At 40.7% G+C, this 72,089-nt stretch overlaps 1 pseudogene; it reads right to left on the minus strand.

Moving 5' to 3' along the window:
• Nucleotides 1-6,000: 6,000 nt before the first annotated feature.
• On the minus strand, nucleotides 6,001-14,413 carry LOC121677085 (annotated as a pseudogene).
• Nucleotides 14,414-72,089: the final 57,676 nt, after the last annotated feature.

Here is a 72,089-nt window from a genome sequence, read left to right on the forward strand (position 1 = left end):
AGCAGGGGTGGGCTTTGGATCCCAACATTCCTAAGGAGCTATCATGTCATGTTCTTGATTTTTCTTGTACCACTGTGAGTCTATGCTGGTGGGTCATTCTCATAATAGCAAACAGAAATAGCAGACCTTGCTATGTATGGTCCCAACTGTAAGTTGTTCTCACTTAACATGCCAGATTTAGGATCATTTAAAATTCCCAGAGTGAGTAACTCAAGCCAATTCGACCTTAATGTGTTACCAAGGAGGACACAGAAAATCAGCATCCTTGTTTCTTTTGACTGCCCCTGTCCATCAGAGAACTTGGTGATGGATTAAGACATTTCTCCCTGTGCCTCGTCTGAGATGCTTCATCTACTCAGTCATGCATGTTCTAGCATGGAACTGAAACAACAGAATCCTGTTCATGGAAAACCATGGGACGCGAACTCTCAGCTCTCATATTTGATTCTCTTTCCACTGACAGCACTCACCCCAACTTTAGCTACTTCCTGTGGGCTCCCGTCTTTCAGTCTTGCTCTTTCTCACAGATGTCTGAGCAGAACATCTGTGGTCAGCAGGAAGAGGGTAGGATGCATCGGAGTTGGACAGGCATGGGCTTATAGTGTGACTTCAGTAAGGGGTTACTCCCCTGAGCTCACTTCCTCACCTACATCTAAGTCATGGCATTGCTCTAGAAGAGTGGTTCTCAATCCATGGGTTGTGACCCCTTTGGGGATGGCATATCAGATATTTCCATTACAATTCATTATAGTAGCAGAATTACAGTTATGAAGTAGCGATGAAATAATTTGATGGTTGAAGGTCAGCACAACATGAGGGACTGTATTAAATGGTCACAGTTCTAGAAAGGTTGTGAATCTCTGCTCTAGAGCAATATGGTTCAATTCAATAAGATGAGATTTATAAATTCTCTGGCATATTCTTGGTATATTATAGTTAATCTGTAGAGGACAGTTTCTTCTGAGATATCATGCTATTGAGTATGAATTAGAAGTAATTGAATTACCATTTACATTGTATACTAGGGCTACTTTTCATCTTTGTAAGGAAGGTTTCTTTTATGGCCAGCACTTTGGGGAGTCCTGGGAGTATGTGGTTGGGATGAACATTCCAAAACCCTAAGTCACAGATCTTACTGCTCACTACTGTTATCTGAGAAATATCATTCACCCTCTCTGTCTTACATATTACCCTTTAAGAGTATTATTTCAACTGGGTGGTGGTAGCGCACACCTTTAATCCCAGCACTTAGGAGGCAGAGGCAGGCAGATTTTCAAGGCCAGCCTGGTCTACAAGAGCTAATTCTAGGACAGGCTCCAAAGCTACAGAGAGAACCCTGTCTTGAAAAGAAAAAAAAAGAAAAGAGAGAGTATTATTTCAAATATTATAGGAAATGGTTGGTAGATGTACCAAATGGTTTAGTGTTGTATATTGTCTCTCAGCCCAGGAAAAGCCCCATGGAACAGCGTGTACAGTCACTCCTACACAGTGATGTCTGTGAGCCAAGTGCCAAGAAAATGAGTCTCTCTGCGGATCCACCAAATGTAACTGCAATTCACTGCATGATTCCTTCTCCACTGGACACTTGGAATTTTCATCTGGGTATCTCCGAGTCTAACATACCACTGATGTTGAATAAATGCTTGATATATGAAAGCATAAATGAATAGGATGTCCAGTAGTGAGACCTGTATTGTAGTAGAGGCAGGTCATGTTAGTCCTGCTGCATCCCTCAGCATCCTCTTTTACAGTATAAATGTGAGTGGTACCCGTGGATGCCTCAGGAAGCAAATATTTCTACAGCAAAACATATGTTTACTTTCTTCCCTTTCATCCTGTGTTTACTTATTCACAGCCTATTAAAAACTGTTAGCTGCAAACATTCAAGTTCCTTCATTACATTCCCTAAAATGGGAAGTTGTTTTCCCTTTCATGTAACACCTTTCTCGGTGTATAAAAACATATTCCAGGAAATGCTTGTAGAAGCTTATCACCAAGGGCCAGGAAGATGTTTCAGTGAGAGAAGTACTTACAGCCCCCAAGAACCTCAGAGAACAAAGGCTTTCACAGAACCTCAGCACAAACTTGGATCTGCGTGTATAAATACGATTACCAGGAGTCCACAGAAACCGCATGGCCCAGCATACACGCCTAGCTAAGGAATAAAGAAAAGAACTACCTTTATCAGCCAGTGAGGCAACCCCAAGGATCCACATCACTTGCCTAGACTTCTCTGTTCGTCTTTCACCACATCTTCAATGTTACACATTTTATCACACTTTTACTTCTGTTCCCCTTCATGATTGGTCCAGAGACCTGAAGTCTTAGAAGCTAGTCATCTTCCGCTCACGTTTTCTTTACCATCCCAAATTGATCACTCTGTCTATCATATGACATGCCTTCCTTTCCCTGACTCTTGTCTTGTCAGTAATTATATAACCTATCTATCATATGACATGCCTTCCTTTCCCTGACTCTTGTCTTGTCAGTAATTATATAACCTATGTCACTCAAATACATCCATGAAGTATTGAGGTTAATTTTTCCATTTCCTTCCTTTGGGACGTCCCTTTGGGTGGACTATTGAAACATCCTTCAATTGGACATCTTTGCCATTCATCTTGCTTCTTCTGATCTTGGCTCATGTTGATCCTTCTAAAACTAATGGGAGACTAATTGCCTTACTATGTCCTATAGTTAATTTTCAAACTTCATAACTCACTCCTAGCACTCCTTCAACCCAATCATAAAGGTTTTATTGTCTACCTATTACCACTTGCACGTGTAATTATCTAATTGCATGCTCTGTACCTGCCTTAGCTTGTTTTCTGTGGCTATAATAGAATAATAATAGAATGCCCAAGACTCAGTAACTGATAGAACAAGAGGGTTAATTATCATGATTTTCCTGGTTGGGAAAGCATAAAGTCAGGCTTAAGCTCAGTCCTTTGTGAGGTTCTTCCTGCTGGGTCATGGTGCAGCAAAAGGTCTCACTTGAGGCAAGGCAAGAGTGCCACCTTCTTTGGTGGGTTAAGTAAAATATCATCATAGTCTCAGGCATTTGAATGCTTGCTTCCAAGTTGGTGGCACTGATTAAGGAGGTTTAGAAGATGTGGTGTTGTTACAGAAGTCACTGGGGGTGGGCTTTGAGAATTTAAAGACATGCCATTTCTAGTTTGATCTCTCTGGTTCTTGCTAGCAGTTCAAGACCCAAAATGAGCTTTCAGCTGCTGCTTCAGCTGGCATGCCTGCCACTACTGCCTCTGCTCCACCATCATGCATTCTAACCCTGTAGAACCATAAGCCCCAATATACCTTCCTTCCACAAGCTGCCCTGATCATGGTGTTTTGTCATAGCAATAAAAAATTCCCAATATCTTTCATAACAAAGAAGTTTCTCAATAAACAATCTAGTAACCGATGAATATGATAATCCATTTATGAGGGAAGAGCCTTCATGACACAATCATTTTTCCTGAAAAGGCCAACCTCTAATCATCATCTGGGAATGATTCAGTTTAAAACACATGAAACTTAGAGGATGCACACAAGCCACAGAAATGTTTTTTACACATTTCTCTTTCTTCCACTCTCTTTTCAAGTCCAACACAAACCTCACTCCCTACTTCATCTCATTTAGGTTCTACCTGTAGCTTCCATATTCATAAGTCATTGTGTGACTATAGAAACTTTCAGGTTCTATATTCTTTTTTATGTTCAACTATTACCTTTAAGTGGCAATTTTGACTTTTAAGAATGGACCTCAGTGGCAAAGGTCACACTTGTTTAAAAACTGAAGAAATTACTGAAGAAAATGTTGATCAGATTAGCAGATGACACACTGGGAGGGAGCTGAAAAGTGGAGAAATACTTGGGAAGACAGAAGTTCATTCAACATGTCTTTTTTTCAATTCAAACGGGGCTAATTCACTTCCTTATTAGAAAGTGAAAGTCACAGGTGCTCAAGAAGGACTAATGAATCAGCCAGAGTATGCCATGGGTGTCTGACTCTATGGGAAGAGTGTTCCTTGTTCTTGAACTCCAAGAAGCATGATCCCATAGGTAGACAGGTCTCAATACTATGCTGTTTTTCTGTTTCTTTCATTGATACTTATGAGTGGTGGAGACTTGGATGGAATTGTCATTTACTACTGAGCACAGCATGGCCATGTTTATCTGGAAGATTCCTATGTGAAATTCCAACAAACTACAATATTTAAAAGTTCTTAGAGAAGGAAGAAAGACCTTCAGCCTTAAAATTAGAGAGGACATCCCAGATACTTAAACACTATTAACCATACATGGCACCTAAAAAACATATGAATGTTTATTCTCTCTATGGTTGTATTTACATCAAGCTTTTAAAATTCAGTTTTTATTATGCTAATTCTTATTTGGAACATATGCCATGGCTCATAAAATATTTATTCTAAGAACACAGAGCACTCTTGGTGTATGAATAAATATTGAGATGAGAATCCAGTTACTCTAAGTAGCCCTCATCAGAAAGTTAGTTGTGTTGGTTACTGCTTTTTATTTGCTGTACTTCAGCATCCCCAAGGGAAAGAGACTGTCTAGGTATATAATCCTGATTGGTGCTTTAGGACACATAGAGTTCTGGGGGTTTGAAGTCAGCTGCCACAGCCAAAAAGATATGGTGAATAGATGATATACGGTAATTACTTTGCATAGGTCACATTTCTTATTATAGCATTGTTTAGTGGAATGTCCCTTAGCTGATGGGCAGTCTATAAAATATGACAGAATATCCCAGGAAAGGTTATTCATTAGGTTCTTTAAATAATTGGCAGAAAAGTTTATCTTTAAATGAATTCTTCAGGATTCTTCTTCTTCTTAGTGATTATTATGCCCAGATCCATGATCCCTCAAAAACCAACAAGGAGACTGAGTCCTGTATGTAAAAGCTATGAGCAATGAGCCTTTATTTTATACAAGTTTGCAAACTCGGTCTCTCTGTACGTCCAACATACTAGAATAATCGGAGATCCCCTAGCTCAGTTAGAGTTGGGTTTTTATGGTAGTACAGGTGGTAGTAAGGGATTTCTAAGGTTTAAGATCCCTAATTGGCTAATATTTATCTAAGGGTATCCTGGTGAGTGTGCTAGAAGATGATCCTATCTACAATGGTTGGAATGTTAGGAATTTCCTTTGGATGGTCTATTCCTGGGTGGTGCTCAGGTAATCTTAGTTTATGATCCTTCCTGCAACCAGGTGTTGCTTCAGGGTAAACTACTGAGACACAGGCCTCCATTAAACTTATCAATGGCAGAGTCCTACTATGGCAGGTGATAATGGTTGGAAGTAAAAAACTTCCTTTGGTTGGTCTGTTTCTATTTAGCTTATCATGGCTGTCTCCTACAGTGATAACATCTTTGAGATATTTATAGAAAAATCATGATTTTGATTATTTTTATTATTATTAACTACTATATTGAATCTTACCCTTCATGGTGATGAGTGGGGCTTGCTTTCCTTTCCTGGAAAGGACAGGACTTAGTGTCTCATATCTAATGTACAAAAAGATCAATCTATAGTGTACCAACACTTGCTGAAAAACCTGGTAAGTACCAATTTAGCCTGGCTATTAATGTCACTATCCTGGCAACATCATCCTGATAGACTGTTTATCCTGCGTATGAAATTATTGAGGCACACCAGCCCTATAATTATTCTGTACATCCAAAGTTACTTCAAATTTAAAAGTTTAAGTTAGTCTTGGTAGGTAATTGGGATTATTTTTCCATCTGTTCAAGAAAATTACTGATATAGATTGGAAGGATATTTTTTGCTTGAAGACAGGAATCTTATTTTGGTATAAGACTTCTTTCCACCCCAGTTGTTCTCTGGACCCTGTGAACAAAATTATTCTCTGGACCCCATGAGCAAAATAGAATTAAGCAAGTCCAATACAGGGATGTATGTCCAGTTCCTTAGTCATTATAGGACTCATCCATTCACCTCAGAAACCTTAACATCAGTCTAAAATGGCAGATTTGGAGGTAGGGTTTTGTATTTCCTTTCAGAGCGTTCATCTCAAAATTTCTCCTCACCTTCCCATGGCTGTGGATGCATCCAGGACACAGCACATTATCTTCCACTCCTGGGGATGGGAAAACACAGGCTGGTGATAGGAAGAGAGGTATCATCTCTTGGGGGACTGTCTGGTACTCAGGTATGACCAGCGTGCATCTGCAGGTGAGCCCAGCCTGCTTTATCTGCAGGGAGTTGTATGCCATGGACTACACACCACCTGCATCCAGTGACTGGCGGCAGAAAGGCCTTGACATTCAAGAGAAGAGGCTGGCGATTCATAGCCCTAGGCTGAGCAGCTCTAATGGCAATTCTTCCCCTGGCTGCAAAAACAGACTCCCTTACTGAAGTTATAACTTCAACTATTATTTATATCTTGAAGCTTTGAGGCCTGGGTCCTCTGATGTCTGCCTTGGGTTTCTTGAGAACTGGCTTCATTTTGGCCTCAAGAGATATTTGGGGAACATGACATTTTTGTTTTGAATATGAGTTTTTCTGGAGTCTCAAGTAGACTTCAACTTTCTTGTCATCCATACTCAAGTTATGATAGCGATATCATTCCCAAATAGTGTTCTGGGACACCTCATTAATAGGAGGCAGGATGGCTGGCAGGGGCAGGTAGGGGTTGGGATCCTATGAAGCTGGCATCGGGGGAACTGGAGGCCTGAGGTCTATGGATGAAGAAACACTTGATTTTGTAGGCACATCTATGGTGAGCTCCTCAGTAGCTGGGACCAGCGCTAAAATGATTTCTTTTTCATTAAATTCTCCCTTGTCATAGGTGTCCTGGCTGGAGAGTGACATTTTCAGCAGGCTTCAGAGAAGACAAAAGCAGCAAAGATAAGGATGTCTAGAGCTCTGGAAGGAAATATTTTTTTAACAAATCTGATGGTAAACTCTTATCCAAAACATACAAAGAGTTCTTAAACAATGGCAAAAATCCATCTGATTTCACAATAAACAAAACAAACCCACATAGACATTTAACCAATGAACATATTAACACATGTATGACAAAGAAACATGTAAAAAAAAGATGCTCAGATGCAAATTAAAGCAACAGTGAGATCACACCAGGTACCTAATTAAATGGTCCATATTCTTAACAAAGACCAACAGGGATATAGATGCTCGTTTGTTGCTGGTAGAAGTATAAAACGGTACAGTCACTTTTGAAGACATTTTAAAGTTTCTTATAAAATTAAACATATTCCTACCATGTGATCCAATAATCATGCCTCTTAATTTCTACCTAAAATGAACTGGATATTTGGGTCTGCCTAAACACACACACACAAACACATTTTTATTTATAATGAATAAAATTTGAAAAGATCCCACATCTCCACCACAGAGAAAAGGAAAGCTATGCTGTGGTACAAACAGATAATGGACTATTACACAATACTAGAAGAAATGAGTTATCAAGCCACAAGAAAGCACAGGACACAGGAAATGAATATTACTAAATGAAAGAAGTCAATCTAAAAGTGTTACATATTATATGATTACAACTCTAACATTTCGGAACAAAACATATGGTTATTTAAAAGAGAAAAGAATGGTTGCCAGAGATTAAGGGAGAAGGAGGACTGAGTAGTCAGAACACTAAGGATTTGGGGGACAGTGACCACTGCAATGGTGAATATGTATCATATGCTTGTCTGCAAGTAAAGCCTAGTATGAACTATAAACTTTAGGTGCCAATTTGGCACTGTTTATTCCTCAATTATAACATGTTTTACTCTGGAGTAAAGAGAGAATGAGAGATGCTCCGAGTATGGGGAGACAAGAGGTATAAGGGAACTTCATATTACATTGGCTAAGTGTTGTCATAAATCAAGAACTTCCCTTTGAAAAATTAAGCATGATTAAGAAAAGGCTATAAGTGCTCACTAGATACCTCTGAATCATATGTTTAGTTCCAGGCTCCAAAATGATTACAATGCGGTAAATCCTCCTGAAATTTTCCCTAGCATGCCTCTTTTAAATCTGTGATCTGCATTCATGACCAAATCTACCCAACCCCCAAAATCAATTCTTTTACAGCTGAGATATTCCAGTCATAATACCTTGTTGGATTTGATTGTCTATTTCCTTTAAGTCAGCCTGCTCATTTGGGTTTCCTGGCACTGTGGTTCAAAGATTCCTCATTCTGCCCCTGGCATCCTTGAGTCTTCCATTTCCCCACACTCCAGTTCATGGACCTCCACAGTGGTTCTTGCAAATGCTGGATCTATGTTCATCTAGTGCTTTTATATCTACCGGGTCTGGTAGTCATAATGGTTTTCCTTCTTCCTACAGGCACAGCCCTCTCTAACCTCCAATACATGGCACAATTCTCTCCTCTTCTGGTGAACAAACCTACAGCCCTTTACACCTTGCAAGGTTGAGATGTCTTTTGGGGAGTGCACAGATTTTTTTTCTAGATGTTACAAGGACACCATGCTGAAATTGTTATAATAAGACATGTGTCTAATCTACAACATCAAGGGCTTCCTTTTGAAAATTAATTACTTTTGTATTTGTGTGCATGCATATCTGTGCACCACATGACTACGCAGTGCCCATGGAGGCCAGAAGAGGACACTGAATTGCCAGAAACAGGAGGAGTTGCAGAAAAACATTAGCCACCACGTGGGTGCTGGGACTCGAACCCAAGTCCTCAAAATGAATAGCCAGTGCTCTTAATTACTGAGCTACCTCTCTAGCCATACCATGAACTTCTTCACAGTGAGGGCCTGTCATAGTTAACTCTCAGATCCCTGTGCCTTTCATTTATGGAAGATTAATGCTCCATGATTTTCATTATTTATTGTGGGGAGTTGAATGCCTCTGATAAGGAACAGTGTCCTGTGCAGAACAGAGTTCTGCCTACACGGTAAGTGTAGAAGCCACACAGGAACCCTTCAACACACACATTTTTACACATTACCCAGGTCAGGGCTGACATACATTCTCCCCTGTCTATTCTGATTCATTCACCCATTCATATATTTCTTCATATTTGTGTGACCAAGAAGAGAGAGGTCCTTGAACAAGTCAATTTAGTATTTCAGAAATCACATGCAAGGTTAATTTGACTCTGCCTATAGGTCTTATGCTGTTAACAACTCACAGCTGAGTGTTATGATCTTCCTGTGAAGTCAATGTGGATCACAGCTGATCCTTGGCCAGTGTTCTAGTGGTTGTCAACTTGTCCCAGCCTGGAATCACTTCACAAGGCATCACAATTGTGTCATTGCCCTTATCAGATTGGTCTGCATGCTTATCTGTGTATGACTGTATTTATCATCAATTTAATGCAGAAGAGCCCAGCCTGACATAGTTGGTGCCCTGTCTTCACAGGTGGTTCTGGACTATCTGAGAAATCTAGCTACATATGAACATGAGAGAGCCAGTAAGGAACATCCTTTCATGTTTTTGGTTCAAGTTCCTACTGGAGCTCCTGTTCCAGTTTCCCTCAGTGATGATGGACTGTGACCTGGAAGGATAACTCATATGCATCCCTTCTCCATCAATTGCCTGTGGTCATGGCATTTGTTATAGCAACAGGAAACTGGAACCATTAGTTTGGACATCTATGTCTTGAAACTCTCTTCCATAAAGTCTGAGTCCAATGTCTAGCACCCTTTCCAGGAGAGAGGACTTTGAATAATTCAAGTATTGTATACTCATGTTATTTGTATCCCCTGGCAGGAGAATTTACAATGCCTCATTTAATGAGAAATTGAATGGAATATGTGTTTGAAAAATTAATCCATTTTAATAATATATGGCCCTGAGACTGGCCATCCCTGGCAGTGTTTAAACCTATAAACTAAGGGACCATGAATAGCAATTACAGTAAAAAGTAATGAGATATGTGGTATTTCTCTAAGAAAATTACTTTTAAAAATATGCATTTTGACATGCTTGAAATTAATTGCACAATTATGCAGTTCCAAAGTGTAATGAGTAAAACTTTAAGCTGTGGTGAGAAAGAAGGGAGCACCCATATTTACTAAAAATCTCAAAAGCCTCACCCCTGAAAAAACGCACTTGCAAAGTAATTGAAGTTTAAGGAAGACAGCTTTCCAATAAAAAAAAATTGATCAATCTTCCATTTAGCAAAACCCAAGGATTGGGAGTAATTTAACAGTTAGTAAAAGAATAATGGTTAGTACACTATAAAACACACTGAGCTGAGACAAACTGGATATTGAAAAAACAAAACCAGAACAAAACACAAGATTGTTCACCAAAGGGAGGCTGAATAAATAGATTTGGGAAGAAAACACGACTCTGGGAATGTTTTTCCATTGCCTTGTAAAAGCGCCGCTCTCAGCAGGCAGACATTAAGGTGAATAAATTGAGGAAGGAATTACAGGTGAGAATTTAGCTTTAAGATTTGGAAGTTTGCCACTCAGGATCTACAGATCAGAAATGCTGGGCCAAAAGTTGTCGAAGACACAGTTCCTTGAGTAACCCAAGAGAGTTGTGGAGTTTCCTGAATACCCACTTGGTTCCTGTGTGGTCACAAAGAGCAATCAGGATTCACTTAAAACAAACAAACAAAAAAGAAGCTTCTCCTACTACACTGGAGCTAAATTTAGTCAGACAGCTCTCATGACTAGGAAGTTCCCTCTGTATCGAGCAGAATAAAAGCGTATCTAATCCTTTTAAAGCAACAGCACTATAACCATTCCAACAGGAATGGAGATATTCTAATGAGACACTTGTATCCTCCTCTTGGCTATCAGACTATTAGAACAATGGACTCCAAGAGTGTAGTGAGGAGCAGATGGGCTGTGTTCCTGCCGCCCTGCTCCTGGCCGCCTGGCTGAGGTCCTTGGGCCAGCCAGAAGGGTTAGTTAACTCCTGGAAAAAGATTTCACACGTCTGATCACTTGTCAGAGGATGTCATAGGAAAGCCGCAAGATGGGGATGAGTGGTTCCATAGCTTGACAGGGTTAACAGACTTTTCCTACACATACTTTTGGTCTTCTATTCAAAGCCAAACTTCATGTTTGAGGTGACTCCAGAGCTGTAGGGTCAAACTCTTGCAGAGGACGGCAGTTTGGTTCCTAGCACTCATATGCAGTTTGAAACCTCCTATAACTCTTGTTACAGAGGATACAACACCCTCCTCAAGGGTAACTGGCTCAGGCGCACTCCCACCCACACCACATACACACACTCATGTAATTAAACATAAAAATAAATCTTTAAAATCGAAGTCATGTTAGGATCCTGAAGACAGATTTGTGGAGAAGATTTCACTGGATTTCTTTGCCACTGAATAAAGCTAATTTTTCTGCTTTTTTAAAACCATTTATTACATGTTTATTTGGCTTATTATGGCTAGCTAGCCAAACCTAGTGTGTTAAGAGTGATCAGGGCTTGGGCTTTAACCTTAACTCTGGTAAAAGTCTACATCTTCCCCTAACGCAACACTAAGAATAGGCACTTAGACCAAGAGCCCTGTGCAACAGTCTGAAGACATCTACCGTGTCCCTTCTGCAACTCTCACATCAGGACCACTATGCTTTCAGCGAAATAGCACCAACAGGTCACTTCAAAACAAAGTTCTGATGGAATTCAAGCTGCTAAAACGCAGATGGTTTTGTTCCTATATTTTTGAGTATATAATTATGTTTCTGAACCATCCTTCTATAAATAGCTATTTTAGTCCCCAACAATGATTGGGAAGGCCACACCATGATAGCACCTGGATGGGCACTCCCACCACAGCTGCTTGCCTTGACCCTCTATTCAGTCTGCCTGCTCATGAGTGGCCTGGTGGGGCCTTGATGCTGCTCCGATCCCCACGGTACCCAAATGCCACTGTTCATCATCCACACTGTGGAAGGGGAAGAAGTGAACCCCACACAGGTTGCAGCATGCATATTCACGAGCCTTAGGAACCTGGCTGTCGCATTCTGTGTGGGCTGGTCCCACTCTCACAGAAATGCTGTGTAGAAGGAGCGGCAGGGACTGTGTCCCACCACCTGGCTAGCTTTACACCCGAAATAATTACACGGAAACTTTATTCTTTTAAACACTGCCTGGCCTGTTAGTTTCAGCCTCTTACTCACATCTTGACTAACCCATATTTAGTAATCTGTGTAGCACCACAAGGTGGTCGCTTACCAGGAGAGATCTTAAACTGCGTCTGTCTTGGAGAGGAGAAGCATGATGACTGCCTGAAGCGTCTGCCTCACTGCCTTCTACCCAGCATTCTGTTCTGTTTACTCCGCCTACCTAATTTTCTGTCCTATTAAAGGGCCGAGGCACTTTCTTTATTAACCAATGAAATTAACACATAAACACTCCTTCATCAATGCTGTGAGCCATCAGCTGGAGAGTCAGTCGTCAACAAATAGACCACATCATCAAGTCGTGCAATGGACCAAAAGGATGCACATGTGCAGACATTGTGTTTGTGTGCCACTTGGACTAGATGTATCAACATGCATATAGGTAGTATATGTACATATTTAAATCAATTTCTGAGAAAAAAATGAAATTACATCTGTGCTTGTTTCATTTTAAAATTTCTAAAATAATGGAAGCTAGCAAACTACATTTGCATATCTGAATATGCTGCTATTACATATAAGTATATATGTAAACATACATGTATATTTATGTATGTATTATATATCCCTTCACCCCCTTCAAAGTGGATGTTATGCTGAAATACCAACCAACACGCAGAATGATTGCTTGGCCTCTTTGCATCTGAACACGGGAAAGAAAGCTTTTTGATGGATGAGCCATAGTGAGTCATTGTGCTCTTTCCCCAGGGTTACAGTCACCATCAGCAGCACTTTGGACTTGTACTCAGTTTGAGACTGGACTCTGTATCGAGGAGTTTCCTTTCTTCATGAAGTTACAGCACACATTTTTTAGCTCTATCATCAATATGACTGTTCTTGGTTGCCAACTTGACTACACTGCGCATTAACTAGATCCCAAGTAGTTTTGTGCACCATGCAGTGAGGAGTTTTTCATAGCTTATTTGAGGTAGGGACCCACCCTAAAGCCAAGCCCCATCTTCTGGTGGCAACCCACATAAAAGAGCACAAAAATATTTCACTTTTTGCCTGCTTGTCCTCCTTCTCATCAGCAAGTCCATTCACTCTGTTCCTAAGGCATTGCCTCGCTGCTGTGAGAACCTGTTCTTCAGTATTCCAACAGAGCCCAAAACCTGGTGGCATTCTTGGTCTCTTCTGGAACTTCAGCACCAGATTGGGACCACTGGGACATGTAGTCTCATGGGCCACCAGATCCTTGACCTTTATAGTCAAGGGACAGCCATTGTTGGAATACTAGGACCTTACCTGTAAATCACTCTAATAAATACTCATATTAATATATATGAATAAATACAGGCATAAATAAATGTATTGTATATATATATGAATGTCTATAGATGAACACATATACATGAAAATATAATATCACTATTAACATTCCTTATTGCATGTCTATTTGTCTACTAGTCAAATTCTCTACATCACTTGTAACCGGTTTCTACTTCCTTCACAGTTAATGTGGTCAAATAAAATCTTTCACTATTGTTAAAATAACACTAAAGACTTTTTCTATTAAAAATTCAAGAAATTAGGTAATATGCAAGTTATCACATGTTAAATCTATATCACATGCCAATCAATGATTACATCCAATATAACATATGGAAATAAAATTTGCATATTTCAAAACAAGCAATAGTAACTGAACTTTAATAGGGTTATTCATGCCAAATGAACTCGGTTTTAGAAGACTATGTGGGTTGGTAAACACTTCTTTGACATCTGTTCCAGGTCAAAGACATGAGCATCCAGATAAGGCTATATTTATCCTAAAAATGAGTCAAAGAATGTAAAATGTCCAAATATTTGCACTGGTTGCTTTTTAGGGAGGAAAAGGCATGATACTGTGATACTGGCATAATTTTAAGTTATATAGAAATACATATAAAGATGAACTGTCAATACGGAATTTTTAACGCTGGAACTTTCTCCCTTTTTTCCCTAAATGTTTAATTACTTTAAATTGGGGAAAGCATTTGCTTTCCCAGTTAGCACACTTCTGCAGAGGCAGTGCCTCGGCCAGTGGATAGGGATCCCAGGGACATGTGGTGCCTGTACCCTGTGCTGAGAGTGGCTGGCTTGGAACACAGGTTCTCTGCACATAGGATGAACAAACAGAACATCCATTTGTCTGTGGAAGGGTACCTTAGGATTGGCAAGGTGAGCGCAGCTAGTGTGTGTTTAGGTCTTTTGCTGCCATAGAAATCCTGTGGGGGCAGACATGCCCACTCACTGAAGCCTGGGCTGGTTCCTTGTCTACTCTTTTCTTTGAGGGAGCTCATCTATGGTGAATCCCCAATTTCTCCTCTGTAATCCATCCAACAGCAGTCATGAGGCCCTGCTCTTCGGCAATCTGTTGGGTCATGAAGTGTCTGTTCACCACTGACCCTCGGCTTTGTGTCGCAGCTGATAAGCCCTTGAGTTTTTGGGGGGAGTTCTCCTGTACTTTGACTTTGGGGGTCAAAATTAAAAATATAAGGCTTTGTATCCTGTGCCCCGAGTTCTTTTAATAGCTATTTGGCCTGTACAGTTGGCTAGGACTCATCCCTCTAAGCTGTTTGTCCTGCATAGGACTACTTAAGTCTTTTCTATTTTAGTATGCTATGCTTCCTGGAGTTTTGAAATCTTAGGGACATTCCCTTTTCTATACAGGAAAGGATTCCCGTCCTGGGAGCCTGACTTGGTTGTAGCGGGCACAGCCTTGAAGCTGGACTGAGAGGCCCCGGAGGCGAGGATATCTGCAGCAAGCAGAACCTCAGGGGCACAGTCTTGAAAGAACTTCCCAGTGGCACAGTACTGCAGGACAACGTCAGCAGCCGGGCAGTGAGATGTGCTCAGGACCGAGTCTTCTGGATCCTGGGAAATAGTCTCCAGCCATTCACTGATTTGTGAGTTACCCATCTCACCAGATTCCATGGGGAGTGTGCACTCACAGGACTCTTCCTCTTCTGCGTCCTCCAGCTCCCTGGTATCCCTGCTACTTGGTGGCTGGGATGTCACACTGATCTCCTGAACTGACACCCCTCTGTACATTTCTCCTAAAGCTGAACCCTCACTCTCCTGTGACTCAGACACCCTTGACTTGGCCTGGATTTGGCTCTGGGTTGTCTGACCAAAATTCAAGAACCATTTCACCATGCCAGGCTCTACCCACAAAGCTGTGCAAGGTGGACACAAAAGTCATACTGTCCTCTTAGACATCTGTAGGGGGCTCAGTGGACCCAAAGTTGTCACTACATGGAGCCTCTCTCAGGAATTCTGAGGGTAGAAGTACAGTTCTGTATGGACAGAGATTTCACAGTGGAAGTTATTCTCGTCACTTCCTTTTCTGGGGCTTCCTGAAAAGGTTCTCCCAGGGTACTGGCTGTTTTGACTATGGAGTTGTCTCTAGAGTCCCAGGACAGAGAGGCATTGGAGGACTGTGGAGAGAACAAAGCTGTAGCCTTCTTCGTGTTTAAAACACTTATGGTCTTGAGGCCTCTGAAGGGCAGGCTCCATCTGTGCCTCACTAGGCGTCCTGTAATATGTGCTTCTAGCATCTTATGAGTGCCCAAATCTAGGGAGGAAGGCCCATTATAAGTTTTCTGGCTGGTGGCTTAATCATTGAAGGAATTTTTTTCCAAGTTTCCATATATGGCTTTGAGATTTCAGGAGGGACCAATGCATGGTCTACACATACTCCATGACAAATGCCCATGGGCACCTTACTGTCATTGGCTTGCCTCCACTTCCTGCTTGAGTGATTTTTCAGGGTGCCTTCTAGCCATTTCTTTCCTGGTCCCACGGGGCAAACACTTCACCCACCACTTCTTGGGCGTCTCATGTGGCAAGTTTCCAGCTCTGTCTCAGAGACGGCCTCGAGAACTTCGCCTAGGGAACCTTCAGGGCTTCTGTAGAAATCTTTCAGAGCTCTTCCCAGACAGATTGTCAGATCCTTGTATGGGGCCCTCCAGAGTTGGGAGTATCTCTGGACCCTTAGATGAGATGCTCTGTGGAAGCTGGCTGCTTTTGTCTGCCTGTGCTGAGGCACATGATGTCCCGTGATTAACTTCTGTCTGATCTTGGTCCAGAGATAGTTGGGATGGTGGGGGACCATTTGCCCTGCTGCTGTGTGAACCTCTTTTTTTAAATGTTCTTCCAGCTTCTCTGGTTTCTCAGGGTTAATTGCTATGCCCACGGCTGTCATGCCTGTGTAGCAGAAAATGCCGCTAAAGTGGAACGACGCTGAAGGGTTGGGGTCTGCGCTCCCAGGAGCTGAGCCCCAGGCGGTTCCCTGGCAATCAGCCACAGTCATGATTCCGGATCAGCAAACTCACCTTCGCTGGCCCTGGCGATGTATTGAGCTTTCTGGTCTTTGTTTCTGTATTCTGTGTAGTTCTTTTATCTTGCCAGCAGATCAAGATGTTCCAGGACATTACCCATAATAACCAAACTACTGAGGACATATTGGACTCTGGCTCACTCTCTGGGGGAACTTATGGATACCCTAAAACAGAAAGAGCTCATGATAGGAGAAGATGAGTAAATGATGAAGGAAAATCATGACATATCAGGCCTCTTCTTTCCCACGGGGCCTTGGAGTGGAATCTTGACATTTCAGGCCTCTTCATTCTCTCACGGCCTTGAAGTTTTAACCGTGAGACATAACTCAAAGTTAATTAAAACATTGAGTGCTAATCTTAGAGACTCAAGGTCCGAAAAGCACCATAGAGTGCCCCACTTATCTGAAGCTTAAGTTCCCAAGGACAAGATTTCTTTTTCCAAGGATGTTTTGTGTCTAGCACCTGCCCCTGATAATGTGACAAAGAGAAGTTTTCATACTGTGCCAACTGATGACACATGACCTTCTGGTTTGTTCTTTGTTTGAATACTATATAATGAAAACATGAATTTAGTAAAATTGCAGCAGCATATTCAACCTTATTGAGTGTGTCTGTCTGTCATTTCCTTGACGATTCCTGATTTCTCCTAGCCTTCACCTCTGTTCTCCCGCGGTCGGTGGTCTCCAAGAGAGGTGGTCCGTGGCAGTTAATGAAATCTTCTTGAAGGCAGACAGCAGAACCCTGGCCTCAGGAGGCCCAACTGTTGGACACCAGTTGGTTAAATGCTTCCTGTGATTTTTTAACTATGGCCAGTAAATGGATCCTACTTTCTAGGTGCTTCTTCAAAAGGTGGCACTCAAGGTGTCTAACAGCAAATGGGACAATTGATTGTGATGCTGGAGGGCAGGAAGCCCCATAATTCCTAATTGGGGCTGAGTGATGTAGTAGCTTGAGGGAGAGGAAGTGGGTCATGGGTCTGGGTTTAGATTCCAGCCAGTAAGGTTGGGATTTGACCAAGAGATGAAGCAAAGGTTTTGGAGGAAAGAGCTGTGGAGGTATGCTAGACCGAACTTCTACTGGGATGGAAGTAGAGAGTCCATTGAACAAGATGGAGGGGCCATCTAGTGGGGACCCTGCCATGTTGATAGTAGCCATAAGGAATTCACTGTGGAGAAAGGGGAGGCCCCCCCAAAAATCTGGCTACATTTATCTTTTAATTTGCTGGCTAAGACCGCCTGGTAGAATTGCTGATGACCTGTAAACTGCTCTGATTGCTAGAAGGGGCGTGAAGTGGTGGTGGCCTGCTGCCTGCTCCAGAACTCTGGCAAACAGTCCATATAGCCCAAGGCATGGTCAGATCTTTCTTTTCCTTGGCCCTTCCAAACTTTGACTTCAACCCTCTTCCTAATCTGAACTTCCAGTGACTCCTGGATATCAGGGTTGATGCAAAAGGGCTCCCCAGCCTGCCTCTATCTGCTGTATGTGGGACCTGTCCAGACGAGGCCTCTTGAATGGTGAGAGAAAGATCCTTTAACAAGGAGTCGCCATGTGACGAGTTGGAGTGGCACCAGGTTTTGGCAGCTCCCTGGTACCTGGAAGGGCCTGAGGTAGGCCTGTTTGAATAGCGCAGGCCCGGGGTGGTTGAGGTAGGCCTCCTTGAGTGGACAAGGCCTGGGGTGGTTGAGGTTATCGTCCTTGAGTGGACAAGGCCTGTGGTGGTTGAGGTTATCGTCCTTGAGTGGACAAGGCCTGTGGTGGTTGAGGTAGGCCTTTTTGAGTGGTCAAGACCTGAGATGGTCGGGATGGGAGAAGGAAAACCTGGCAGAGTGCTCTGTCACAGGATGCTGTAACATCCCCAGTGCTTTCCAGTCACAAGAAGCAGTTGCCGTGCTGCAATCTGACATGGGTGGAGGACAAGCCACAGGAGCAGCAGAATGAGAAGTTAGGGAAGGTGCCCATAGTGGTGAGTGGCACCTTCCAGAAGTCAAGGCCTCTGGTGGCTGAGAGGCACTCATAGCCGATTGTGACTCCATGGAAACTGAGGAATTCAGCAGGACAGGTGACAGGATTTTAGAATCTTTGGGCAGCAGGTGTTCCTTGAGAGTAGCAGAGGAAGCCACTAGGGATCAGTTGGTGGATACAGATACCTCTGTGGGCTGCCTATGTGGTAGGTGGGCTTTGGCAGCTTCAGGTTTGAACGCTTCACCTGAGGCATCTTGTCTTAAGAGCTGGCAAAAGCTGATGGTATTGATAAGCCTTTCTATGGTGCTATGCAGAAGTGAAACCAGTACCTTGTCCTCCTTTGGTTTCTTCCTGCTGCCTCTGTAAGCTTTCAGGGTCCTGATTTTCTTTCTGACCTTGCCGTGTTCCCTCTTCATCACCTTTTTAGTGGTGGTGTTTTCTGCTGGTGAAGGCGAAGGTAAGTCAAGGTGGAGGATGGGTAATAATAGGTGGAAGAGCCCCAGCCCCCACACAAAGGCAAAGACCATGTCCATTGCCCAAGTGGTGAAGCTGGGAATCAGCCATAAAGGATCAACACTTTGCCGAAGAGAGAGAAAATTCTCCATCTGAATCGCCCTGTTGCTCTCAGGCAACTGAATGCAGAGAGTTCTCCCTGGAGTTGGTAGCTGGGCCCATGCCTACATCACAGAGCCCCTGTCTCCCTGTCACAAAGGGATCCTGGGTGTGGGGGAAGGGTGCTAGGAAGAGCTGACCAAACACTCTCTGTCCTCCAGGCTTCACATGGGCGCCATCCTCCACAGCCTTTTGTGTCTGTTTAAAAATTCTATCTGTACACTCCATCAGAAATAGAATCTTGTCCATCATCTCTTCCTCTCTCACCCCCAGAGAGAGGCTTATTCATGTTCTGTGGATTTTTGAGACCTCCAAGCCATCTCCAGTGACATACCTCCTCCAAAGGCCCCACCTCCTAATCCCTTCCAAAAGTTTTACCAACTGGAGACCAAGCACTCAAATATATGAGCCTGTGGGGTTTATTCCAACCACCATAGTTCATTCTCTGGTCTTCCACAGGTTTGTAGCGATATCATAAAGCAGAATTCACTTCGTCAAATTCAAAAGCCTTCCCCCCCCCCCCCCGGCTTGCTCTCACAGTCTGAACACTACTTCAAAATCCAAAATCTCTTCCTAGACTCAAGGCAATCTCTTCATTGTAACCTCAAGTAAAAGCAAAACTCAAATTCCATATTTCAACATACAATGTCACAGAATACACGTTCCCATTCCCAAAGAGAGGAAGGAGGGTGTCTTGAGGAAATACTGGGCCAAAGCAAGAGCAGAACCTAGCAGGGCAAACTCCAAACTCTGCACCTCCATGTCTGATATCAAAGGGCTCTTCAGCTCCTCCCAGTCCTCGAAGCTTTGTTGACTGCAGCACACTTGCTTCTCTTGGGCTACATCCACTACCTGTTAGCAGCTTTCCTTGGCAGATTTCCACGGCTCTGGCATCTCCAGCATCTTGGGGTCTCCAAAGATTCTATGCTTCACCTTCACAGCTTCATGTATTGGCCTCTCTATTTCTCCATGCAGGGACACCCCTGACATATGCCCGATCTCAGCAGCTTTCCTTAAGCACAGAGGATGATCCCACTACCCCTTTGCTCGTGTTTCCTTCGTGACTCTAATGCCAGAACCACATGACCAAAGTAGCCAAGCTCTGCTGCCTGCTTAGCATGAAACCTGGAACCTGGACCCTTCTGGAGTTGTCTTGGCATAAGCTTTGGTTTGTTGTTGCTCTTCAGGGACAAGTCATTCCTGAAGGCCTTTTCTTCTCACAAATTGCAGGATTGGCTGGCCCATGGGGACCCTTCCCTCTATTCTATTTCTCTTTTTCTCTTTCAGCACCAAGCAAGACTCCCACATTACATTTCTTGTGCTCTTTGTCGCTCCAACTGTATACTTGTATTTCCTTTTGCCCTGTTTAATCTTTTTCATTGTAGATATCCATAGCAATGATTGAGCTCTAATAACCACACAACAGAGACAATAGCAAGCTGTCTTGAAATCTACTCTGCCTTGAACGCCTTGGCATGGGAGACCACTTCCTAAATATAACACCAGTAGCACAGACACCGAGAGCAACAATTAGTAAATGGGCCCTCTTGAAACTGAGAAGCTTCTCTACCTCATACCGAAATGGGTGATCCTGCCTTCACGAATCCTCCCAGTGAAACTCTAAATGTTCTCTCGTAGTTTTAGCACAGCTTTTTTTTCTAGTACCCTAACGCATGCCATACAGTGTTTATATAGTCTATGACTTCTAGACAATCAACGATATTAAGCAATTCAGTTTCAGCACTGTTCAGAGAAAAGGATTCTGGGTCATCTTTGAAAGAATTACAACATGGCAACGGTCCTGCTGAGAATCGGTGTGGCCTCATGTTAAACTGCTGCTCTTGGGAATGTAAGACCTTACACCCTTAATGACTTCTCATCCATCTTGTGAGCTGCTCTGGATGTAAACCAAGGCTTCAAACAGAAACTTGGATGACTAAGAACTTGATTAACCACTATAGCCACAGTTCAGTGATCTGAAGTCAAATATGGACAGCAGCAACGGTCTTGAGAGCTGTGCCACATGAGCCAGATCTACACCATTGCTTTCCAAGTCCAGAAGCTGGGGAGGGGGAGAGGGTAGGGTGGGAATCCAGGACAGAGACTGGAAAATGAATTACCTATTTTTGTTTCCTAGATTCTAAATCTAAAATCTTCTGTGACAGCGACAACTCAGCTCATTTCACTGACCCTAGCTTCCAGACACAATAGATAACATTCTTTCTATATTTGCCAAGTATTCCTGAAGGTCAAACAGTGATGTTAATGGAAGGGTTAAGCCTCTGAGAGACACCATTTTAACACAGAGAAAGATGACATTGTCCCTATTTCAAATATAGACAATGATTTTCCATATTTATGAGTCAATCTTGATGCCTATAGGTGAAGGCAAAGAAACAGACAATAACTCTAGACCTGACATTGCTTCAAGGAGACTGTTGCAGCCTGTGAGGTTTCAACATCCATATTCTCGATTGGACAATGTATCCATTGTGTTGAATCGACCTAAAAAGGCTATATTACCCTTCAGTTCCTGAGAATCAGAGTTAGCCCATATAATTTACATCAGCAACTGAGATGAAGACTGGTCAAAGTCTATTTGCATGATGCCTTGTGGCACATTCTCCCCCAATACCTGCAATGCAATATTGCACTGAAGAACGAGGTGTGAGGTGTGCAGACCAAGGACGATCAACTCCTGATGCAAGGAAGAACAGTGAAATCTAACCCATTTTAGCAGACAGTGATGGAATAGCTTAGTGTCTTTCAGGTAAAAAAAAAAAAAGGCAATGCTGGGAATTACTGATCATAAAACAAACAGTAACACCTATTGCCCACCATCTAATAGGAAGGGCCAGAAGCTAACTGTGCAATATAGTAACTTCCTTCCTAGCCCATTTGTCTGGGTCAGAGCAGTAACACGCCTGTCCGAGAGTAGCAGAAATGAGTTGAGACAAGGATTCCTCTGTCCAACCATTAAACTAATGCCTTTCCACGCCTCACAGTTGATGCTCCATATGCCTTCAGCAGATGGCTGTGATGCTTCTGGTGTGGTCAAGAGGCATGCGCGCTCATGGCCCAACAGGTTATTTTGGTTTATATAACAAGATAATTTAAAAAAATGAGTCTTCCTCAATGGCATCCTTCTACTAGCACAATGTACAAACCATTGAAAACTCTAAGGTTTCTATTGAACTGGTAATAATTATTGGTCATAAGTCACAAACAAGTCTTGGGGCTGAGCATACAGGTAAGTTGTTAAAATGATTCTCTGGCATGCACGAAGTCCTGGGTTTGATCTCTACTCCAGATACACAGGGTATGGTACCATATACCTGAAATCTTAGCACGATGGAGGTTGGGGTAGCAGCAGAAGTTCGAGATCATCATCAGTTACAAAGAGTGTTTGAGACCCAGTTATTTTAGGTTGTGTCATAGATTTTAAATTATTTTCCATGAATAAAAAAATACTTAGAGAAAAGCACATTGAAAAGCTCATATATTCCTTTGTTTGTGTATAGCTAGATAGATAATTACACAAGTCGTAAATCAAACCATTCTTAAAAACTAAGTATAGCTGATAATAAGCTCCTATTCTTAGAAATGCCTTTCCTCCACTCTCTGTAAAATATACTTCTTTTTGAATCTGGTCAAATTGCATGATTATTTTTGGCTATGCAGATGCAACCTTTTTCTTTTTACTTCCTCTTGTGTGGATAGAAGGAAGATGAGATTTGAAATCATATCTGAGACAGAATCTGTTAGTAATAATGTTACTCAGAGAAAGTTACATTAAGCTTTCATTTCCTCATTTCTAACCTTATAAACAATTGACCATTTATAAAGTAGGAGTGTGTGCTCACAACACATATACATACACATTATACATGTCTGAAAAAAAACACATTTGCCACACACATTTAATTTACTGGGAGAATTAAACAAGATACAGTTTATTATTCTTAAGTTTAGGTTTTCCTCCTCAACTCTGAAACTTGCAGTGACTCATCAACTGAATATAAGATACTGCTGCAGGGACTCTTGCTATAGCAGCCAATAGTTAGTACCAAGTCAACATCCACATTACCGTGGATAGAAATTGCTGAGTGCTCAATGCTCTCATCACTCCTGTGACCTATACAATTATGTCCAAACCCCCAAACACAAGTTGAACTGTTGAAATCAATGGGGGTGTTTTCCTGAATAGCCAACCCACAAGTCTGTAATGGCATCAGCCAGAATCAATACAACATGAATTTATAATAATAAAAGAATAGCTTAGGTGGTTCTGACTGTAGAGACACCAACTGCTGTTATCAGTCTCATAATTGAAAAAAATATTTATTTTCACTGATCTCTACGACCCTAGTATAAGTCCTTGTCTCAAGATTTTGAGAAACAGTGTCTCACCTTGTGTTTCATGAGATCATCTAGAAAGAACATTTTTAATAAAATTCATTGTAAATGGTGGTTGACAAAACATCAATAGGTATTGTGAAAAGGGTGAAAGATTTTTGACTGAAACATTTTAACAGAATTTGCTAATTTTACTAAGTATCTGACACAAAAATTTTTCTAATTTTGCTAAGTATTTGACACACACACAGAGATAGGGGGAGGGAGGGAAGGAGGAAGAGAGTGGGAGAAAGAGATATTTCAGTCATGACTTGACCATAATCTTAAATTTTCTTTGGATCCACAAAAGATTATCAATGCCTCCAATCAGCAGAAAGTGCCTAGAAAACTATGCCCACATTTCTAAAAAAAATAGATTATGGATGCTTGTGTTTGATTAGAGTCTTGGTTATAAGTTGATATGGATAATGGTTAGGAAAAAAGCTAAACAAAGGAGATTAGATTCTGAGTTCTTGTTTTGATAATGCTTTTGTACACTGTAAAGATTTGTCATTCATATTAGTTTAAAAAAATGCTGATTGGCCAGTATCCAGACAGGAAGTATAGGTGGGGCAACCAGATTAAGAGAATTCTGGGAAGGAAAGGCAGAGACACAGTTATCAGCTAGACACAGAGGAAGCAAGATGAGAATGCCTTACTGAAAAAAGGTACCAAGCCACATGGTTAAACATAGATAATATTTATGGGTTAATTTAACTTGTAAGAGCCAGTTAGTAATAAGCCTGAGAAATAGGCCAACCAGTTTATAATTAATATAAGCCTGTGTGTTTCTTTGGGACTGAAGGGCTCTGGGACTAGGAGGGACAGAAACTTCCATCTACATTCCAACTTTTTAATATTTAATAATTTTCAAAGATTTATTTAGTTTTATTTTAAGTGCATGAGTGTCTGCCTGCATTTGTGTGCATCATGTGTGTTCCTGGTATTCTAGAAGGTCAGAAGAGGGTTTCAGATCCTGCAGAACTGGAGTTATGGGTAGTTGTGAGCCACTATGTGGGTGCTAGGAATCAAACTCAGGTCTTCTGCAAAAGCAGCAAGTGCTCTTAACAGCTGATCCATCTCTCCAGCTACTATACTACTTCTACTCTTTAAATGGAAAGTGTACATCTGAGGAATAAATTCTACTGCAGAAAAATCAGGACCATCATATTAAAATTATTTTTGTTTCATTTTCTCTGGATGACACAACACTGTGTACATGTGAGTTGATTTCTGTTAATTGTGTAATTTCCCTGATGCCTGTCAAGTAGACACCTACCTTTACAATCACATGGAGAATGTCATTTTCACATCAGGAAATGACAACCCTGCTGAAGAGTTTAAGATCCGTAAAATGACCTTGAACATATTCTTAGATTTCAAACTTGCATGAGAAATTTCTTAAATAATACACAAAAAGATATGTCTCAATGACCTAAGAGCCTTCTTTGGGCCCCTGAGTTCCATCACCTCCACTTAGAATGTCCCCACTTCAACATCTCAGCCCTCCAGGGACTTTCAGTACTCAGACATTAGCAACCATCAAACTTTAAGTCAGAAAAACACGTACTTCAAGCAATCCTCATTTATTGCTGTTTGTCTTTAAAGTGTTAGGATGAGTATTTTTTATTACTAGAGGAGCAACGTGACATAAACATCAATTCTAATATTGTCTTTCCTCTAGTTAAAATGATTTTAGCTCAGTTTTCAAGTACCTTCACCTCATATTTGTACAGTCCTTCAGATTCCAAGAATATGATCTCATATTAGATCTCTGTAAAACTCAGCAGATAGCACTATTTTTAGGTTACTGATAATAAATATTGGCTCAGAAAGGCTGATTTTTCTTGGGAGAACAAGGGTAGCAAAAGGTCAGAATATTAACATGGCTCCTGTTTATTAGTCTGTTTATAATGCCTAACATTTTGGTCTAATTTATACCTTTTCTATTTCTACCTGCTATTTTTTTTCGGAAGATGTTGGGTACCAAGCAAAGATGGAAATAAAACAGGTCTCCCATAAAAAGAAAGGTCACAATTGTATATTCACTAGATGAATTTAAATGTTTGAATGCCATAGCACAGCTAAGGTGAGAGCAGAATGTTGCAGGTGTGGGAGAAAAATGACTGCCTCATCATGGAGAATCCAGCGAGAAAGTGAGAAAACACTCTGGGGCAAACAAAGGGGGCTCGTCAACATACTCCCGAGGAAAACTGAAGTACGGCTCATGCTGAAATACGGATTTTCACAACACAGTTCTCTGTATCACTGATAATAAAGCAGCAAAGAAAGGCCAAGAGATAAGGATGGGCCAAGGTCTACGTCATTTCATAGCATTCGTGATGTATCTATCCTGTTTTGGATTTCCAAGTTATTAATTAGAGCTCAAAGCATTATGATGTACTAAAAATGTCCTCCTTTTATTGTTTTCAGGTACAATTTTAGTCAATGAGTGAAACATGTCTTATTTAAGAAAATACTCCTGAACTATTTGTAATTGTTCATTTGTTTTGCCTCTGTAGTGCACCATATGCTGCCCACTGTGATGCTGCAATTTTTAGAATTATAGATCTGCAATAGATTGAAAGACATACAGACGGACGGACAGACAGACAGACAGACAGACAGACAGACAGACAGACAGGTGGAGAGATAATAGGTTCTTCTCTCTGGTTTTCTGTCCAATCTCTTTCATTCCTATTACCTAGAAGCATTAAGAAATCTTTGACACGTTAAGATGAAGCATGACCTGTGGCTAAAGGTTGAAGAGATCACCAATGGTCAATGATTTAGTAAATTATACCTAAGCAACAAATCCTGCATGAAATCCAAAAAGATTAGACTTGGAGAATTTCTAGTAGTTTTACAAGCATGTGGTTATAAGATTCTTGGAGACTGACAGCCAAGATGCATGTCTGTGAACAAACCAGTAGATGCATGCACTCCTCAGTGGCGTCAGTAGACTCCGTGTGCAGAATTATCCTTTCTACAAGTCCATTCAGGAATGACAAGAGAAGAAAACAAAGTCTGATAAAGTAATTTATCTTTCTCTACATTACGGAGGTGTTATTTTTTTTAAAAAAAAATATGATAGTTAAAGGTCGCTGGTTATTTTAGAAGTTCAAAGTCATTACCTTCTAAGTTTGAAGCTGGCAATAGTGACCCAAAGGAGGTTAGTCTGCCCCTTATTTAGCAGAAATGCAGAGAACGCAAGACACTGGGAATTTATGAGCACACAAAATTATACACTCATGAATAGAGCCCATGAGACAAGAGGAGTAAAATTTGAGTGACTTTGATTTATAGCTATAGTTTGTCTATGGGCTTATGGAAACAGATGGTGAGAGGAAAAAGAAAACCAGTGTGCACATTCGGATTTCAAAAGAGAAGCAACATGAAACCCAGAAAGCCTTGATGAGTAACCCATTTGAAATGTACTCATCCGTGTTTCTATGGTTTCTATTGGAGTGTGTTAAATATGGTACCCTTTTTCTAAGAGAAAGAATGGGGGCGGGTTAACAATCTCCAGTGAGATCATTTACACATAGCTGATGGCAAGAGGAATCCCAAACGCCAACCTGAAACACCTCCATGTGTCTCTTTAGTCTATTCCTGCCTGCCTCTTGTTTCCCATATGACCCTGAAGACAATTATAAATGTTTGCGTATTGATAGCTCTTCCTTAATCTAAGACTTACTGAACTTTCACCATTATAGAGGCTTCAGGGTGCTTACTGAGAGTAAGTGGCTGTTTCATAGCCAGCAAATCTTTAGCCAGAGTCTGTTCATCAGGAAATGCTCTATTATCTGCAGCATTGCACAGCAAATTGCATACTCTGAGAAGCCAGTGAACAGTCTCTGCAGAATTAGAAATTAATCACTTACTTTCTTTTTTGCTAATAAACTAATATTTATTCTTACAATATACCACTTTCAATTCATACAAATAGCTAATTAGAGAAACGAAGATATGTGTATAAACAAAACAGTAAAACAGACATCAACACACTGAGTCCAAGTTAATCCGAGCTAGGCATACCAATGGGTCCATCCAGGTTGGGCCATGGAGAAACAGAGGTAGTAATAATAAAGGTAACATTTTCCACAAATTTTGTAAAGGCTCTTATTTTTATCTCTCTCTGTTGCCACTACAACCCTCGCTTTGTCTCTGCCAAAGTCATCTCTAATCCTTGAAGGTCAAACAAAAGAAGAGCAAGAAATAACCCCAAAGTTCCAGAAGCTTTCTATAAACTAGTGGGCTAATGTGAGGAACTGTAGTCAACACAGATGCCCAGACTGAGTAATATCCAGAGAGCAAACCACAATGGCCTATCACTAGAGAACTGATAAAGGAGAACCCTGAGCTCCAAATAGGAGCACTTCAGGATGCTGAAGCCCAGAACCTAGCCCATGCATCTTCTCATTTAGGAGGTTGAAGTTAAGGTGGCCAAAGATCATGGTATACCACAAGAGGTAAGAGGCAAGGCAGTCGCTGAAAAAAAAATACTTTCCTATTGTGCCAACAAGTGTCTGCTTTAATATCTGTTTAGTGTGCTTGGACAAACAGACACTGTTTCTTACCATGTAACTCATTACGTCTTACTTACAGGAGATGCAGCCTGGTAATGCTAACAAAAACCCCAAAAGCTTGGGCACCAACAGGCTGTCCAGATAAGCTAGCACAGCCCTTCCCCTTCTTGTTCCAGGGTAAGGTAGTTCCAGACCGAAACACCCGTCATTCAGGAACTGCCAATGATAGACCTCTCATCATTCTGTTTCATGAGGGAGCCTGGTTGACTGGAGGAGCAAACAGTCAGAGGGTTGCCTGCATTGGTCCCCAGCTGTAAAGCACTCTCCCGTGAGATCCTGGTCAAATCACATTGTCTCGGAAGCTTGCTTTCCTGCTCTGTAAAAAAACGAGCCAGTGAACTAAATCTAAATCAGCTCTACCCATGTCCCCTGACCGGCTCCCTCGGGCCTCGCCAGTCATTGTCACAGCACCACAGCTGTTATATTATTCAATTAATCGCAGAGTGTGTGACGGAAACAGCCATGATAATGTCCTTATCCTAAGGCCAGAGTGAAATGTAATTATGTAATTAACTAAAGAGTCTGCCTAAAATATAGCAACATCCGATTACTGATTTTATTTGTTAATGAGAAATAGAATAGACTTTTTTCAAAAAAAAAATGTCTTTGTACCAATTAGGGAAGAAAAGGTACCAGAAAGCCTAAAGTGGAAGACATAAGAATTTGACTACAAGGAAGACAGGTGCAGTGAGCCCTCCACAAGGGGTGGGCATGGATGGGCAAGAGGGTCTATGGCAGTGGTTCTCAAGCTTCCTAGTGCTGTGACCCCCAATACAGTTCTTCATGTGGTGGTGACCTACCAACCACAAAATTATTTTCCTTGCTACTGCATAATGTAATTTTTCTACTATCATGAATCATAAGGTAAATACCTGACATGCAGGATATCTGATATGTGACCCCTGTGAAAGGGTCATTTAATCCCCCCAAATGTTGCAACCCACTGGTCTAGGGTATGGCCAGGAACCTCAAAGCACATCTCAGTATAGAGGACAAGGACCTCTTAAATGAAGATTTTCAGAGATACTGTCAGTGTGTGAGGGTGAAAGAACAGCCACCTACGGGGTCAAGCTTCTAGACTACCAGGAGAAATGGTTTAATAGTGCTTATTTAGCCATTATATTTACATTTTAGTATATATATTTAGCTAACACGTATTAACATTTGTTGTGTCTTATATAAGACATTTTACTAAGATAATTTTCATCCCCGTGCCTTGAAAAATCCCAATTCCTCCTTGTTCTTCATGTCTCTAACTCCACCCTTGACAGCTCTTAAATTAGGTGTAGAGAATGGATCTGGATGAAGTTAAGAACCACAACAATGCTGGGAAAAATTAATAACTTCCCAGCCACAGAGTCACATTCTTCCTCCAAAAGTCTTTCTGATTCCTGCATCTGTTCCCCCCTCCAAGCAAAGACAACAAAAGCACATACAGAACTCAATGCTTTGCTTTAATAAAAATAGAAATAAATTTCACAATAATCATATGTAACTGGCTTTTCTGAGTTTGCAGATTTCCTATTGTGCTAAAAATTTCTTCCAATAGTCAATGAAATTCAGTTTCTGGAACACTCTGACTGTTGGCCTCCCAAACCTATGAGCCATCACATTTTATTTGCAATCTTAACCGAAGAAGTAAAGGCCACGTGAGATGTGCACACAACTCAGGAAAAGATTCTTTGACCTTTATACATTAGATGCTGCATAGTCATCCTAGAAACAAAATGTCTGATGAATAAACCAATTATTCCAGTCTCCTTGACTGTTTGAGGAATTTTATTTTGTATGCATTCTTAATGCAAAAGAGAAAGTAAGTCAATGTTTCTTTAGCATCCACTCTGGTATCTTCTCAAATTCAGCACATAGGTTTTCTGTTCTACATTTATTTTCATGTTCCTCAAATAAGAAAAGAATCGCCCAAGTCAGTCTCTTCACATGAGATTCCATTGCTGCCTCCTCCCTCTCCTGGACCAAACAATTGACGGATTTTTAAATGACCAATTATGTTTTGGAATACAGGAGATGTGCGTTACAGCAGAAAAGATCACAAATGCTATTTCACTTCAGTTTCTAAAACAGGTACACGTGACCTTGTTGTACTGAAGCAGAAACCAAGATACAAGTTGCTTCCTTCACTTATCCAAAATGACTTCCCCAAGGTACACAACATAGACAGGGACATAAACCATTAAAACCATCTTCCTCCTGTTGCAGCTACACTATGCTATCGTGGAGACAGGAAACAGATTCCACCCGGTAAAACTGCAGCTGGGCATCCCGTCTTCTGGAAGTAAGACCCGATTCTCTACTCTTGCTCGTGGCTTTCTTGCTCCATTATCAAAATTAACTAGACGGTTATGAAACGTCGTTAAAGTTTTCATAACCGTCTAGTTAATTTTGATAATGGAGACAAATGGATTAAAACTATAACACAACCCCAGCAAAGGACTGATATATCATCCTTTGCTGGGGTTGTGTTATAGTTTTAATGGCTGCTCATTTTGTCATCATTTCTTAGCCAATGAGTGAGAGGTATAAAGGATGATTAGCTAAACATCTTCAAGACTGGATGCTGCCCAGATGCTGAGAACAGGCATGAGAGTCCTGACACGACTTCTTTGGTCTGTAATTTAGAGTTTCCAGGTAGGAAGGTGAGTGCTGACATCACACAGTCTTCCAGGAACACTGAGAAAGTGGAACCATGTCTAATTGGTCTGTGGTGTGTCCCAAATTCGGTGAAACTTCCCTATAAGCAGCTTCTCATTTCAGACAACTGTTTTTTCCTAAAGCTGATAAAACCCATACACATTTTGGCATAAGGCTAATTTAATTCCTATTGGAATTACTTCGAAGCAAGATACATATTAATAGACTCCATTAATGAAGTAATCTTACAAATGAAATGTCAATTATCCACCTTCAGGTTCTGTGGAATAAAATCACCTAACACCACACATCTCAGCTTTTCTTCCCTCACTGTAGAAGGATGTAGGTTTATTTGCAGTCTGTGAACCAATTTTATAAGCTATTTCCAGAAAACACATTCGAGTTTGGGGTAAAAAAAAAAAAGTACCTTCTCCTTGTTACCATTAGAATGTATCTAAAAATTTTAAATGAAAAGCAAGCAGTGAATGGATCTGGTACCAATTATTCAATAACTAGTTATCTAATTGGTATAAATGTATCCACCCTATGCATGCATTGATAGAATGTCAACTGGGTGTTTTTGAAGACATGTCCAAATTGAGGATTCATGTGAATCCTCTCATTAATGTTTGTGAACCCTGGACATATACTGTCAGAGGCATAGGAATGATGGTGTGTAAGGATAGCAACTCAAGAACATCACATACAACACCTCTGTGAGAAACAGACCTGTTCATTCATAGCCTCGTGGTGATACATAGATGAATAGAAATGCATTAATGTAAGATGTAAGAGCTAGCTAGGAATATGCCTGAGCCATTGGTCAAACAACTGGAACTGAAAATAAGCTTCAGAGTGGTTATTTCATAAGCGACTTCGGGAACAGGTAGGCAGAGAAAAACCAGTCCAGGGGGACTAGCAGGATAGAGAATACTTCTATCTACAGAGGTTATGATAGTGACTCACTCTTTGAGAAAATCTTCCCCTGAACTTGTGATACAGATGAGGATAGAGCATTGAACACTTGGGATAAGTCAGCCCAGGGAAGAAAGGGAGAGAGTGTGGTAAGAGCAGTCAGCAAGAACTGCAGAGACTGTGTATGCCCAGCACAACCATCTGTGTCACCTGCTGTCGTTTCGGGCAGCAGCAAAGCGTGCCTCCTTCCCTGCTCCCTCTCTGCTGCCTATGCAGCAGCTTGCTACAGGGCAGAACTAGAACTCAAGTCTGGTAAAAAAAAAAGTGCAAAGATCAGCACAGCCAGATAATCTTGAGCACTTGCATTGCGGACATCACGGACGTGCACTATTCGATAATCATCAGTCAGTGAACACCCTACCATGGAGTTAGCACTGGGTGTGCCGTGTCCAGTGCTCTGAAACCAGATGCCCATGAATACCAGATTAATCAATGATACTACCGCTGGACTTGTTGGTGTCAGTCAGTATGGCTTTAGCTTAGTTGAATAAAAGTCATGACAGAACTGTATTTACACAAGAAGTCAGGGACATTTTTGTTTGAACAAGCTTTAACTCACAGAAAATTAAGATTATTTAAAAAAAGTTAGAAATAGAATTAAAGGCATTTTCATCTCCTTTGTATAAATACACTTAATTTTAAAACTTAATTGAAATGTATTTCATATATAAATTGTTCCCTACATTTATGTGTGTGTGTGTATGAATCAAATAATTCTTTTTCCAGTTATAAAAAGGAAAGCAAAATCTTTATTTCATTATATGATAAATAAACACTGAAAATGTATATTAAATGAATTTTTAAAATTAGTCAACCTGGGATCCAATACAGAATTGGAAAGAGACAGTGGGCTGAAGGAAACAGTAAATAGAGAGATTTAAATGTCGCTAACTACACATAAAGTACAAAGTTGGCAATCAAGACAGATATACCAGTGGCTCTCTACCTGTAGGTCATAACCCCTTTGAGGGGGGTCAAAGCACCCTTTAACAGGGGTCACCTAAGATTATCAGAAAACACAGAAATCTACATTACAATTCACAGTAGCAAAATTACCGTTATAATGTACCAACAAAAATAATATCATGGTAGGGAGTCACCATAACATGAAAAACTTATTAAAAGAGTACAACAATTTCAGGAGGTAATTATTAAGATTGCCTGCATAAAATACATGCACCGTGAGGTAGAGAAAATCAGAGCAGGAGTGAGGAATGTTGGAAGAGTAACAGAGACAAATATTAGGTTGCAAACATAACAATTCTTGCTTTTCAACAAGCACCACTCCTCTGCCTGTACAAGAGACCTGTAAGCATCCTGTTACCTTCACTAGATCAGAAAAGAAACGGTATTGAGATCTACACCATTATTTATTTACACAGCTAACAAATAGTCATTAAGCCCTCACGGGGAAGGCTTTGCTCCACACACGTCAGAGAAAGAACACGCTGGCAGTGTGCGGCCTGTTTGCTAAGGAGGGAAAATTTCAGTCTTGATGGAGTATCTAAGAAGAGTGATTGTGTTGTGACTGACAGTCTCGCAGAATAGAGTCAGGAAAGCAGTTCCCAAGTAAAATGATGGGTAGCTATGGTTTCGGGGTTAGTGACAGGAGAGGTTGGTATTGAACAACATGGAGGTCCAATACACTGGCACCATTTCCCATTTTACAGGGAGCAGAGAGAGAGATAGAGGAGAGAGGAAAGAGGAAAGAGATTGATTTTATCCAGACCATTTACTTATTAAATGACTTATAAAAACTTTTAGCCCAGGTAAATCTAATCTAAGTAATAATTAACAATCCAATTTCATAGTATCAGAGCCCCATGTTTGAAGAAATAATGGTAAAATTTTCCTGAATTTGTACAGGCATGAATCTCCAAACTTAGAAAGCTTAGAAAAATGCAAGTCAGATAAACTCAAAGAAATCTATGCCAAGACACACTGCAATTAAACCTCAGATCACTGAGAACAGTGTCTGGAATACAGCTGGAGAAAAGCCATGCGTTAGCCACAGAGAAAATCAAGGTGAACACCTGCTGCTCTTGCTCTTCTAAAATAATGGGACCAAGAAAAGAGAAACACTGAGTTTTCAAATATGGAAAGAGAAGAATGGTTGGCTGCCAATTCTACAACTGGCAAACAGTTTTTCAAGAATCAAAGTGGGAAAAAATGGCATTTTCATCTGAAACAAAACTAAGACTCTGTCACTTACCCCAGTTTCTCTTACTTCCATGTGCATGGGTATTCTGTCTGCATACATGTCCGTGTACCATGTGCACATCTGGTATCCTCAGAGGCCAGAACAGGATATGGGACCCCTGGAATTGAAGTCACAGACAGTCGTGAAGAGCTGGGCATTGAATCTGTGTCCTCTGCAAGGGCAGCCAGTGCTTATAACCACAGAGCCACCTCTCCAGTCCCTAACTTGTTCACTCATAAAGAATGCCTAAGGTAAGTAATTTAAGCCAAAAGAAAGTAATAAAAGATTCTCTAAAGACAATGAATAGAACCCAATGTGGCTAAACACGTAGACTATTTTTCTTCTGATGAATTTTATGTCATAATCAATTCAAATAAAAATTATTACACAATCTATATCAGTTATCTCACAAAATACCACAGAGTGGATGCCTTAGACAGCAGGAATTCATTTTTGACATTTCTGTGACAAGAAGGTCCCAAATCACATTTTCAGAGGTTTCTTTTCTCTGTCTCCACTGCCTGTCTTCATATAACTCCCTTGCTGCTTGCTTGCTGAGGTGGAGCTGAGAGAGAAATGCTCTCTGGTGTGTGTCTCTCTGTAAGAACATTAATCCTTCATGTTTAAAAGCCAGCTATGAGTGAGTACATGTGATAATTGTCTTTCTGTGTCTGGGTTGCCTCACTCAAAAGAATGTTTTCTTGCTCCATCCATTTCCTGCAAAATTCCAGCTGCCATTATTTTTGTCTGCTGTGTAGTACTCCATTGCGTAAATGTACCACATTTTCCTTATCCATTCTTTGATCGAGGGGCATTTAGGTTGTTTCCAGGTTCTGGATATGACAAACAAAGCTGCTATGAACATAGTTGAGCACATGTCCGTGTGGCACAATTGAGCATCCTTTGGATATATACCCAAAAGTTGTATTACTGGGTCTTGAGGAAGGTTGTTTTCTAATTTTCTGAAAAATCATCACACCGACATCCAAAGGGGTTGTACCAGCTTGCATTCCCACCAGCAATGCAGAAGTGTTCCCTTTCCCCCACAACCTCTCCAGCATAAGTTGTCATCAGTGATTTTTATTTTGGCCATTCTTACAGGTATAAGGTGGAACCTCAGAGTTGTTTTGATTTGCATTTCTCTGATGACTAAGGATATTGAACATTTCCTTAAGTATCTTTCAGCCATTTTAGATTCCTCTGTTGAGAGTTCTCTGTTTAGGTCTGTACTCCATTTTTATTGGATTATGTGATCTTTTGGTATCCAATTTCTTGAGTCCTTTGTATATTTTGGAGATCAGACCTCTGTCTGATATGGGGTTAGTAAAGATCTTTTCCCATTCTGTAGGTTGTTGTTTTGTCTTGTTGACTGTGTCCTTTGCTTTACAGAAGCTTTTCCGTTTCAGGAGGTCCAATTTTTAATTGTTTCTCTCAGTGTTTGAGTGTCTGTGCTGCTGGGGTTATATTTAGGAAGTTGTTCCCTGTGCCAAAGCATTCAAGTGTACTTCCCACTTTCTCCTCTATAAGATTCAGTGTGGCTGGCTTTATGTTGAAGTCTTGGATCTATTTGGACTTGAGTTTTGTGCATGGAGATAGATATGGATCTATTTTCATTCTTCTACATGTTGCTATCCAGTTATGCCAACACCACTTGTTAAATATGCTTTTGTTTTTCCATTTGATATTTTTTGCTTCTTTATCAAAGATCAGGTGTTCAAATGTAGTTTTTAAACATAAAGCAAAGAAAGCCAGCCTGCAAAGCACAATCCCAGAGAATTTAGACAACAGTGTGGACACTAAGAGAGACTTACATAGATATAATCTACATGGGAAGTAGAAAGTAGAAAAACACAAGATCTCCTGAGTAAATTGGGAGCATGGGGACCTTGGGGGAGGATTGAAGTGGGGAGGAGAGAGGCAGGGAGGGAAGCAGAGAAAAGTGTAGAGTTCAATAAATATCAATAAAAATGTATAAAACAAAGAGCCATGTCCATCAGTGAGTGGACTCACACATGGGGGTGCATCTTGACACACAACTTTTTCTGAGTGCTATCTTCAGGGTCTTACTTATGGATCCAGGATTACTATGCTTTTCCAAGCCCCCACCCCTACCCTTTTTGGTACAGACTTCCCAGTTTTAGCTATCCTGGAACTTGGGATCTTCTTGCCTCCTCAGACTCGCAGGTACAAGATTATAGGCACACATCACCATACCTAGCTTATTTTTTTCTGAATGTGTGTTGTGTTCAGAACTTCCCTTCTGTGTGGCAACTTCTAAGTGTAACCACAGTTTTTTAGTGGCAAAACCCAGGCTTTGGTAAACCCAAAAAACTACTTGGCAAACCATCCCAACATGCCAACGATGGGGAAGCTTTGTTAACCAATTATCTTTAAGAGGTGGGGCTAAGTTAAGGTGTGGCTATCTGGAACCCTGAGAAAAATGGGCGGGGCGCACTGCCCAGGAAATCACTCTCTCTGTAATTCCCATGGGGCACAGCAGAGCTTGGACTTCTCATTCCTGTTTCATTTGTTTTCCCCTTATATTAAATAAAAATATAATTATTTTATCCTAAAAAATTGTTTTGTCCTAACATTAATCCTGTTGGATCAGGGCTCTACTCTCAAGGTGTCACTGAATTCTAATTCCCACTTTGGCCTTTATTCACAAACATAGCCACCCTGGGCACTAGAGTTTCAAGGTGTGAATATTGAGTTAGGAGGGAACAAATGACCATTCCCTTCTGACACTCAAAACAAGGGTATTTTGGTGACTAGATGAAAAAGAGATCAAAGTGAAAGTGAGGTTTTTTGTTACACTGGAAAGGTATAATGTTGGTGCTAATAGATGGCAATTAGAGGGGGGATGTAACACCAAGATCATCGAAAGAACTATATAAAGCCATACACTCAGAAGCATTATAGATAAATCAAAATAGAATCTTAACTCATATTCCAATAACTCACAAGAAAGCAAGGAACAAGAAACAAAGCAATAAAACAGAAGAGGTCGGAAGCGGGGATAAACAAACGCAGAAAATCCGAAACTGTCTGAAGAACACAAGGGAAAGAAGTTCTCAGTGAGAAGATGATAAAGAATGTTTAAAAAGCAAGTACTGGTCTAAGGCAATCAACTTCTAGCCTCTCCCCCGTGTTACCCCCTGAAGTCAACATGACTTTGCCTTTTCCTATTTACAATTAGAACCCCCAATAAGGGCTAAGCCTCCAACTTGGACACCATGTACACTGCCCATGCCAATTGGTAAAGCTACTTAATCAAATAAAGATGGACTGCCGGGCTCTCCTGTGAGACACTAAAGCATTCCCCTGCAGAGCAGAAATAGAAGCAGCTGTTATGTAGGCTTGATATTTACAGAGGTTAATTTCATGTGTCAAGTTGGCTTGACATCCACACAGCTGGAAAGATGGTGTCTCTGGGTGTACCCAAGCAGGCGTTTCTGGAAGAGGTTACTGTTTAAATCAGTAGAATGAATAAAGAAGGACAAAGGTGAGCAGGTGATAGGAAATATTTTGATGCCTGGATAGAACACTGTAGAGAAGAGAATATATCCACTGCAACCTCCAACTCTTTTAATGCATGTATCATCTCTCTTCTAGGAAATCAGAACTCTAGGTTTTCAGGCCTTAAGAATCTAGGACTTACAACAATGCCTTACCCTCAGCCCCTTAAGCAATCACACCAAGAGTTTCCATAATTCACCAGCCTATAGATGACACACATTTTTGGATTTTTTTAAACCTTCATAATCACATGAGCTGGTTTCCATAATAAATTCCCTCTTATAGATCTTTATATATCCTATTAGTTCTGTACCACTGGAGAATCTTGAAACACATATATTATCCAAATAAAACTAACATGAATGGTGTTTCTCAATTTTTCTAAAATAATAAATATTTCAAAAGCTGGTGGTAGAAGTTTTAAGATTTTCATCCCTTTTCTATCTCAAGTAGGTAGCCCCTACCTAAGATTGCACTTTAGCCAACAACTACAGTCAAGGTGAGGGGCACCCCCACACACACACATACACACAGCATGGGTTCCGTTGCACAACAGATTAGGCACAAACCACACCCAAATACCTGTTTTCACAGAGAGATCCTTTATTAAGCCACTAAGAAAAGTTAAAATGACTGCTGTAGCATGATTAATAGAAATTCAGAGATAGAAATTGGGATTCAAGCTGAAGGTCAGAAAAGCAAAACAGTCAGCCACTGGCTCTTACCTCTACCTCAGTCCAAAATGGTGATCCTGTCTCCAGGAATCTCAGATTGAGACTGTGTCTGAGAGCTGTCTCCTGTCTAATTTTCCTTTCTAGGGCTGGGTTTAAAGGCATGCAACATTACTGCTTTGTTTCCATGGCAAACTAGTATGGCTACTGGAATTAAAGGTGTGTATCACCACTGCCTAGTCTGTAAGGCTGACCAATGGGGCTGTTTTACTCTCCGATCTTCAAACAAGCTTTATTTTTTTAAATACAAACAAAATATCACTACAGGTTGCTTTTTTTTTGTTTTGTTTTGTTTTGTTTTGTTTTTCTTTTTTTTTTTTTTTTTTTTTTTTTTTTTTTTTTTTGGTTTTTCGAGACAGGGTTTCTCTGTGGCTTTGGAGCCTGTCCTGGAACTAGCTCTTGTAGACCAGGCTGGTCTCGAACTCACAGAGATCCGCCTGCCTCTGCCTCCCGAGTGCTGGGATTAAAGGCGTGCGCCACCACCGCCCGGCTAGTACAGGTTGCTTTTTGACTCAGGCAGAAAAACAAAAGCAAATGACTTTGCAGTTACATTTATTAAGAAGAGAAAAAGGGGAGGTCTGTGTTAGAGGGGGGTAGGATATGATGGTAGAGGAGATAAAGGATGAGGGAAAAGGTGAAGGGGATAAGAGAGAAGAGGAAGGGGTATATACAGAGGGACAAGAGACTGCCTCTGGATAGAGAGGAGACAGACGGGGCCATAGACAAATTATAAAGATAAAGTGGGAAATCCTGTGTTAGGATGAGGTGTTTAATTTTAATTGGGCATGTTAGGAGAACCAAAGGGGATAGACAAAATGGCAGCTTACAGAATGGGAAAAGATCTTCACTAACCCAACATCAGACAGAGGTCTGATCTCCAAAACATACAAAGAACTCAAGAAATTGGTTATCAAAAGAACAAATAATCCAATAAAAACAGGGTACATATATAAACAGAGAACTTTCAACAGTGAAATCTAAAATGATTGAAAGACTTTAGAAAATGCTCAACATCCTTAGTCATCAGAGAAATGCAAATCAAAACAACTCTGAGATTTCATCTTATACCTGTGAGAATGGCCAAGATCAAAAGCACTGATGACAACTTATGCTGGAGAAGATGTGGGTTAAGGGGAACACTTCTGCATTTCTGGTGGGAATGAAATCTGGTACTGCCCCTTTAGATATCAGTATGGTAATTTCTCAGAAAATTAAGAAACAACTTACCTCAAGACTCAGAAATACCACTTTTGGGTATATACCCAAAGGATGCTCAATTGTACCACAAGGACATGTGCCCAACTATGTTCATAGCAGCATTGTTTGTCATAGCCAGAACCTGGAAACAACTTAAATGCCCCTCGACTGATGAAAGGATGCAGTAGATGTGGTTCATTTACACAATGGAATACTGCACAGTGGAAAAATAATGACATCTTGAAATTTAAGGGCAAATGGATGAATCTAGAAAACATCATATTTAGTGAGGTAACCCAGAAAGACAAATATAATATGTACTCACTCATAAGTGACTTTTAGACATAAAGACTTTTAGACCAGCCTATTCACAATCCCAGAGAACCTAGAAAACAATGAGGACCCTAAGAGAGACGTACATGGATCTAATCTATATGGGAAGTAGAAAAAGACAAGATCTCCAGAGTAAATCGGGAACATGGGACCATGAGAGAGGGTAGAAGGGGGGAGGGTAGGAGAGAAAAATATAGCTCAATAAAAACAATAAAAAACCCAAACTTTTGATTGCTGGACTTTAATACTTCAATAGCTGGACATTGGTAGTCAGCCTCAGGAGGAGAAGTGGTCAAAAAAGGAAATAGACCTTGGTGGCTAGCTTTAGAGGAATGTAATCTAACATTGATTTTAGTAATACAGACAGAATGGGGGAGAAGGGCAAGGCTTGCCAGAGCCACGTGCTTGAGTGAGCTGGTGTCCCTTCACAGTACACATGTGCAGTAGAAATAGTTCATGTTATCCGTATATCCTCCACAGAAGGGTTAGTGTGTCGTGGAAAAGACATTCTGGGGAGACTTGAACACGCATTAACCCAGTCAGTGAACCAATAACCAACTGAAGTATGGGTACCATCAATGGAGTTTTATTGGGGTTACTTACAAGAATGTGGGTGAGAGATTACTTACAGGAGCAGAAATGACTCAAAGACAGCTGCATTACCAATGCCCACCCCAGCAAAGGTGACAGTTCACCAAAGATAGAAACCTGGAGCACACTGCACCTCTTCCAAACAGCTCAGTTAGTCTTTGATTTAGGCAATTTGGATGGTCTCTGCATTTTCATCTGAGTCTTCTCAGAAGCTTTGCTTGTCTGATTGTAACTCTCAGAGGAGGAGGAGCCTGGTGAACCTGGTCAGTTTCAGGGACTTCCTGAAGCTATTTTGAGTTGCTTACTTCCTGTCTCATGGAGCTTCCCTGCCAGACGGACTGTTTCAACCTGAGAGGAAAGTGCTACAGAACAGTGTGAAAGTCACATGGCAGATAGTCTGCACAGCACGAAGGCTTTCCAAACCTCCTAACAGGCCTATGGAGTCTCACAGTAAAAAAAAAAAACTAAGACCATCACTATTATATAAGCAAGCAAAAGGAATGAAGGTTGTCATTACCACAGTGGCTTAAAATCTCCAGAGCACTTTTCATCTTTCCAGAGATTTAAGAGGTACAAGTGTTAGGTGTTCCCAGAAAAATGCAGCATTTTCTACCTCATTTAGTTACTGAATTGGTTTGATATTTGTAATACTTTATATGTCAAAGTGTAACCTTTCGTGTTCCTTTAAAAAAAAGTGGTTTAGAAACTGAAAAGTGGTTTTTTTTTTGAAGCTCAAGGTTGAAGAAGGAGACATTTAGTTCACTGGAAGGAAAATCAAACATGAAGATCACCATCAAGGAGACCCAGGATTGAGGGCTACCTCTCTAAAACACTTCTCTAGACAGATTCTTGATCTCTCCTTACCATAAAGAAAGAGCGGCGAGGGCGTTCTGGAAAAAAAAAAATTAATTGAAAGCTACTTTCCACGCCTCGGGGAAAAAAATACTTTATATTTTTATGGGGAAAAAACAACACAGAAATGGTTTTCCCTGTAGATCTCCCAGAACAAAAACCTACTTCTCTTATGATCTTGAGGCAAGTTAGAATATACAGCAACATGTTTCTTGAAAGTAGACAAATCACCCAAAGATGGAGCCACAGACATCCCCTGCAAAAGGATCCCAGCACTGTATGTCACAGAAAGTGCCTTTCTAGAAGGTGGTATTGTCTGACAAGACGCAGCATGGTTCTCTCAATAGAAAATGAGTGACTGTGAGCAAACTAAATAAGAGAGCTTCGACTGAACCTTTCTTCTATCTACCATCATTTCCTGTCTGCCCACCATCAATAGCTTTCTGAATGCTAAGGTGGAAATCATTGTCTAAAATCTGATTGAAAAAGCAAGAGTTTAACTCTTCGACCTCTCATGTTTACATTCCAAGGTGGAAGCAGCTGTGTCATAATCCAAAGTAAAGAACATAAGAAAAGTCTAATTTCAGTGCCGTTAAAGTCTATGTCCTCTGTCATTGGCAAATGTTTATCTTCAATGTTTCCGTGAGATGTGAGATGACAGACAGGTTTTGCCTCCTCCACCGGGAATGTTTATTTTTGCACTGGTTGAATCTTTTAAAGCCCAGATTAACCAGCAGGTAACTTACACAAGTTTTCCAAGCGACATTCTTGAACTTGGGAGTTTTGATCAAACCTAAGTCCTGAGATTTAATATCTGACACAGTCAGAAACCAGAGATTCTGGTTGCATGTCAGTCGTCTGAGTGGCCCTAACTAACCCATAGCTTCTAGTGCAGTGTGCACTGTAGGTTTAGTTAAGAGACTGGAGGAATCTGTACAGCAGTTTGGAAGTGTTGAATTAATCTGCACCATAAATAAACACCACAAAATAAAGCAACCCTAACAATGACCTCGTGGTGGAGAAACAACAGGGATGCTAAAGTTATGCCAAGGTGTTTTCTAAAGAGAAGAATTAATGTCTCGGGGCGGGGGGTGGGTGGGGAGTGACTACCAGAAGACTGCTTACTAAAAGAAAAGAGAGAAACATTAACACTTATTCAGGAACATGTTCAGATGTTTAGATAGTGGTTACTTATCTTTTATTTTGTACATAAGAAAAATATACTCAAAGAAATAAGTGATATCTCAGGCTGACCTCCAACTTACTATGTAGCCGATGATGACCTTGAACTTCTGAACCTCCTTTTCCCAAACACATTCTGAGATTTACAAGCAAGTGCCACCATGACCAGCTTTACGCATTGCTGGGGACTGAATCCAGGCATTCCTGCACACACACGAGGCAAGCCTTCTCCTACCTGACCTACCTCCCCATCCCTGAGTACTCATTTTCTGTATACTACACTATTCCTTTTTACTTAGGGCTAACGGGAAAATAAACATTAAGAAAAATGAGTGAAAATTTACTTTGTTTGAGCAAAAGATTGTAGGGTTAAATAGATTTAGTGGAGAAAAGAAATACTTGGTAAGGGAATAAACTAACCATCAGATTCACAAGTATTAGTTTATCTCTACTATCTAAGAAAATGAAAATGACTACAGTGTTAAATAAAATCCAAGTAAAAGAAAATCTCTGGAGTCTGAAAAAAAGTCTGTAATACAAATTAATGGTTTTACAAAAAATTTCATTTGCCTTTTGTAAGATGAGGAAAATGGGGATATCGAGCGTAAAGCCAATTTGTCTCACATGAGAGATGGTACAGTAGGAGTGATAATTCGTTTCCCTATGAATTTCAGAGTCAGGATTTATTAGAAACAAATAATACAAGGCAATTTTAAGTGACAGCAGCTCTTCCTGCAGACTCAGGCAATTGCCACTGAAAATATCAACATGGCAGATACCTGCATATGCATTTATAGAATAGCTCTGATCACCGAGGCTGTCCATAGGTGACAGTGACGCAGATTACACTTCGCACAGGTGGCTTTCCCAGTACCTTCCATCATATTGTTAGCATCCAGGCATTATGTTGGTCCACCCCTGTCAAGGAGCACCTGATGTGGGATGTCCTTCTGTATATGTGTTACTTTTATTGGTTAATGAATAAAGCTGCTTTGGCCTATGGCAGGGCAGAATATAGCAAGGCTGGAAGAGAGAGAGAGAGAGCAGGTGGAGTCAAGGAGATGCCATGTAGCTGTCAAAGGAAACAGATGCCCAGAACTTTACTGGCAAACCACAGCCTCGTGGCAATACAAAGATTAATAATTCAAGTTGCAATTAATTCAAGATGTAAGAGCAAGATAAAAATATGCCTGAGTCATTTTGCCAAGCAGTGTTGTGATTAAAATAGTTTCTGTGTGATTATTTGGGTAAGGGCAGCTGTGAAATATAAGAGCTGTCTTTCACTACATGCACCTGTCAGCATTCAGGCAAATACTTAGCCCAGGGCCCTATAGCCATCCATAACCAATCATGCACTGTATAGCTGTGTAAGGCTCTGTACAAGGGGCAAAAGGTCCCTTTAAGAGACAATCTCTACCCATTCCGGCTCTCTCTTTCCCACAGCTCCTCTGAGGAGGTAGGCAGGCCTTTGTGTCTCCCCTCTTTCCCTCTCTCCCTAATTGTCTCTCCATCTCTCTCTGTCTCATCCTATCTAACTGTACTCTCTCTCTCTCTCTCTCTCTCTCTCTCTCTCTCTCTCTGTGTGTGTGTGTGTGTGTGTGTGTCTGTCTGTCTGTCTGTCTGTCTTCCCACAAGGCCACTCTGTTCTTCCCTTCTCTCTTTTCGCTCCCTTCCTTCCCAATAAAACTCTCCACATGAGTGAGTTCTATATGGCGTATCTGTCTCTCACCTGCCATGGGGCCCCTTGGCCTCAATCCACCAAAGTCCCTCTCTCGGTGTATCATAATATATATTTCTAGAATCTTCCAACTATTTAATCAGTACATGAAGCCTAATTCCTTTTTCTTTCAATCTTGGCATGTAAGTGACTTGCCTATAACCTATTTGGTTATTTATTATTTTTATTTATTTATTATTGATTATTTACTGATTATTTATCAGTGTCCCTGGGATGATACTGAATGACAGTTAGGTTTTATCTTTGCTAGATAGGAGACACTCTTACAGATTCCCACCTCTTTGAAAGAAGTCCAAGTCAGCTTGCACAGACAGGCAAGGAGACATTCTGAGATGACCTGAATGAAATGAATTGCCTGCCCAGTACCAGCACTCGCCAGTCCCGTGTGTTTCTATCTCTAGTCACTACCAGTCTGGAACTTCCAGAGCCATGATGGCCTAGCCAAGACACCCAGAAGTCCTGGCCTAGAGACACCAGAGAAATAACAAAATGATTCTTTTGGCTTCAGACTCTGAATCTGGAGTCTATCGTTTTTCCCTCAACAATAACTAATAACAAATATGACCAAAGCTCTGAATATAAGAAAAGAGTGGACATAAAAGAGGGACAGGGATACACCTACATGAATTACCCCGTGTTATTTCTATGTGAGTCCTCCTCCTACTGCTTCTGGGCATGCACAGCACGGCTGTAGTGTCCAGGATGACAGTCTCAGAACAGTGCGTTCTCAGCCTGAAAAAATATCTGGAACTATAAAGTGTGCAGAAAAACTCCTGGAACACCAGGCACGGTCTGTGTTCTCACCACAGGGAGATGCTTTGTGAACTCCAGCTGCCTAAGGATGGAGAAAGAAAAGGACTAAAAATGAAGTCATTATTAAGCTACTTACACATTCTCTATATTCAGTCTTGAAAGTTAAGAAAACAGAGACAAAAAATTAAAAAAAATCCAATTCTAGAAACACAGCAGGGCCAGGGAAGATATCGAGCATGGAAAGCATGCGCGATGATATCATGTGCACTTGGATATTTTAGCCAGGTGAATGGAAGAGTAAAGGAGAGTCTTCCTGGTGCTAAGAATGCCATACCTCAAATTCAGGGAGTTGGAGAAGGCTCTGAACTCGCTATGTTTATTAACAGAATAACAACCAAAGAATTGTTGCAAGGAAATATGAGACCTATGTAGCCTGCTGGATCCTCCCCGACATATTTGTCTGCTTGGAGGTGAGGGGAAACATGAGGATTGAGAAAGAAATAGACAAGAGACAACAGAAAAAGCCAGGAGGATATCCGGTAAATACCGAGATGGGCCTCTATCAGGATCTATTGAGTTCCATCCTCAGCACTCCTTCAGGGTTCAGAACAGGACTTCTGTGACAGGAGAAAACTGGCTTGGGCACAAGATCTGAGGTGGTGGAACAAACTAACTGACTCAGGTGCATTTGCCATGCGTGTTTCTTTATTCCTTGGGGAAAGATGAAAGAAGGGAGAAAGAAGAAGCATAGTATCCTACAGAAAAAGTCAGGTTTATCCCGCTAGGAAACTATAGAAGGGGAAAATGCCATGATTTCACAAGATTCTACAGAATTGACGGTCACTTGTCTAAAGGACAGGTGTGCCAGTAGCTCTGCAAAAATCGATTACTCCAGATGGGGTGTTATGTATACACTTCCCATGGAGAATCCAATAGATCTGTCCGCTATACATTTACTATACAATACTGGGGTTCGCCACAGGCCTCATGTTTATTTCTCACAGGTTTTACATATCCCAATCCAAAAAGGAGGGAGAAGGCAAAAGACTTCTTTACCAAGATACAAAGAACAAACAAACAAATTACCTTCCTAACACCCTAGGTCAAAACATCCTGTTGGTAGCCGCACTTTAGGTCAAACCTCCTGTCATATACCCTTGAGGGAGCAAGAATTGGTCTGAACTCTTTGACCTTCACTCAAGTTGGAACATATCTCCTTCTGTGGGCTCCCACAATAGTCCAAACAATAAGCAAATAGCTGTATCCTTACTATTTGTTGAGTGGTAAAGTCAGTTTGATGGCTTCATCTTATATATAGTTAAAAAAAAGCAAAGCAGAAAAGTGACCATATAATCCAATATATAACAGGGTCAGAAAACATAGCTTACCAAGTTTTCCAATTTGGGGACATTTCTACTTCTCTAACCAAATTTCCCATAATTTAAAAAGAGAATTAAGCTATTTCTTCCACTTTGATCTCCTGTAGGTTAGGTTTCTTTACCTCAGTACAGAAAGGAAAACGGTATTCAAAAGTTATTGATTAATACTGAATTGAAAACTCAGTGCAATTCTGCATCAAGTCTGTAGAATTCTTTCTCTCATTGACGGATCTGGATTTGTTTCATTTTGAACAATCCTAGCAGCTGGGACTACAAGAGGCAGCACTGACCTTCTCTCTGATAAGTTCTGTAAGAGGTGGAAAACTTTGCCAAGACAGGGCAAGGATACCTCAAGCCCAGTACACCCAGGAACGCGCTCCCAAGTCCACTTCCAGGAGAGGATTCACTGCTACTCCTAGAACAGCTCTTTGCATTAAAACCACACCAAGAGTAATGATCCAGCCAGCCACAGACCACGACAGCCAATCACAGACCACAGCACTGTCTTGGTTACATTTTCACCATGAACTTGTCATCACTGGAGGTCCCACAATTTCACACGACACCTCTGGGGACCCTGTCAATGCACAGCTCGAACACTATAGGCTGTATTTTCTGTCTTCTGATCCCCACACTTGGGAGCTGCTTTGGAACAGCTACGTAGAACTACTTGATAAAGCAATCCAACAGAAGTATTCTTAAAAATAAATACAAAAGGGAAAGCTACTGGGATTTAACATTTCAAGATAATCTAATTCAAATTCAGTCAGAAATTGAAATATGCATAAAATAGCCCTTGAAACTCCTATGTAGTTTTTTAAAAATCAAGTCGGGAACTTTTTTTTGCCTCCCCAGAACTATCCAGCTCCATTTTCCTATCTCCTTTTTCACAACCTCTTCTGTCTTAGAAGTTTAGCTTTGCCAGTGTGGAACAGTGAGTGCGTGAATGCATAAATACATAAACACCTTGCATATACAAATGGCTGAGTTAACAATGTCTTATTACATAGGCTGTTCTTAGAAGCAAACATCAATCTAGCCAAGGGCTGCAGACCTCTCCATTAGGTAAATTTGCCTGAATGGTGTTCATGAAGCAGTGCATTCCCTAGTCACCACTATTAGCACACAGTCCCATCCTTCTTGAGGCCTGCATAGTTCTATAATTCTATCTATGTTGTCACCCTAATTGTAGACTGCCAAAAAGAAACCCAGACAGTGGATAAGCCATTAAAAAAAGTTGAAAAAACCCTACATATTTGTTTTGTTTTGCTTTTATTTTTCTCTCCTACAATAATCTTGTCTGCAGTTTTCCCCTTTCTCTACTACTCCATGTAGTCCTTTCCACCACCGCCCCTCTCACCCAGATCCACTCCTCCTTCCTCCATTTCCCTTCAGAAAAGAGCAGGCCTCCCAGGGATAGCAACCAAGCACAGCATCACAAGACACAGTAAGACTAGGCACAGACCCTCATATCAGGGCTAGATGAGGCATCCCAGCAGGACGAAAAGGATCCCAAGAGCAGTCTAAAGAGGCAGAGACACCCCCACACCCACTGCTAGGAGTACCACAAAACACCAGGCTACACAACCATAAGGTATCTGTAGAGGACCTAGCTCAGACCTATGCAGGCTCTGTGATTGCTGCTTCAGTCTCTGCGAGCACCTATGAGCCCTGTTTAGTTATGTAGGCCCTGTTCTCTTGGTATTCTTGATTTGTTTTAAAAGCACAAGAATGAAGTCGTTCATCACATCTTTGCCTGAGAGAGAGCTCACCATACTGAAGAGTGGCCTATTTAGATTTAGAAGATAAAAAGAAAGGGCTTTGCATGCATGACTTAGTTTGAGGTAAAGAGGTAAGCCTGGAGCAGGATCCATGTTCTGCAGGCAGCGAGATAGGGAGAATTTCAATTGTCAGTGGGAGAAGGTAAACAGTACACGTTCCTATTGAAAGTCCTGGGAAGGAGAACCCTTCCTCTCCTTTAAGCCCAGGCTCACAGCTTCCACCATTCTGGATCTGCACAACATGGCTCAAGTGTCTAAAATGCAAGTCTTAGAGCAGAGCACTCTTAATCTGAAGAAAGCTCAGTCACAGCTGGTGCTGTGTGATATTTAGTTTCTGTTCTGACAAATAAGACTTGCCTGGAGATCAGAGGGTGGAGCTAGGCACTAGTTAACCATAAAAGCCAGGCAGTGGTGGCACATGCCTTTAATCCCAGCACTCAGGAAGTAGAGACAGGCAGTGATAAGCTCTTTCGGACTAAGGAATGAATGGGCGAAGAAGGAACAACTGATGGAGTCAGAGGGATGTTTTGCATGCCAGTTCCATTCAGGAAGTGTACTCTAATTCCATAATGGTTTATTCCTATTTCCTGGATTTGACCAGGTCTTGGCCCATTTTCTGGAACTTGGCAGGTTCTGTACCCTATACCCTAACCACCACCCTGATAAGATGTTCTGCCAAATAATTTTGAAACATTCAAGCCCCTACATAACCAAAAATGCCTCTGAAAATCCTTGAAAATCCCCAATCTTGCAGTGTTGAGGGCTATATAAACACCACTGTTTCCTATGTTCCCTGACATTTTCTCCAATCCCGCTTTAGGGAGATAGCTCTACCTGACAGAAAATAAAGCTTGTATAATTTGACCAAAGAATTTGGGTAGTGGTCTTTATTCTTATTGGGTGGGATCAGTATCACCATAAACTCTTATTTGGATGTTCCCACATACTTTCAAAGTATGCTATGGATCAAGTTCTATGGAAGTGATGGGCATAGAGAGTCATGGAGACATAGCGTCCTCAGAGGCTCATTATCTAGGAAAAGAAGGTCCACTCCAGCATGGGGTAGTAGAGCAGGCCTATTAAACACATATACCCATCTATCACATAGGTGAGGGAGATAAACCCCACTCTGTAATGGTCCATATTTCCCATGTGGGAAGCATTAGTGAAGGTAGTTCCACTCTTCACTCTTAGTCTAGTCATCTATACATCTGAAAAGCATGCATCTGATCTCTGAAGGCCCCTTTTTAAAAACCGAGGTTCACTCTTCATCCTTCTGCTACTGGTACCCACATCTCCTTGTAGAATGCAGCTAAACACACTTGGGCAGCAAGATTTAGGGTATGAGAAATAGCACCGGGAAGGAAACAGCCAGCAGAGCTGTGCATGTTGCCTGGATGCAAGACCACCTGTCAGGACCTAGATTCAACCAGAACTGTAGATGTCACAGACAAATTTAGCTCATCTGAAGAATAGGCTCTTCACAGGTCTATCACAATAAAACAAGGAGATGGTAAGAAATAAGAACTCCAAAACCTCCAAGGCGTGCCAACAGAGGTTAGAAGTTCATGAAATATCGAGGAATCTTGAGAACTCATATTTTTCAACTCCGTTTAGAGATGCTGTTGAGTCAGGTTTGGAGAATATTGGCTTGGAGGTAAACATGCTCTGCCAGAGTGTGGATGTAGACCACCTAGGGTGTCTCTCAAGGCTGGGTAACAATCAATACTAAAGGGGGTGTGTGCATTCACCAGACATGACCTAAAGCTATTTGGGGGCCAACAGGTCTGCATGTGAGTGGAAAAGGTCAAGAGAAATATGGTACCTCTTTGTAGTAATATTTTGTTTGTGTTTTAACAAATAGAGCTTACCTGAAGATCAGAGTGCAAAACCAAGCCACTAGACACCAGGCAGTGGTGGCACACACCTTTAATGCCAGGACTAGGGAGATAGAGGTAGAGGAAGCTCTGTTAGTTCAAGGCCACCCTGAACTATACAAGATTGAATATGTCTAAAAGAGAGATGGAGCTCACACAAAGGTGATCCCAGTAGTTTGGATTCCATGCCTTTAATCCCAGCACAAGGGAGGTGGAGAAAGGAGCGATATGGCTGAGTGGAGAGAGGAATGTGAAACAGGAAGAGACAGAAGCTCAGTGCAATCTGAGGAGCAGTCAGTCTGAGGATGCCGTTTGAGGACAGGATCACACCTTTGGTTTCGTGATGGAGTGGCTGGCCGCTCCGCTTCTCTGATCCCTCAGCTTTCATCCCCTGATAGCTGACTCTGAGTTTTATTACTACCAATTAGAATTCGTGCTACATCCCTTAAGCCAGGAAACACAGGCATAGATCTCTTCTCTCACAGATTAAACAGAAACAAAGAAGCATTGTTAACCTAGAGTTAAAAAAAAATCTCTCACATCAGAAAAAGAACAATAAATTAAGAGAAAAATCACTTGTTTTTTTAGCTAAGCATAATAGCACAGCTAGAAGAAGAATGTCAAAATATAATTTCAGAGTTGGAAACACATTTTTCACAATATTTCAGAATAAAAACATGTCACTTAGCTAGTAGAGGATCTGGCCAGATAAATCCGGCTTATAAGAGAACTCAGAAATACATACAGATGAATATGGATGCATATGATGGCAAGGGAAAACTCGAAGATGATGGTTGCAGGCCTGAAAACATGACTCATGTTATTCTCAGAGCAATGAGACTTCAGTGTATGATTTTATCTTTGCTACTGAGTGGAAACATTTGATCTCTACAGGGCAAAATTCCACAATTAAATGTATAACTTCCTAAAACTTGTGTTAATACCTTTTAGAGCAGTGGTTCTCAACCTGTATGTCTAGACTCTTTGGGCTCAAATGACCCTTTCGTAGGGGTCACATATCAGATATCCTACATACCAGGTATTTGTATTATGATTCAAAACAGTAGCAAAATTACTGTTATGAAGTAGCAACAAAATATTTTTTATGGTAAGGAACTGCATTAAAGGGTATCAGTATAGGAAGGTTGAGGACCACTGTCCTAAGGGAACTTCAAAGGCTATAACTGTAGAGTATCAAATGGTCTTTTGATGTACCATGCTTTGAAAAGACAGGTTGTCAACATACTTATTATTTCAAGTCTGGGGTATTTTTTCTTAACTGGGGTGGTCAACACTTATTTGTAAAGTTGATGCTTTACCACAAAAAGTGCTGGCTCCCTGGGGTGTCAGCCTAATTGATTCACTAACAGTATGCTATAGCATTTAGTACAACAAAATCCTGGGGAGTGACCCACAGGCTGTTACTCAAGAGGCTTTGTGCTGCTTTTTAGGCAGCTTTCAAAAGGCTTTTGCTTTTTGCACATCTACTCCAAGGTTAAGAAACCCGAACCTAAAACTTGATTCTCACATTATTTCATCTGATTAATCAGTTCAAGAAAGTAGATTCCTCTTTTCCTCAGTGTCTCCCAAACTCTTAATTTATTCCCTTTTGGTATTTAGAAATAAGACTCTCCCTCTACAGCCCAAGCTGGATCAAACTCACTGTGTGACTCAAACTAGCCTCAGGCTCCTCACAGTATTTTCACTCAGCCTGCCAAATGTTAGGATTTCAAGCCAAAGCCACCATGACCAGATACCTCCTGAATTTTCCAAAGTGCTTAGCCTACCAGGAAGTAGGCCTTTTTTGATCAGCAAACTTGGAATCTTTTCAGCCATACAACAGGCACCAGGACAGACCTCCAGAGGGATGTTTTGCATGCCAGTTCCATTCAGGAAGTGTACTCTAATTCCATAATGGTGAACTTATCATAACTAATGAATTAGATTTTCAAAGATGATTATCAAGAATATCCTTCATCCCATGATCATCTCTTTTATTGAATCTTTGAAAACAATCATTCTACTAGAACATGAAGAGACCCAATAAAACTGGGGATTTTTGGTAGACAGGTAAAACAGAGTATCATTTTTTTTAGGTTGTCTACTAAGAGGAGAGTCAAAAAGAGAAATAAAGGGCTTCCTCATATTTCTGTAACACAAGAGAACATTGAAACCAAAGCCAGCGACATTCCGGGATGAATGACCACAATTAGTTTGCATTCATCAGTTCATTTAATTCTGTGTAATTAATTTTTGTTTAGCTGGATCTTTTGCCTGCAACCTATCATAAATTCATGTGGGATTTTATTTTTTGCTACAAAGAACTCTAAAAATAGGTGCCCCTTGGTGCCCTGTATCAGTTATCTAAGCAATGTCAGGGTAGAACTCACCTTTATGTCAATTCCTTCTAATAAGAGTTTAAAGTACTCAACGCAGGGCTGGGAAACAAGCATAAGAACCTCAGTTTAAATAGCTAGCATCCATTTAAAGAGGCGTGGAAGCTGGAGAGATTGCTTAGCAGTGAAGAGCACTTGCTGCCCTTCCAGACAACCAGAATTTGCCTCCCAGAACTCTCATCTGAGGCTTCACACCTGCCTGCAGTTCCAGCTCTAGGAGACCCAATGCCTTCTCCTGAACTCCTCAGTCTCCTGAACACACATACCACACAAATACACAAATACCCACACAAATAAAATAAGATAAATTGGGCAGCACTATGACCATGTACAACTGTAACCCCAGTACTGGAACCACTCAAGGGATAGTTTGGAAAGTGTAGACACGGGAAGTTGACTGGAACTTGCTGCCAAGAAAATCGTCTAATGAGACACACTGCCACAAGGGAATATGTGGAGTATAAGACAGGAAGATTCCTGGCATCCTTCCCAGAACTCCAGGCCTACACACATAGGTGTGCACACACTTGCATACATCATACACACACACACACACACACACACACACACACACACAATCTGACAGTTATTTCCACACAACTCTGAAATTGTTCCTGTAGAAACCTCAGTTCCTAATCTGAAGCTTGTACCAAAGTCTCACATATGTGAGAAGAAAGTAATCCCAATATTGATGAGAGAGAGAGAGAGAGAGAGAGAGAGAGAGAGAGAGAGAGAGAGAGAGAGAGAGAGAGAAATCTGTCCAGGCATACCACACAGCTCTTCCCTTGGGGATAACTAGTGCTTAATCTCATGTCTTTCAATATTAAAAACATGTTAGGGACCTAGATTCATTGATTAATTGCTAGAACCTTTGGCTCCATCTTGAAAATGCAAAACTTAATAACCTTTTACTACACAAAAGAAACAAGTACCTACACACTGAAGAGGCAATCTTCCCCTTTACACTTGCCATGGTCCAGAGGCACTGCCATGGTGTTAAGCCATGTCTAAGAGAGAAGCATAACATACTCATATGATTATAAGGTAAAATAGTGAATCCTTATATTTTCAGCAACTTTTTTGGAAAGCCAAAAGGGAGCTAAGTTGTAAGACATCTGAGATATTTTCTTCCTGGATGAATGGCTGACCTTGGAAAAATAAGGTCAAAATTATTATTATCAGAAGACAGATGGGGTTGCTCACTTTTTTGGTCACTTGAGATTTTTATTATGGGGTCACTTAATATTTGATCAACAAGAGATAAATAGACAAAGAGATATTTCCATCTCATGAAATATTATTTGGCCTTTAAATAGAATGAGGCACAATGTTCCATACTACAATATGAATATTAACTTAAATAGGCATGCTAAGTGAAAGACACCTGTTAGGAAAGATCACACATGATAAATTTCATTTACATAAAATGTCCCGAGAAGGTAGATCCATAGACATAAAAATATGTCGGTGGGCTGGAAGCAGCTGAATGAGGAGTGTCTGCTGCTGAGCACAGTGATGAAATTCTGGGAGTAAAGCATCCTCGTAGGTCACAACTCCAAATGTGCAAAGTATACCTGATCATGCAGCTGAAAGGGCTGAATCTGATGGGGTGTGAATTATATATAAGAAGCCATTGTGCTTTAATTACCATGTAATCAATAAATATATTGTGGTTGTTTGAATGAGTTGTTCCCTTTAGTCTTGGGCATTTAAATGTTGGGGCCCCAGTTGACAGCACTGTTTGGGGAGGTTTAGAAGGTTTGGCCTCATCAGAGGAAGTGTATTGCTACGGCAAGACTCTAAGAGTTTAAGGACTCACATCATTTCTGTTTCACTCTCTCTGTTCCTGGCTTGCATTTAAAGATGTGAGCTTTCATCTTGCAGTCTTCAGACTCCATGCCTGTTGAAATTCTCTACTATCATGGAATCTAACCTTTGAAATGGTAAGCCCAAATCACCTCTTTGTTCTGGTAAGTTTCCTTGGTCATGGAGTTTTGTCACAGTCATAGAAAAGAAACTAACACATACATGTTTATGTTTTTTACTTCCCTACGCAATCAATAATAATCCCAATGATAATTGAGTTAAATCATGTTTTGACAAGAATGTGTAAAGACTGTGTAAGAAGAGTCATCATTTTCCATTGACTGTTAGGATAAGTTTAGAGGGTTTCACCTTCATTTTCAATGGCAGCTGATACATGTGTCATATGTTTGCATTTGTTAGTTATATTTGCTACATTTATATGTACATATAGTTCATGAACTGTTGTTCTGTATTCAAAGTTCTACGATTCCAGCATGGAAGAAAAGGAAGCCGAATATTACTGTGGAATAATGGACTTGTATCCTGTAAAGATTTGTCACTTTTATTAGTTTAATAAAATGCTTATTGGCCAGTGCCAGGCAGGAAGTATAGGCAAGGCAACCAGAATAGGAGAATGCTTAAAAGAGAAAAAAAGCTCAGTCTGCAGTCATCACCAGGCACAGAGGAAGCTAGATGAGAATACCTCACTGATAAAGGTACCAAGCCATGAGGCTAACACAGACAAGAATTATGGGCTAATGTAAGATGTAAGATTTAGTTAATAAGAAAGCCTGAGCTAACAGCCCAACTAGTTTATAATTAATGTAGGTCTCTGTGTGTTTGTTTGGGACTGAACTGCTGTGGGATCAGTTGGGACAGAAACCTCTGTCAACAGAATATTCAGTAGACACAGCCTTTACTTCTCCAGCTATAAAGTGACATTATTTAGATTAATTTATACTTCTCTTGTTTCAAAATGGTTTATTTAATTAGATTTTAGAAACTTTCAAATCTGCATTATTATTTTATCAGTAAAATAATTTAGTAAATGTTAAAAAAACTAAGCATAACAACTACCAAGAAAAAGAAAACCAAGAACTACAAAGAAAATCTAAAAACCATAAAGCAAAGGAAAAGTGATTCAAACAACAAACCTGTTAGTGTGTTTAAAAATTTAAAATTCATAAAATCTATTCTGAAAATCAAATATATCATATAGTATTAAAAATATTCATTGCTCATAAGGGATACACTATTCATGAAAAAATTCTGAAACACAACTGTGTAAAGCAGATGTAAAGGAGGCATTACTGGTACACTAAAGTGTCAACAGAATTTAAGATATTAAACAATAGAGCAAAGAGAATAAATTAGCCCTAATTAATGGTTTCCATCACAATGTCTCATTCAAAAAATCCTATGTGAGAAACAGCAGAGGTTTGAAGTATTTGAAGCAGTCTTTAAGAGGGTTAACAGACTAATGCACATTGAGGAAGAATTTTATACAACACACGAAGACCATTGTGCAGCCTTCAGTAATTTGAAGGACAAAACAAGAGTTAATCAATAGGCCCTGTTGATTCACAAATGCTGTGCTTTGCAAAAACTATGCTTCCCTTTCAAGTTTCCATGATATATTTATAAAAATTGATTGAAGAATAAGGATCACAATAAACTCTGACTCCAAAGAGTACATTCTACCAATGCCCTCAAAAAATTTAAACTAAGTGCTGATACCATAAAAATATCCCTGTAAAGTATTATTAGTCAAATGGAACAAAAAGAATTACATAATTGTTTAGATCAGGCTGTGCCTTGATTTAAGTTACTTAATATTTTGTAAAACAGTGTTTTTTTTCCAAACTTTACTGCTCTGAGAGACTTAATTTTACAATTACTTTTGACTCTGTTTTGAGGGTAGGGGTTAACTGATTGAGTGGGCCCACATAAACATCATCTATCCAGCACTACCTCTGAGGCACAGACTAATGTAAAAAGATTGCCACCCCATGGATTTATCAGGGTGAACTGAGACTACGGAACCACAGAGGCCTATTAAATTCATACCAAAATATGGAGCCCCAAAATTTACCAGAAACATCAGATCAAAGAAATGATGCAATATTATCCTTTGGACCCCATAAAACGGTAGACATCTACCACTCTGATGGCAATGCCATGTCCTCTGACATCTAGTATGTTCATAAGGAATTGATGGGTAGAGAACTCAGCTGCCTCAAGGGCTGCTCGATTCACTTTGTTGACATGGCCTCCTCAGCTGCCCATCTTCCTGTCAAACAGTCAGTACCTATCATTCATCTGTCTATCCACCTGTTCCAACCCTGGACCCTGCCCTGCCATGTCTCTACCTAGTTGGACTCAGCTCCACATCCTTACTCTCAAACTTCCTCCAGAACACCGGCCACTTTTTTTCTTGCTGGTTTGGGTTTGACTTCACATCAATACAGATCACATTTATATTTTTATCAGCCTAAAACTGAAACCTCTTAAAACTCACACAGCATGTTCATCTATGCTTCTGGCATGCTTCAATTGTGACAATAATAGCATTATAGAAAGTGTAACAGAATATTAATTCTCTAAATTTCTGGGCTATAGAAACAGCTATACCCTGAGTTCAACTTATCAGAAAGAATGGGAGGGAGAAAAGAGAGGGAAGAGGAGAGAAAAATTAAGGAATGGAGAAGAAAAATTAGAAAGGAAGAGGCATATTTTAAATTTAAGAAGCCATAATCATCACTTCGGACATTAAGTTAAATATGTAAATAAACAAATGGCATCCTAAGGAAAACATAAATTAAAAATATAATTAATTTAAAATTAATAATTGAGCCCAGTAATTTAAATTAATAATTTAAAATAAGCCCACGAATCTCTTTAAGTAAAAAAAAAAAAAAACAAGTTGAAATATAGCTCACACTAATTTAATTCAAGAAAGAATTTCTGAGTTAAATAAAACTTGGTAAAATGTCACAGAGCAAAATGTGGAATCTAAAGCAGGAGACTACTGTGCCCTACTCTATCATGGGCTGCTTAAGGGAGCTCTTTCTAATGCATCTTTTGTACAGTGCACACAGGAGTGAAAAGACTTAAAGGTAAAGCCTGTTCTTGTAGAAGCCTTCTTTTTTTGTAGAACATTAAAGGATAAATTTTTACCAAATATGTTTTTTAGCAACACAGAAATTTTCTGGCATTTTACCAATACACTCTATAACCAAAAAGCATTTTATTGCTGTGGTTATCAATACTGTGGAAGATATCAATATTTAGGAAGATCCTTGGCCAAGCACATTATTTGGCTAGGTAAGATGCCTTGCTCATCTTTGAGAACATAGATTATTATGAATAATGGATCAGGGCTTTTTTATGTCTTTCTTTTTGCATAATATACCTTTAATATGTAGCAAAGAAGAGCTTTTCAGAAAATAAATTTAATCAAAAACAGAGTATTCACAAGCTATGGAAAGGAAGTATTTGGGAATAAAACTGCAAGCAGGTTCTACAAGCAGGGCCCAGGAAAAAGTCGAGGGGTGGGATCTGCTGCTCCTATCTGGTCCTATTTCCATTCAGTTGTGCCAGGATAACTTAAAACTCAGGCTGAGGTTTCTAAGACAGCAGCGAGGCTATTTAGCATTAGCCTGAGCTGCAGGGAGACACCAGGGAGAGAGACTAGGTCTCTAAGCATGGCTACTAGTCTTAACAGCTGGCTTATATCCTAAGCCCTCTTAGAATACCAGTGCCAGTTTTGACGTGGGAATGATACCCTAAGCAAAAGACCAGGCTCTGCTTACACACCCATCCCAGGACTCAGGACAAAATATTATGAGAAAAGTAAAAACTTTAATTTAAAAAAAAAAGGACACCAAAAATCCACCTGACTTTGACATATATTCAGAAATATGCCTTAAATCTCTTAAGGAGTATAGACAACATTTTAATCAACAACATGAAAATGAAATACACCAAAGTTCTTACCTTTGCTCGAATTAGATTTTTCTCTAACAAATCACAACAAGAACAGATACCCTGGTGGTCACCTCTATTAACTGCCATCTTTTGAGCACACAACATGATTTCTAAAGTTTGTTCTGTTCAGTTGGTCAGTTTGGTGGATTTAACAGAACAAACAGAACAAACTTTAGAAATCGTGTTGTATGATCAAAATATGGCAGTTAATAGAGGTACCTATGCTGATTGATTGTTTTGGCAGCTCATAACAAACTATAATTATCTGGAAAGAGAAACCTCAACTGAGAATATGCCTCTAACACATTGGCCTGTTATCAGCTCTGTAACACATTTTCCTGATAAGTGTAAAGGTCCCAGCCCAGGTAGGGTGGTGTCATCCCTGGGTCAGTGGGCCTGTAGGAAGCAGGCTGAGCAAACCGTGAGGAACAATCCAGTAAGCAGCACACCTCCATGGTCTGCTTCAGTTCCTGCCTCCAGGTTTCAGCATTGAGTCCCTACCTTGGCTTCTCTTAGTGATTAATAGACTGCTACTGGGACATATAAATCAAATAAACCCTTGCCTCCACCAAGATGACTTTAGTCGTGGTGTTTATGACAGCAATAGACACAGACTAAGACATCAACAGTTGGTATATCTTACCTGAAGAGTCAGTGTTTTAGTATACAAAGCTCACCTCTGGACAAGACCTCTGGAGCCATTTCTATACCTTTCCACACTATGAAAGTTAGCTAACAGGGAAGAAGCTTACAGCTCTCTTCCAGACTGATTTCTCTATGCTCCATGATGGAAACACGTAGTGTCATCAGCAACAGGGTCTTGCTTTATAGTTCCAGTAAACAAACAAGAATATGGGCAATCTTTTGATTTTTAAGTTTCTTTTTCAAAAGTCAGTCAAGATTAGAAATTAGAAGCATTCAGTACCTAGGGATTCAGCATTTGGCAGAATTTCTAATAATAATAATGGTCAGTTTGATTTCTGAAGACAGTCAATTTCTAGATACTGATCTCAGCGAGAGGAGCATCATTATTATTACACCAGCATCTACTAGAAATTTGAAGTTGGTCAGTCCTGCTTGGTCTTATATAGTGGTCACTATCTACATGCCCCACTGTGGATTTAAATTTGAATTACCCAGAAATTTCAAGTCAAAATTCAGTTCCTTATATTCTCCTCACTTCAAGTGCTCAATAACAGATATAAAACGTTTTCATGATGAAAGAAAATTCTATTAGTAATACTATTTAAAGGCAGAAACCAAGGCACGCCTGTGCTGTGTAGGTCCCCATGTCTTCTGTGATCCCACATGATATGGGAGGGTCTTCTGTTTGAGTTGATTTCATTGGTTAATACAGAAACTGCCTGGCCCATTTGATTGGCCAGCCCTTAGGTAGGCGGAGTAGACAGAACAGAATGCTGGGAAGGGAAGTTAATAAATCACCATGCCTCGCCTCTCTGGGACAGATGCCTTGCCTCTCCTCTCTGAGACAGAGGCGATGAAGCTCCGGCCCAAGATGGACGTATGCTAGAATCTTCCCGGTAAGGCACCACTTCGTGGTGCTACACAGATTATTAGATATGGGTTAATCAAGATGTGAGTAAGAGGCTGAAACTAATGGGCCAGGCAGTATTTAAATGAAAACAGTTTGTGTGTTGTTATTTCGGGGCATAAGCTAGCAGGCACCCGGGAACCGGGCGGGATGAAAAGCAGGCCTGCCCGCAGCTCCATCACTACACCCATGAGTTCACCATTTAATCTCACATCAAGAACTGCAAAGATGATGATATGGTGGCTATCCAGAATCTGTCTGGGACCAGCTTCATCACCAGAAGTGGTTGACTATAGTTTTTGCTCCTTCATCTTAAAAAGTAGAATTTTTTGTAAAGTTAAATGTTTCTCTTCTTGAAAACATTACACATAAAATCATGTGTACCTATCTATACAGTACCATATAGTGTTTAGATACTTGTATACATTGTGTGATGATGAAATCAAGTGTCATAGTTAGGGTTTCCATTGACCATGATCACAACAACTCTTATAAAGGAAAACATTTAATTGAGGTGGTTGTTACAATTTAAAAAAAAAAACAGCATAAAGGAGTCCTGCCATACAACAGGGCTCACACAGAGGTTTATTGGAAAAGGAGAGAGAAGGGGTGAAGGGGGCAGAGAAGGGATCAGAAATGGGGATTGGAGGGACAGAGATCCATCCCTGGGGACAAGAGTGACAGCGGAGAGATAGAGGGAGGGGGCAAGGTCCACCTTATATAAGGGAATATAGCAAATGTGCACAGGAGGTGCTCTTAGTGGCTGAGGATGTATCCTGTCAGGACCCCAAGGACAGGCCACTACAGATGCCTGAATACTAACAGTGGTGGCTCACAGTTCAGAGGGTCAGTCCATTGTCAGCATTGGTGGAGAACACGGCAGCATGCAGGCAGAAATGGTGCTGGCTACATCTTGATCAGAAGGCAACAGGAAATGAACTGACTGTGGCTTAGGCATAAATAAGACCTCAAAGCCCACCCCCACAGTGACATACTTCCTCCAACACAGCCATACCTACTCATACCTACTCCAACCAAACCACACCTCTTGATGGTACCACTCCCTATGAGCTTATGGGAGCCAATTACATTCAAACCACCACATCAAGGAAATTAACATATCAATCAAACTAAGAAACACTTATCATTTCTTTATGTCAAAAACATTAAAATTTTTCTCCCTTAGCTTAGTGTGGGGTTTTTAGATTTGTTTTGTTTTTTTGAGACATGATTTCATATAGCTGGCCTGTGACTTATTTTGTAGCCAAGCATGGCCTCGAACTCCTGCCCTTTCTGCCTCCTCCCAAGTGTTAGGATTAGAGATGGTCACCACAATTTCCATCCAGAGTGTTATCATTATCATCTACAGTCACTGAACTGTGCAGAAGAATGTCTATCTAACACTAACCTTTCTAAATGTAACCTCACTGTGACCTAGGACCTGTTGACCTATCTTTCCTCAACCCTCACTCTTTCTCCTCTACCAGTTATCAGTCTTTGGTAGCTCTGGTGAGTTTCTACTGGAAATTTCTAACATATCAGCTTTTATTGTGAGTCCATATTTAAGTGTGATTATGCAGTACTTATACAGACCCAGCTTGTCTAACACAGCATAGCATCTATCAAGTCTAGCTACATTTCTGCTAGCTAGCAAGCAGACCTTAGCCCACACCTAGACTCATATCCTGCTTTCAAACAGTTGGCAGTATTGCATACCCTTTCTAATCTACCCATCTTTCAAAGGCCATTTCAGAGCTTGTCTGTTACTGTATCTATCTCAACCTTTGTCCTATTTGCTTTCTCTCTTCCAAAATGGTATGGTACTCATAAAATTGCTAACAAAACATACTGTGTTTCTTTTAAAAGCGATATGGTTCATTAATCATGAATTAATTATACTCTACCTCTTCATTCCCACTCTGATTTAATCTGTCTTTCAGCTGACATGTGAACTTCTTCCATCAAGATGGGAACATCATTGCCCCCCCCCCACCCCTGAAGAGATTTTCAGTATTACTCTTGGGGAAAAGGCACCTTTTAGTGGCATACAAAAGTCACCCTGACCTGTATCATGGTGGTTTCCTAGACTTCCTATTACCCACCAAGGTTTTCTGTGGCCATATTGCCCCCATCGCAGAAATTGTAACTAATTCTGTCTCCATTTTCCAAGTGAAACTCCATGAAGAATTTCTCCTACACTTTTTGATTGATAAGAAGCAATTTCTCCATTTTGTTTTGAAAAAGTACAACGTTTTCAACAGTTCACATTCCCTTTCCAGAGAGATTATTTTCTCCACTGGATTTCTTCACTTATCAAACCTCAGTCTTGAAAACTATGCAAATCAATAATAGAACTTAGATTTCTTGGGAAATCATGATCTCATCTCATCTCCTCCCACTCACTACCAGCATTTCACACAAAACCTCTCTTCGTTTCAAATAAGTGACAAATGAATAAAATTGCCTGGGATACCTGCAATCCATTCTCTGTGTTCCTTGAGACCTTCCTCCTGCTGGTCTTGACACTGTCTGCCAACATGAGCAGAAAGTTCTACTTCCAAAAACCACCAACCAAGCACAAGTCTACTACATGAGGCTGATTGATTCAATGAAGTGAAGAAAAACCATGGAAAGACAAGTCAGAAAAACAAGAGTTTCCTTAACGTTTGGGGTTCTGATAAAGGATTTTGAAGACTGTCCAAGAACGCCCACACTTTTGACAATGTACCAGATGATTCCATTTATGAAGTTCATACTCAAGAACCGTATACATTTGTCTTGGTCTAGATCCACAGCTGGTCTGGGCTGTGTGTAGCCTCGGGTTGATTGTGTTTTTCAGGGAAGCTGGGATTTGTTTGAATTTGACTACTGTTTCTGAATCCAGATTAAGACAGGTAAAAGTTTAACCAGGATTCAGATCAAGAACAAGGGTGTTATAGTGAGATTAGATATCCAGCGACACCGGAGAAGAACCAAATGGATCTTGGGGAACCACAAGCAAAAAAAAAAAAAAAAAAAAAAAAAATCTATAGGAGTGGTTCGTGAGGACTTACTCCCTTGCTGCCTCATTCCTTCCCTCCCTTTTTCTCCTTTCTTTTCTTCTTTCAGTCACTGAATCTAACTCAGGGCTAGGTGGGTCCTCTCCCACAGCCCTTCTTAGTGGACTTTTTAGCTACCAAATGATCAGAGATCAAAGAGCGCTTCTTATTGAATTCCTCTCCATCTGCCCTCCCTGCTCCCGTGACAACTTGAGTCAGTACTCACTTCTCAACCCTCCACAGCTTTTATGATGTTAGGCACTCTGAATGGTACCTAACATCATTTAATATTTTATAATTCTCCACATGTGCTTTAAGGAGAGTCCTAGACCTTAAAGGTGGAACTCGGGTCTGCTGTCTTTCCTCAGAGCCAGCATGGCCACCCACACTGCAAAGGCCATGCCCACTCACCTGTCACTGCTGCTCTAGGAGCGAAAGTAATTGTAACATGGTAAAGAAGCAATGTTAAGCACTTGTACACTTTTCTTTTCCATACACAAATTGTCAGCCAGGTTCTTCTGAAACTGTCAACCTTCAGATAATTTTAGATATGAGGTACAAACCTCCCAGTTGAATTCATAAGGTCAGAGGACCGTCTTTCCTTCCGGGGCATCTAGCTCTTAGGTAATAAAATCAGGCTACTTCAAGGAAGCCAAGAGAGGTCAGGACTCATGAACGCAAACTTGTGTTGCATAATTTCTCATTCTCACAGTTGCAGAGTGGAGTTATTTCCTCTGTCAGCTTTACAGTCCAGGAGATAAAATGAGTTCCGAGAGGTGAGGTTTTTTATCTGAGTCACTGACTGGTTTTGCAGAATGGCGATGCAAGAAGTCATTTTCACTGAGAAGGAGGGGCATGCTAGTTAGGTCCCCTCTTTCTGTGCTGTGTAGCAATGCCTTGGCCCCTAAGGGTTAGTATTCACCTTGTCTCTTTGTTTTTCGTTTGTTAGTGCTGTGGCAGTTCCCCTTGGACTCTTAAAAATCAATGCTTCTTTTAGGGTGACCACTTGTCCCTTCACTCTGCTTCCGGCCAAGTCTCATCATTTAACAGTAAGGTCCCCTGCACTCTGAGGAAAATGCTTGAACTTGGGTCTCCTCAACACTCCAGGGCCCCAGAGTGCTACTCTGTCTGAATGGTCTACAGCAACCTCTGCTGACCCAAAATCTAAACACAAAAGCAGCATCCGATTTTGTTGGGACACCACCAGGCTCAGGGACTGCCAGGTGCAATTTAAATAGAAGACAAAAGGAAAGGCTCAAAACCAGGAGCTCTCTGCTAAGATAAGAATTCGGCAGGGTGGAAGCATTAGGGTCAGAAATCCCTTTCCCCTCACTCAGAAAACCACTGAGGAATGGCTAGAAAGCTAGTGTCAAAACTTCTTCCCAAGAAGGTGAGCTAGTTTGTTATTTTTCTTTCTCCAAACAGCTAAAGCTCTTGATGTTTTTGCATGAGCCTCTGACAAAGCAATCTGGTTACAGTTTGGGTCTTTCTGGTTTCTAAGCTGATGTAAAAACTCAGGAGACAATTCTACAAAGCACATACGTTTTTGTTTTAATTCTGTGAGAGTGTTGCCTACCTGGAAAATGTTGCTGAGTAATGAACGATCTGGGATCCTGGAAAAATAACCTGCCTGCTGATATTTACACGCATGCTTACGCTAAGGTGGAGTAACATAATGGAGGGGCCTTAGGACTTGAGCTGCCTGTGATGAAGGCTGTCAAGAAGTTAGGACTTGAGCTGCTTGTGATGAAGGCTGTCAAGAAGGCGCCTCCCCTTTGAAGTGATAAAACAATTAAAGATTGTGCCTATAACTATAGAAAATGTAGACTTGGAAGAACAAAATGGACAGATTCATGCCTCTCCTTATACATGAGCTGCCTCAAGAGGAGAAGACAGTTAAAATGATGGAGGAAGACTGGGCCGTCTTTGAGAACATTGTCTGTCTTGGGGAACTGGGCCCATGAAAACTTGGTGGCAAACAGAACCTCCCTCAGCCAGTGTGCTCAGGTCCTTACCTTGTAAAGTTGACTGATACTCATGGGCCACAGAGGGTAGGTTATAGATTCAAGTTTATTAGAGATTCTTAGGCATGAGTTTAAGAGAAATAAAGAGAGCCATATCATTATAAAACAAGCAGTCACATAGCAGCAAAAGTGAGTACCAGAAAAATAATCTTTAGGCTCTAGGCTCTAGCTATTGAGGAGAGAGAGAGAGAGAGAGAGAGAGAGAGAGAGAGAGAGAGAGAGAGAGAGAGAGAGAGAGAGAGAGAGACTTTGTCAACACTACTTCATGGTGACTCATAGGGACTGTGCTAGGTGGTAGGAATTATTGGGGTAAAAAAATGTATTGTCTCATTAAAGGGATGATTATTCATCCCACATCTTAGTCATAGCTAAAGGTGGATCTGCCTTCCTAGGGGTGGCCCCTTGGCTAGATGATCATATGTTCAAAGTCACCTTTGACTACATAATAAATTTGGAGCCAGCCTGGGATACACTGTCTCAAATTTGAATTTAAAAAAAAAAAAAAGAGGAGGAGGAAGAAGGAAAAAAAAACCTTAACTCAATACCAAGCTAAAGAACTACAAATACCTAGGAATACCCTAGGTAGAACTGTATGCTCCCATGTGGTTACAATGAGAAGTCAACAAGCAACAAGAACTACTCTGCTGGACAAGCACCAGGAACTTCATCCGTGAGTACCAACATCCCAAACCCAAGATGACAAAGCTGGTGTCACCAAACAGGATAAGGACAACCATAGGTTTGCAGAATCAGTTCCTGAGCATCCATTCAGAGAACCCAGAGGGACCTATGCAAACTCCCAGATGTAGGTCCAAAGGGACACTGGAATAGATCCTTGGGATAAGAAGTTTCTTGGAAGACTTATTAGTGACACAGACAGACAGACAGACAGACAGACAGACAGACGACAACATGTCAGAGGCTCTGAAGATAGGAGAAAAAGTGATCTTTTCTTTCACCTTTCTAAAGATGGAGTTGGGAGCAAACTCCTCTGCTCCAGTAGGAGTCTGCAGCCAGACTCTCAGATGTCTAGGCAGGAGGCAAAGAAGGGGTGAGGAGCAAAGTGTGTGGCCACCAATGCACCTGCCTTTTGAGCTCTTTGATATAAACTTGAAAGGTCCTCGCACCATGCAGTCTGTTCACTAGAGATTCACAATTGTCTCAACAGGGTGCCTGTTGGTCTCCTTGAGAGGGGAAGGACTACTGCAGGTCCTGTGGCCCACACAGCCTCTGAAGGCTAACATTGCATTCTTACGACATGTATTATGAAAAGTTCAGCCATTCATTCCTCTGGAGATGGCTTGGGCTGTGTCCTCGATGCCTGCCTCGGTCGCCCTGACTTTGACTCACTGCTGTCACTTTGTCGCTTCAAACCAGTTCCTTGAAGAAATGTCGAAACTTTGTGGAAAAGCCTCAAATGGGACATCATTTCCTTAATTCCTGGATGATTCTGTTTGATTTCTCAAAGAAACATGCCCTTTATTAAAACGTAAAATAAACATGAAATCAGAAAACAAAAAAAAAATTATAAAGAAAGTAAGAGAAAAGGAAATTGACACTTTACAACCATAGATTCTTAACTAAATTAAAAAGTGATTAAGGATAAGACTTCTAATTATTAGTAAGTGGAGGATAATCATGGATTACTAATTATTTCCACATGATCCACTCTAGGGAAATGACAGAGCATAAGCTAATATAAAAGCCATGCCAGATCAGAAGACTTCTAAGAACTGTGCTCGTGTGTGTGTGTGTGTGTGTGTGTGTGTGTGTGTGTATGAAAATGTGCATGTGTGTAGGTTGATTTAGCTGTTGTCAATATTCTACACCAGAATGTCTTCTACTTCTTTCAGTATTTCATTATTTTTTACAACTTAATATTAAATGCATCACTAACTCAAATTTTTATTAAATGTGAACAAGGACCTAACTTTTGTCGCTAAACACTTCACCGGGAATTTACTAAACTCTTCCACATCACAACCAGTCTGTGCAGTTGCCACCTTACAAATTTTCATCATGTAACAACTCACAGTGGCAATCACAATCCGTCAACATTCGTGAAGATATTAAAGTCAATACAGACCGTGTCTTAGTCAGGGTTTCTGTGCAAAGAATCCATGATCACGGGGACTCTTAAAAAGCATTTAATTGAGGGGGCTCACTTACAGTTTCAGAGGTTCAGTCCACTACCATCATGGCGGGGAGCACAGCAGCATACAGACAGATATGGTATTGGAGGAGTAGCTGAGAGTCCTACATCTTGCAGGCAACCTGAAGTCAACTGAGACACTGGGTGATATTTTGAAAATAGGAAACTTCAAAGCCTGCCCTCACAGTAACACACTTCCCCTAACGAGGCCAGCCCCACTCAAACAAAGCCACAACTCCTAAGAGTACCATTCTCTATGAGATTATGGGAGCAGATCACATTCAAACTACCTGACTGTGTTTTCCTTATGCCAGAACCCATTGTAAACATCTCACATGAAACTGTCTTCTTAAATTCTTGCAAAGGTCTCTTGTGGAACTGTCTTCTCTAATTTTTGCAAATGTTTCTTGAGAGCAGCAACATTATTTTCATCTTACAGAGGAATAAAATAATTTTCAGAGTCACACAGGAAACAAAAAAAGTTATTACTGGGGCTTTTATTATTTAACAGACAAAAAATTGACTTTCACAAAAAATTGTAGTGAGCCCAGGACGCACGCAGCCAGTCACATGCGCCTGAACCCTGAAGTATTTTGACTTCGAAACCATCATTGTTTCTCCTTATGTGATGCCTGTCAGTTTTTTAATAAGGCTCCTGAGATCTGAGAATAGCATTGATCTGCAGAACCTGTAGAGATGGACAGATTATTACTGGAACACTGTGAAATGTACACCTGTCTAGCCATCCATCAGTCTACAGAGAGACAAGTGTGGATATCACTTATGAAGAATCCCAAGGAAGAGAAGAATCCTGAGCCCGTCTCTACTTAAAATTCATATCAAGGATGTCACAGGTTGACAGAGGTAGTTCTTATGACAGTTTTAGATTGACAACCACAGAAGCAGTCTGCAGTATTAGCACAAAACAAGCACGCATCCTTCCACGAGGACACCTGGCAGACATACAGCCGGTCTGCCATGTAGCGAAGATGTCAGGGACAGCATGTGCTTTTCACATGCAGAAGATTCTTTGTTGACAGGAACTATAAATGGTTTCTTTAAACTCAGCTTCTAAGATGTTACAGGAGATTTCTACCTCTGTGCATCTTTCTAGTTCCACCTTCCCTTTCATACCAAAGTGTAGATGGAGTGGCGGGGCTACATCCTGCCACCCGGCTAGCTTTACACCTGAAATAATTACATGGAAGCTGTATTCTTTTAAACACTGCCTGGCCCGTTAGTTTCAGCCTCTTATTGGCTAATTAACCCATATTTAGTAATCCATGTAGCACCATGAGGTGGTCGCTTACCAGGAGAGATCTTAACCTGCGTCCATCTTGGAGAGGAGAGACATGGCGACTCACTATGGTGACTGCCTGAAGCGTCTGCCTTCTCTTTCCCAGAATTCTGTTCTGTTTACTCTGCCTACCTAATTTTCTGTTCTATTAAAGGGCCAAGGCAGTTTCTTTATTAACCAATGAAAGTAATACATAGACACTCCTCCATCACCAAAGAGCTATACAATACCCACAACTAATCCTGGCATGTTGTTGCTTCCTGGAGACCAGAAAGCAGCTTGCTTTCAGTATCTACCTTTGCTTCCTGTTACCAGAGCAACAATAAAAATGCAGACTGTGTTTTGACTGACCAACTCTCGTTCTACAGAGATATAATCCTTGCACTCTCTAGTTGGAGACTAGCTCTAAAACTACTATGGTCATGTGACTGTCAGCCCTGAGTGCTCTTAGTTCTTGTCTGCACATCTGATGGTCAATGCAGTGGGGAGTATATCTTTGACAAAAGTCAGGTACAGTGCTTAACAACTAAAGCTTCTATTTGGGAAGATATATGCAAGAGTCTTATGTTAAAAAGAAATTTTATTGAAATTACTAAATACCTTCTCACTTACATAGGAATTTTTGGACTTCTCAGTTTGGTGTTTCAAAATCATAAAGAGGAAATTCCAACTCTATATGGAAAAAAATGAGCCAAGCTTCTTGACAGAGAATCCCCATAGAAGCACAGATGAGATAAAGAGATGCCACAGGCCCCATGTCTAAGTTTCAGAAACTAAAAAGACAGCTGAGCTGGTACTAAAGGAGACAGCTTTGGATGAGCCAAAGGTGTGGTTGACCCTTCTCTCATTTCTCTCCCCAATGGTAAGTGTGATCCTTGTGTGTTGCTATTGTTCACTGTCGTTCACATCTTCCTGAAAGATTTTTTTTTTCAGTATCCTACATGGTGCTTAAGGAAGGTGTAAATGCCTCCTCTGGAGGTTTTCAACTAGAAACTAACCCTGGAAATCATCGGGCAGCTTTATAGCAAGAAACCAGGAAGCTCATTCTGAGAATTGGTGCCAGAGCTGTGTAGATGGTGAAACCCTAAACCCAACAGCCATTTGTCAGTCAATGGCTGCACACAGATTCCCGCATGCATTCCCATGTGGTTCTAATGGAATAGGCTCCTATGTGATGCTTTCTGATATGTGAATAATGGTTAATATTTCTGGATGCCTTGGACTTCCTCCAGTGTATGAACTTCAAATATATCCTAAATGTATCAAAGGATAAATGATGCATGATCAAATATTACATCTGAGTTCATTTAAGCATTATTAATGGTAGTAGGTCTTGAAAAGCCTATAGCTCTCAAAAAAATTAAGAAATGTAGAAGCTGAAAAAGATCCCATTAAGGCTTGTTCTCTTGGCAACTGGCACAAATTAATTAGATAATGATTTTTAAATGCCCCAAATCATCTAATGCTAATTCAGAAAGTAAAGATTACAGTTACTCAGGGACACGATAGAAATGGCAAGTAAGGCTTACCCCACTGCAATAAATTGGAAAAATATTCTTGCTTCAATAGAGGAGAAACCAGTGGAGCGGGGGCTGTCATGAACTCTTGAAACTTATAGACTGTAAAGAGGGCTTTGGATTAGGTCACTGGGAGCCACACTCAATAAGCTTAGTACATTACCTACTTCATTTACATTACTGATTTTTAATCCTATTTATTTATGTGTGTCTGTGTGAGTGTGTGGATACATGTGGGTATGGAGGACATGCTTGTGCATGAGCACAGAAGTCAGAAGAGGGTACTGGGTGTTCTATTCCATTGCTCTATGCCTGTATCTCTGAGAAAATTTTCCTAGATTTGGGGTTAGAGCCTTTGATGAGCCAACGAGTTCCAGTGAGCCATCCTGTCTCTCTCTGGCTCTGAGCTGGAATGACAGGGTTTTATGTGGAATCCTCTACAGCTTGACACATTAATACTTGGACCTGAACTCCGGCCTTCAAAAATTTGGTGCAAGCATTCTTCAGTTATGAACCATCTCTCCAGTCCCCCTCTTCATTTTTATTGTTATCAAATTTTGTATTGCGTGTCCATTTATCTACTATTCATCTTTTACTGTACTCCTGGCACATGATAAACCACAGTTTTGCCCTCAGAATTGACTGCTATAAACCTTATGCCTAAAATAATATTAGACACTAAGTTGGCATTTAACAAATATTTTCAGAATATGTGAAATGCTGGAGAATATTATGTTAAGGTGTGTTGCTTTTGTTTGTGTTGCATTTATTTAACTCTGTGAAGCTGTGTTATTTTGCCTGTCCAGAACACCTGATGATCTAATGAAGATTTGAATGGACAATAGCAAGGCAAGAGAAAGGATAGGTGGGGCTGACAGGAGGAGAACTCTGGGGAAAAAGAGAAGTAGTCAGAGAAGGAGGAGAAGAGCAGGGGCTAGCCGTTTTGCTACACAGCAATCCATGGAGTAAGGGTAAGATTTACAAAAGTAAAAGAATGGGAAAAGTCTAGAGGCAAAAGGTAGATGGGATAACACAAGTTAAGAAAAGCTGGCGAGAAACAAATCATAAGGTCAGATATTTATAACTAAGAATAAACCTTCGTGTGGTTTATTTGGGAGCTGGGTGGCAGCCCCCTCCCCAAAGAAAGCCAGAGGAGTTAAAAACATCACACTGCTACAACAGAAAAGAATGAATAGTGTAAGTAAATGTGTGGCTTCTCTCGGGCACTGATTATTACAGGATTTTGAAATGAAGCCTTTGATTTGTGTCTGTGCCAAGAACTCACTCTGCCACAGAGCCAAGCTCCTTTACAAGTTCCTCTCACTTGCGGACTAGTATGACCTATGATGAAAAGCAACTTCATACTTTCTTCCCTTGCTTATCTTCATATATCCTCATAACTGACATTTCATAAGGTCCAAATGAAGTATTAATATTTTTATAAGGTCCTTTAATTCTGGGAATTTTTATGACATGAGAATGAAGTAACTCAATTTTCTTTTTTTCTTCTGTGGGTATAGGGGGTGTTTGTGTGTATGTGTTGGTGTGTGTTGGTGTGTGTATGTGTGTACTTACACGTGCAGTTGCAGATACCCACGTCTATAGATCCATATGCATGTCTATGCACACAGCGGCCAGAGATCTACTTAATGCATCTTCCCCAATTCCTTTTCATCTTATTTTTTGAGACAGAGTCTCTCATACTTCACCTGTAGACCACTGATTTAGCTAGACATGTTGGCCAATGAGCTCCAGAGGCCCACAAGTCTCAACTCCCTCCAGGAACTAGAGTTACAGATGACCACCATCACCACATGCAGCTTTTACAAGGGTTTAGGGATCCCAACATAGGTCATCATGATTATATGGCAACTGACTGAGCAAGCGTCTGCCCAGACAATAAATCATCATTTTAATGCATTTTTATACTACAAAAACTCAACTATAGTTTCACCAGTGGTTTGAAAAACAGGGGTGATACAACCGAATAAGATATTGGAGCCCTATTGCAGCATCAGCAGTTGTGACAGGAGAGAATCTGAAGTCTGAGAGGGATAAGAAGTGACTCCCAGGAAGCACAGACATCCCAAAATACTTGATGAATGGATTTATTCTACATGGAAGATCCTTTAAGCTAAAGAATTTGCATGTAGTTCATTTTGTTTTGTTTTTTTTCATTTTGGTTTCTCAAGACAGGGTTTTTCTGTATAGCTTTGGTGCCTGTCCTGGGACTAGCTCTTGTAGACCAGGCTGGTCCCAAAGTCACAGAGATCTGCCTGCCACTGCCTCCTGAATGCTGGGATTAAAGGCATATGCCACCACCCATGGCCCCATGTAGTTCATTTTATTCTCCTCACAGCTGATCTATATAAAGACTTTTTTCATTGTGCTAATGCCTCTGAAGTTAATTGCAAGTGCTGGATATATATCAGTGTAAATGGGATTCAGTAGGACAAGACTTGATTTCAGTATACCAGGAGTAAGATGTGGAGACTGTCTCATTCCTCAGCCTGGTGTCCCCTATGCAGTGAGTAGCAAGAGAGCAGGAACCA

The sequence above is a fragment of the Arvicola amphibius genome, chromosome 2, assembly GCF_903992535.2.
Source record: "Arvicola amphibius chromosome 2, mArvAmp1.2, whole genome shotgun sequence".
Taxonomy (NCBI): Eukaryota; Metazoa; Chordata; class Mammalia; order Rodentia; family Cricetidae; genus Arvicola; species Arvicola amphibius.